The following is a 71597-nucleotide window of genomic DNA, read 5'->3' on the forward strand; positions in this document are numbered from 1 at the left end:
TTCTCAATTTAGTTACTCTAATTAATGTTATTGTTTGAACTAGTTAATGTCGTTAAAAATTCTATTAATCCATTAATGGATTGCTGTTGTGACACATTAGCCAATTGAATTATGACACGTGACACCAGAGGCGGAGCCAGGGGGCTGGTAAGGGCTTCGGCCCCCCTAAAAAGAAAATTTTTCATTTAGGCCCCTTTATAGTTTATAAAATTTTCAATTACTAATGGTAAAATTACACTTTGGTACCTCCAAAAATGATAAAAATTTGATTTAATTGGTCATAAAGGTCGATTTTTTGAAAATTTAGGGAAATAAGTCGTTTTTGGAGAGAGTATAAAAGCGCAACCAGCTGGACGCACTTATTGCAGAAGTGGCCAGAAAGCTTGTCTAGCTAGGCGAGCTTTTCTGCTGACATGTCAGGGAAAATGTGCCAAGCTGGACGCGTTTTCATTGAAATTTTCAAAAAATGTTTTCAACTTGATGCACTTTCCCTGACATGTCAGTAGAAAGCTCGCCCAACTGGTCGAGCTTTCACATTCTCTCTCCAAAAACAATCAATTTCCCTACATTTTCAAAAAAAAAAAAACTATTTAGTCAATTAACAAACTTTTTTGGCATATATGGCTTATTCGGCCTTCAATTAAGGGTTTAATTTATGATCACATTATATATTATTAAGGCTCTGCTCTTCAACAACGTGGTCATTGGGTCTAATTGTTTGGCTGTTATGACTGCTTGTACTCCGCCAATAATTTATGCATCTGGGCTGGGTGTATTATTACATGATTGTTTAGTGCTGAAAGATTAGTTTAACCTTTTGTCCTTTTTTTTGGACTAATCGGTGTGCCAACAAGACAACCCATTTACTTGTGTGAGCAACTTTCTTATATGCAAACCATATGAAATGGGATGTTTTTTCCCTGGCATCTCTTTTAAAGAATGTTGCAATTATACCATATACTGATATAAATGAGGATTACGAACAATAAGTTCAGGTTTATAGGGTGAGCCTATTGACTAGGTTTAGTAATTTGTCTCCTTGTGTTCGCTTGTGTTTTGTGATTTTTCATTAATGAATTTCTTCTCTCAAAAAAAAATTAGTAATTTTAGACACACATAAAAATATAAAGGTAAACTCACATATTTATTAAATTAACTCTTTGTTTTGTGAAATATATATATCCATGTAATTTATATTTTATTTCAATCAAAATTTTAATAAGTTTCAATTTGTGTATTCAACTCATTTCAATCAATACCAGTTGATACATTCAAAATTTGGACATTTTAAACTAATTTCTAAATTTTTTATAAAATCCATTTTAATTTTACCATATTACATTTCAATTTTAAAACATACATTTATAAATATATTTATATGGATATAATTAAGATATATTTGTATGTATATATATTGTATAATTAATTTTTTAACCAAAATAACATATAATTTATGAAGAAACTAAAACTTAGAATATAAATATATATGTGAAAATTATTTAAATGTATATATAATTTATCAAGAAATTAAATTTTAGACTATAAATATGTATATATGAGAAAATATTTAAAAACATCAATAAACTCAAAATGGTACACCAAAACATGTCAATGCCGATACGTACCAATACCAAGACAAAAACGACGGTACTAACTACGTTGGTATATATATAATCTATGTGATCAAATCGAATAAATATTAATCATATAAGAAGTTACCAAAAAAAATATAAAACTAATAACCTTGTAATGGCAATTTAAACAAAAGAAAAAGGGACATAAAGAGTAGGCAAAAGCAGAGTAATTTATTTACACAAAAATCCCTGCTTGAATGGGGGGAGCTATATAGTCTCAAAGCCCAAAACCACATTAATTTGCTTGAAAAAGAAAAAGAAGCTGATGCTTTCGTCTTTCATCTAATATTACATTATGGCAGCTCTTTTGATGTTTGGACAAATCCATCAACTAGATCCAAGCAACCTGCCAAATAGTGTTGAACCAACTTCATCAACTCCCTACACCAATTTCTACAGTATAACCTAAATCACATCTTTCTCAACTCTTCGTTTCCTATTTTTCCTTCTAAGCATCGATATCGAATATAGATGATATGGAAAGCAAGGATGCTTATGTTTCCTATATGACTAGAAGAGAGTTTTGAATACTGAAATGTGTGAGACATGGGTGTGTATACTCTTTGAATTCAAGTAGTTTCAAACAAATTTAGCTCAATAGAAGTATAAAAACAAACTTAAACCAAAGCTCATTTGCTAAGTGTTGACCATATGGTTCACTTCTACCCTGCTCAATTTCTATAATCATATAACAAATCAACATTTCTACCGAATGATAATGTCGGATTTCGACGAATTGTTTAATATGCAAGTTCGCCTTGCTTATAAAATGAGCATCTATTAGGCATGACCTAGACATCAGACAACTTACTGCTAGAAACATTCAAAACATTTGATCAGCTCTGCCTGTCTAGGATTTCATTCTATAGATTCAGGGAAAAAAGAGCAAGACCTACATATTTAAGTAGAGACAGTCATTTGTGATCATTTCCTAATTCAAATTAAAAAAGAAGTGATAGCTTCCAAAATCACAAAGCAATTCGTATATTTATTGAGCTTATGGCAAGGCTAAAATGGTGCACCTCAAGAAAAGTGTTGTACTGAACCTTATGACCGACACTAGGTTAGCATATAGCCTATGTTACGAATAATACACAAACTGCACAGAGGGTGTCTGGCACAAGACGTACCAGTAATGGACAATTATCTCAAGAAGAGATAATTAAGATCTAGTGAATGTTGCGATTTAGCAATCCCTGAAATGATAGGAACAGATCTTTGTTATCTGTCCCAAAAATCTCTTCTGCCTTCCTCAAAGTTTCCTAAAGAAAATATATAAATAGTTCAGTAAGCACAAAAATGTTGGATGGTAAACAGGTGTAGAGTCTGATGAATGCAACAACTCCTTACCGCTCGGGTTTGCTTTTGAGCATTCAGTTCCTTGATGTTAGCCAAAAAAGCACTAAATTGCTCATAGGAAAGTCGACTCCTGGAATACAATATTTCAGATTAGCTTGTGAAGTCACGAACTCTTAAGAAGTCATCCTTCAATGAATCTATGCACCCTCCATAAACGTAAGGAGAGATACTCAGAAAGAGTAAAAGAAGAATAGAATTTACCTGGCCTGGCGAAAGAATTCCTTTCCATCAATTCGAGGGGTCCTTGCTAAACATATTTTAACAGGCAAGAAAAATTGGGTCAGATGGAAAGAGGTAAAGGTAGTTTCATACAAAAACGAAAGGAGTGGATTTATCAGAATAACAACACTTGTAAAACCTGGAAGTGAGCCCCTACGAGGAGGAGAGTTAGCTGCAGATGACTGCTGGCTTGATGGGTACCATGAGGAGAACGAAGTCCGCCCATCAGATTGAGACTTGGTAGGAGAGGTTGCAGCGGAGGTTCTCTGAGGAGACCCAGCAGTAGAATAACCCCTAGGGGACCCATTTGTGGATATAACTTTTGGAGTTCCAGTAGGTGTCAGCCGCGGTGTGATATATGGAGTTATAGAAAATCTTTGTCCAGCATATCTTGAAGCTGTTAGGAAGATATAAGCTTAAAATCCATATGAAGATAAAGCTTTTTAAGAGTTGCATTCTTTCCCAGAACATTCCCAGTAACTAGTTAATGTACATTATTACAAGTGAAGGAATGCATCCAAAGTAGTAAAACATACAAACCTATGTCTTGAACTATATAGATTCATGAAATATTGTATTCAGAATTTAAAAGAACTTAGGAACCAATCATATATATCCCACAATCATATCATAGATGCTTTTATACTTCCTTGAGGAGTGCACCAATCTCAAGATTATTTTTTGTAGTTACTGTTTCCCAATATAACATTCTACATTGTGGATGTCCCCCATCCTCGATGATAGACCCCCTCAACCTAAGCTAGTCCACAATTAAGTGATTAACCCTAGACTAAGTCTTTTGAGGAAAATTTATGTACCATACAATTATATAATACAGAACATTTTGTTTGCTCTTGCATGGAAACTTTGTACCTGTAATGCCTTCAGTTTCAGACAAAGATAAACTACTAAACTCCACTAAAATCCAAATATTGGGCTTGGCAACCAAATTTATTTTGTTTATTAAACTAAAAACAAACAGTCAATTTCTTTCAAAGAACGCATAATACACGAAGTTTATCAAACAATAAGTTCACAGTTGTAAATTCTAATAAATGAAAGAGATGAAACAGACAAGTCTGTCCTAGGATAAGTCTCCAGAATCCAACTTCAGTAGGTTTAGCGGTAACCAACCAAAATTATGACTTGACCCCAAAAATTTTACTTTAAAAAATGTAGGCCTTGAACATACAACAGATCCTAAGTGGATCAATCGGAATCCATTTATCCAGATTGATCATAGGGTAGCTCTATACATTAGGTTCACTACTCACTCATACTTTTCAGGAACATCTTGCTTTCTTATGTTTTGGATGATTTTCCAAACTAGTAACTCCTTTTTTTACCTTTGTGGGAAGAAAATTGGTATTGCTATTTGCCTTATAACATCTATATATGTATAATCATACAATAGCATAAGAAATGGCTTGCAACAGTATTGTTTGCCCAAAAGCACTCCACAAAATTGTCGAATAACTTAATCAGCCAAATTTTGTTGTCAAATTATAAATCCACAACAATTATTTTTGTTAGATGTTTAAAGGCTTTAATTTCTCTGGCCAAGGTTTGGTTAAATGCTTCAAGTTATGATGACTATTTGATAAATATATCATATTGTTACTAAAAACTCATAATTATCAGCAAAAAGCTTTTCATGCAACACATTTAAATGCCTTCTTTTTTGTGTTATATAAAATAAGTAAAGTTAGTTCATTGTCGACTTCTAGCCATCAAACTAACCCATTTTTATGTCAATTTTAGAAACTTAAAAGTAAGCCTAAAGTTTAAATCCAAAGGTTTTTCAAGTTTTTTTTTTCCTTTTCTGAAAAATAAGTTAAGTCAATACAATATTTAAATATCAACAGTCTAAAATGAAAAGCCACAACAGTTATTTACAGTAACTCAATCATTACTCATTAAAAAATGTGCCAATATATCCGTTTTGTTTTTCATCTCCAATTTTATAAAGGGTGTGAATATCTTTCCAGCATTGGTGCTGATTTATAAGCTCCTCAAATATGTAGGCATAAAAGTTCTCAAAACAAAACAAAAGAACGGGAAAGAAATTTGTGTAATTACCTTCATCAGTTGTGCTTCCCAAGTCAGTCGAACCATTGGAAGAACGAAGCGACATGTAGTCACTCGCCCCATCATCTGTGGGAACATATATAGAATTGATCAGAATACTGGCAACAAGATAGAAGCAGATAGAGGGAAAAAAGGAGAAGGTGGAGATAGGTTATCATTGAACCTCTGAAGTGAGATATTATAAATGAATAAGTTGGTAAATACAGAGCAAAAAAGAACAAAAAGCGAAGCTTAAATGATACCCTTGTCCGGATAGGCTTTAGGGACTGACTGGTCACAGGTCCCAATATCAACAGTTTCAGCCTGCTATTAAAACAGGATTGGAAATAAGGTTAACCAAAATTGGTTTCTTCAAGCACTGAATAACAGAAACTGAAAATATAAGGGCAGATAAAGAAACCAAAATTTCATAATAAACAACAGAAATAATGAAATATACTCAGAAAAAAAAAACAAATGCAGAGATCTTACAGATGAATTATCATCACTCAGCGATTGCATCAATTGCCGCTTAAAAGTCTCCAACTGTCAAATATTAGAATATCATGCTTATACTTCATATTTCAAGGTAGAATACAAATGAATGTAATATGATGATGTGCCAGAAAGTATAAATTAGAAAAGAGAAAAAAAAAATAGGAGAAACAAACAAATAAAGAGAATAATGAACAAGCATGAATGTAAAAGAAAATATTAAAAAGCAGGAAAATCCTACGTGATTTCTTCTACAAAAGTGAGATGTCCATGAAAGCATTCAAATTGGAAATGAGAATAGCTACTAGAAAGAAGGTTAAACATGCCGAGATCAGGTTGAACATACTAAAGAGGAAATAATCTTTTTCTAGAAATAGTTTTGTATATTACACCAGAAAAACGTTAAAAATGGCAGGACACTTCACGTCTGAAGCTTTAAGGAATTCAGCAACCCAAACATGATAATTCATTTATAAATGAATTTTATTTAATTATTATAAATTAATTTTTTTATCTGGATCAAAACAAAAGCTCAAGCTACTTTTATCAGCAAATTATTTTGTTAGAAGCAATTCAAACCAACAAATTTAACAGCATTTGTTTCTTAATCAGAGGTACTTTGGTTCACTATAGCTCCTTTTTTTTTCTGTTCATTGTTCACTATAGCTCCATTTGGGAAACTCAAAGTTGTTAAAGCCATTAAATACTATGAACCTAATGAAGTTATCTACTTACCATATTTCCATAATAAGTAAAACTTCAACATATAAATTCATCTCCAGAAAATAAATAAAACTAAACTTGAACAGGTGAATTGAGTGAAAATATTATTAGAATTTCAATCTCACCTTAGAAACATCACGGCTAAGTTTCTTTGCAGTCATTGCCAATGAATCACGCTCCTTTGCAAGCTTCATCTTTAATGAAAAACAAAACAAAGTTATCAAAATCATGAAGAATAAAACCCCCAAATATTTAAATAAATACCCACAAAAAATAGTCAGCAACATTAGAAATTCGGAAACAAATTTATTAAAAAAAAAAGTCTCTTAAAATAACCAGAATTTCTACTAAACTCTGTTTTCTTTTTCCGAAGAGATAAACAGTATAAATAGTAATAAAGGGAACGGGAGAAAGGCACAAAATACGAAGCTAATCGTTTTCAGGAAAATAAAAGAAAGAAACACAAAAAAAATCAGAGTAAATTTTAGGAAATTAAGAAAAGAAAAAAAAATTACATTTTCGTCAAAAATAAGCTTTAATCGAGACTCGGCCTCATGATTCGCTTGCTGCAATCTTGATACTTTATCTTCCAATTCGTAAACCATACGATCCTTTTCGAAAATCTTTGCTCTCATCCTCCCAATCTCCGTTTCCATCTTCGATACTCTCGAGGCGATAGCCATCGACGTTATCTTACGTGCCAGATCCAATTGCTCGTAAGGATCCGTCGGTATCACCGCCAGAATCTCTTCCGACAGATCAAACTCCATGCCCCCTCCACCGGCACCTCCTCCTCCGGCACCGGCGCCGCCACCCTGAGACATCGTAGATGGTGTCACTTCTTCCGTCGCTTTACTTCGTTGGGAAAAGGAAAACATTTAAAATGGGAAGTAAAGAAAAATAAATAAATAATTTTTTTTTGTTGGTTGGTGGAATTTGGACTTAATTTGCGGGACATTTGTCCGCAATTTTTTAAACTTTTCGAGGGTTTTCCCTCCAAACCCAATTACATAAATTTTAGGGTTTAATTTTGAGAGTGGGCCGCAGTTCGGGTCGGACCCTGATCCGAATTTTGTGTTATTTTCAAAAATAATTTTTATTTAATATTTATATATATTATAATTAAATTTAAATAAAACTGCTTTATTATTAAAAAATCATTTAGAATATGCTGATTGAAATTTTTACCTAAACTACTTATTTTATATAAAAAATTGTTAAATATATATAATTATTTAAAATTTATATATACATTTAAATCATAACAAAACCATTACGTGTATAATTGTACTAAATTAAATTTCATATATTAAATTACACATTTATATAATTTTAAATTTTATCTCTAATAATAATAACAATAAAATAATTATTTTATTTATATATTATATAAGTATTTTAAAATATATATTGATAAAAAGTTATTTATGGAATCGAGCTTATGGAAGTGACCATTTGCCACACAAACCGAATTTTGTATCATGAAATCATGGGAATCATAATAAAGTAAAGATGCTTTCCCCTGTCAAACAAATGCAAAATCCGTTTTCATATTCTTTTTATTGTATTATTTGAAATTTTTTAATACAAATGGCATTCACATGACAATAATTCATGGTGAGTCTCGTATCGTTATTGGCTAATACATATTATTTTGCTTCTGAATCGGTATCAAGTATAATATATATTTTAGTTTAGTCGAAATTTTGTTACTGCTTTGATCGTTTCAATGTGTTTCGGCTCGTTTCAATCAATTCAGGTTAGGGATTAGAGTTCAATCAAATCGAATTGAATCGGGTAAAAAAATTCGAGTTAGTCGAGCGGGTTAGTCTTATTTTATCATCCTAACTCGATTTGAAATTTTTTTGAATCAAATCGAGTGAAATGACATTTAAGTTAAGTTGAATCGAATGAAATTGCTGAGTTAAATTAAAAATTTTGGGCATGTCAAATTAAAATCTTGTTACACTATCACTAGTTCATGATATAGCACATAAAATTGAAACCATATATAGTTGAAAACTTTTTCAAAGCAAAATAAAATATTTTACTATGATAAATTTGAATAATTATTTAATTTATTTAAGCCCCAAAATTATTATTTTAGAAAATTTTTAACTTACTCTATATATTACTTAAAAAATTAAATTTTTATATTTTTTAAATATATAAATTTTGGAAATTTATAAATATTTTAAATTTTAAAAAATATTTTAAATTTTTTGATAATTTTTTATGAGAGAGAGGTCAACTAGCTCGTTTGCAAAATTGAATCAGGTTTTACTCACCCCTAATTTCGATTTGTACTACTGTATACTGGCTTGTATCAATTGGTACAAATATTTTATATTTAAAATCAACTTTTATTTTATTATAATTGTTAAATTAAGTTATTAAATATTAATTAATAATTTTAAAATTTATATTTAAATATAATTATATTTATATGGATGTATTTGAGATCTACATATAATATATAATTTATTTATATAAAAATCTATATAATTTATTAATAAACTAAAAATTAAACAATAAAAAATATATTTGAAAAATATTTAAATGTATAAAGAACTAGAAAATTAGATTATAAATATACATACGTGAAAATTATTTAAAAACATTAATGAAGTTGAAATGGTACAACAAAATATATGGATACTGGTGCATACCAATATCAAGATAAAAATCGCACATCCACTAGTCTAATACTGACTATTTCAATCTCGACATATTTTTTAAAAGTTTAAGTTTAGTACAAATAAAGTATAAATAGAACATTTAAACAGTTACACATGGCACCAACGAATGGTAAGTCTCAAACCTGGAAATTCATAAGGTGTGAATTTAAAGAGGTAGTTAGAGGGCTTGCCACTCCCTCCAAAATGAAAAATTGACAATTTAGTCCATTGATAAATAATAAATTATAAATTAATAAATGATAAAATTATACTTTGACCTAAAATAAAAAAATTATTTTAATTATGATGAAGTTATATATTAATAAATAATAAAATTATATTTTAACTTCTTACAAATTTATAATTCAATTCTAATCACTTGAAAAATTAAAGATACTCAAAATAAAAATAACTTTATTTTTATTAATTATGCCAAAACTTCATTAGTATAGTGTATTTAAATATAATCAAAGCACATGAAAATGAATGCAGACAAAAGGCAATTAATTGCCATAATTATTACAATACTATTGAGATTTTACATCTTATATTTCTCTCAAAACATGAAAAAAAATGTGAATTTTGAGTGTAACTACAATTTTAGACAATACGTGGCAATTTTATCCCCATTGAAATTTTAAAATTTAAATTTAATTGTTAATTGGAGATTTTAAAAAAAATTATTTAATAGTCATATAATTAAAAGTAATGTTGTCATTAATTTGAATTTAACAAATAAAAATTAATAATATTAATAATTGGACTCAAAATTTTAAATCTGAAAAGTAAAAGAATTAAATTTTTGAAAATACAAGTATTTTACATTTGTTATACTTTTTTAACAATTTTAATATTTTTTAATTTTTTTAAAATGATTTTTATTTTTTATTTTAAAATTAATTAATTAATTTATGATATGGCATATACATTAGCAAACGTTAACTTTTCTATCTATTTTGGAGTGATTTGATAAATAACACAAATTTAAGTGCTAAAAGAGACAAAAAAATTAAATAGAGGGTTAAAATGACTTTTAGTAAAGTTGGAGGGCCAAACAAGTCATTATGCCCTTAAAAATATAATCAAAGACCATGAAAATAGACTTATTCATGGATTAGGTTATCAGTCCATGCTCAAAGGCCGACTTGAAATTTGGGAGGGTTCGAGTAAAAACATTAGGCTCGAAAAATGGGCTTGACTGCTTGAGCAAAAAAATTAGACCCATTTTTCTAATTTGTACTTTTTTATATTATATAATTTATAACACAATTAAGATGATTATATATAAAACTATAAAAAAAACATCAAATATTAAATTAAAATAAATATAAATATATTTAAAAATAATAATATTAGCAAACTTAAAATGAGTTTGGGTTAGCCATTTATAAATATGGGTAGATTTTGACAAAAAGAAAATTTGATTTCTCAATATATCTAACGGAGTGAGTCCAGTAACTAATCTTCCACATTTTGTGAGCCCGTTAAGGGGTAGATGCTAGCCACAAGTTTTAAAACTGCTCCATATTCAGGGCGATAATCGAACCCTCGACCACTAGTTAAGATAGAAATAGAATAGACCTTTATCAGATCAGATCAAAATTGAACAAATATAAAATATATTAATTTGATAAAAATAAAAACCTCTACATCAAAAGTGAATGCAGACAAAGTGAAATTAATTGCAATAATGATTACATCTAATGCATGAAATCCTGTTGAGATTTTGTTGTTTAATTTCCCACTCAAAACATGAAAAGAGTGTGAATTTGGAAGTGTAACTGCAAATTGAACCTAATAAATCCTAATAAATGAACTTAAGCACATTATAAATATATAAATAATTAACAATACCAAAAAGAGCTCCAATTGAACTTAACAAAAATTATCCATGGATATTAATTTGCCTCTTTTTCTTTTTATTTCGATTTCCTTCAACTACATGGGTCATCGGAATCTTGTTTCTGCCGACGATACATTGATTAAAACCCAATGCCATAATGCAAAAGTCCCCAAAGCCTGCATACAATGCGTAAAATCTGATTCCCATAGCCAATCAACCGATAAAGTAGGCATTGCCGCCATTGTCATAACTTGTATAAGCAACAAAGCCGTGACCTTGGAAAGCAACATGACGGTTCTAGCTTCAAGCGTTCACGACAAGAAGTTGAAATTGGTTCTCCAAGACTGCCAAAAAGAGTTTTCTGACGCGAAAACCAATTTGACTACTGCGATGGACCGGTTGAAGAACAAAGATTACGATCAAACTAATTATTTAGTGAATCATGCACTCCAGAAAGAGTTTTATTGTAAGAACAATGTGGGGGATTTACAGTATACGCTTCCTACTACTGTCTTGAATGACATGACGCTTTATGAAGAACTTTCGGAAGCAGCAATGAGAATAATTGATCGGTTTTTATGGGTGTGAAAAATGAAATAAAATAAAAAAAAATTATATTTGTTGAATAATCTTATATATAATTTGTTTTATCTCTTCTTCTTTTTTAATTATATTTTTTGGAGTCTATGTTGATATAAGGTCAAGCAAACTTTTCTTTAAATATTTAACAATTATTTAAATAAAAAAATTAATATATATTTTTTACTTGCATTTACAATTTCAAGCAAAATTTTTAATATTTAATGATTATTTAAACAAAAAATATTTTTTAATTATTATTTGATATATTAACGAAACTACTTCTGAACTTTACAAAAATAAAAAAATAGTCAAGGTTAGGGGGCGAAACCAGAAATTTTTTAGGGGTCAAAATTAAATTGTAATTTTTAAAATGGTAAAAATGTAATTTTACTATTTTAATAGTTTATATCTTTATCATTTTTAAATGATTAAATCAAATTTTTTTAAATGTTTAGGGAGGTCAAAGTACAACTTTACATTTACAAATTTTTAAAAAAATTAATGTCTAAATGGAAAAATTTTCATTTTAGGGGGGTCGGCCCCTACCAGCCCATAATTTCACCCTTTGTCCAGGTGACTTATTTATTTAATATTTACTTTTTTTAATATTAATTTAAGAAATATAATTTTTTTTTCACTTTGAAAATTAGATAACTTAGTGTATCAAACAATATTTTATAAACCAAATAGTTGTATATTTAAGGATAATTATGTTATTTATTTTTTATAAAAAAGTTAAATAATAAAAAAGTGAAAAATAAAAAAATAAAGAAAAATGAAGATTATTTGGTGGTTAAAGAAGTGATTAAATAAACACTAAAAATTCTATCACATGCATATATACGTGGAAATCATGTATTTAGAATACATATTAATATATATACAATTGATGAATGTAATAAATTGTGCTTAATAAAATCAAAATATATAAAATAAATTAAAATTTTGGTTGAGTTGTAAATTGAAGATTTTGAACATGTCAAATTAAAATCTTATTACAGTACTGTCACTAATGTCATGTTAGAACACATAAATTTGGAACCATATATAATTGAAAACATTTTCAAAAAAAGAAAAAGAACAAAGAGGATACTTTATTATAATAAACTTGAATTATTATTTAATTTATTTAGGTCCCAAAATTATTATTGTAGAAATTTTTTAACTTACTTAATATATTCCTTAAAAATATTTTTAACTTTTTTAAAATATATATATGTGAAAATTATTTAAAAACATTGATGAGGTACAACAAAACATATAGATACTGGTACGTACCAATATCAAGATAAAAACCGCATGCCCACCAGTCTGATACTAATTACTTCAATCTCGACATATTTTTTTAAGTTTTAAGTTCAATACAAACAAAGTATAAATAGCAGAAATTCAAACAATTACACATGGTAACAACTAACAACGAATGATGAGTCTCAAATTTGGATACTCATAAGGGGTGAATTTAAAGAGATAATTAGAGGGCTTGCTTCTCCCTCCAAAATGAAAAATTGGTAATTTAGTCCATTCATAAATTATAAATTATAAATTATAAATTAATAAATGATAAAATTGTATTTTGACTCTAAAATAAAAAATAATAATTATTTTAATTATAATAAAATTATATATATTAATAAACGATAAAATTTTATTTTAATATCTTATAAAATTATAATTAATTTCCAATTTCTTAAAAGGATTAAATTCTGAAAAAAATCTTTATTTTTATTAACTATGCCAAAATTTCATTAGTATAATGTATTTAAATATAATTAAAGAACATTAAAATTAGTGCAGACAAAAGGCAATTAATTGCCATCATTATTGAATCCTATTGAGATTTTACATCTTATATTTTTCCCAATACATGAAAAAACATGTGAATTTGGGAGTGTAACTGCAATTGTATGTAATTTTATACTGGTTGAAATTTTAAATTTTAGATTTAACTGTTAATATTATTTTTTATTAATTGCGAGGTTTTAAAATAAATAATAATTTATTTAATAGAAATATAATTAAAAAAATTATTGTCATTAATTTGAATTTAATAAAAAAATAACAGTATAAATAATTAAATCTGAAAAGTAAAAGGATTAAATTCATGAAATATAATTACTTTGCATTTTTCTAATTTAAACATTAAAAAAAGATAACAATAACTATATATAGAAAACTATAATAAATAAAAAACATTAAATAATAAATTAAAATAAATATAAATATATCTTTTAAAAAATAATATTAACAAACTTAAAATGATTTTAAGTTAATTATTTATAAATATGAGTAGGTTTTATAAAATTTTAAGTTTAAATCAGATCAAAACGAATTTAAATAAATATAAAATATATTAATATCATATTTAAACCCGACTAATAAAAACCTTTACATGAAAGTGAATGCAAACAAAATGAAATTAATTGCAATAATGATTACATCTAATGCATGAAATCCTGTTGAGATTTTGTTGTTTAATTTTCCTCTCAAAACATGAGAAGAGTGTGAATTTGGAAGTTTAACTGCAAATTTAGACCAATCACCTTATATGCCAATTCCAACCACCACTCCTTAATGCAACCCCACTTATTTTTACACATTTTAAAAATATATATTTCCTTTATTTGACAAAATAAAAATAATTGTTCCAAATTATGGTAATAATTAATAATATTATTTTATTATTATACATAACCCATTATTGGATTATGATTTTTTAATCAATATTATTTTTTAAAATTTGTAAATATTATTTAATATATTAAAAACTTAACATTTACTTTTTTTTTAAGGACTTAGCACTAAGCATTTGAACCTAATAAATCCTAATAAATGAATTCTTAAGCATATTATAAATATATAAATAATTAACAATACCAAAAAGAGTTCTCATTGAACTTAACAAGAATCATCTCCATGGAAATTATTTTGCCTCTTTTTCTTCTTCTTTTGATTTCCTTCAACTACATGGGTCATCAGAATCTTGTTTCTGCCGACGACACCTTGATTAAAACCTAATGCCATAATGCGGAAGTCCTCGAAGTCTGCGTACAATGCGTAAAATCCGATCCTCAAAGTCAATCAGCTGATAAAGTAGGCATTGCTGCCATTGTCATAACTTGTATAAGCAACAAAGCCGTGACCTTGGAAAGCAACATGACGGTTCTAGCTTCGAGCGTTCACGATAAAGACCTAAAATTGGTTCTCCAAGACTGCTAGAAAGAGCTTTCCGACGCAAAAACCAATTTGACTACTGCAATGGATCGGTTGAAGAGCAAAGATTATGATCAAACCAATTATTTAGTGAATCATGTGCTCCAGAAAGAGTTTGATTGTAAGAAAAATGTGGGGGATTTGCAATATACGCTTCCTACTACTGTCTTGAATGCTATGACGCTTTATGAGGAACTTTCGGAAGCAGCAATGAGAATAATTGATAGGTTTTTGTGAGTGTGAAAAATGAAATAAAATAATAATAACATTATGTTTGTTGAATAATCTTATATATAATTTATTTTATCTCTTTTTTTTTAATTATATTTTTTGGATTCTATGTTGATATAAGGTCAAGCAAACTTTTTTTTTAATATTTAACATTATTTAAATAAAAAACATTAATATTTTTTTTACATGCATTTACAATTTCAAGCAAAATTTTTAATATTTAAACAAAAAATATTTTTTTAATTATTATTTGATATATTAAGGAAACCGCTTTTGAACTTTACAAAATTAAAAAATAGTCAAGGTTAGGACCGAAATCAGAAAATTTTTAAGGGGTCAAAATTAAATTGTAATTTTTACGATGACAAAAATATAATTTCACTATTTTAATAGCCTATATCTTTATAATTTAATAGTCTAAATGTAAAACTTTCCATAGGGGCCGGAGCCTCTACTAGCCCCTAGTTTCGCCCTTGGTCAAGGTGACTTATTTATTTAATATTTACTTTTTTAAAATATTGATTTAAGAAATATAATATTTTTGTAAACCAAATAGTTGTATATTTAAGGATAATTATGTTATTTAATTTTTATAAAAAATTTAAATAATAAAAAAGTGAAAGATAAAAAAATAAAGAAAAATGAAGATTATTTGGTGGTTAAAGGAGTGAGTAAATAAACACTAAAAATTCTATCACATATATGTAGGGGGAAATCATGTATTTAGAATACATATTATTAATATATATATACACAATTGATGTAAGTAATAAATTGTGCATAATAAAATTAAAATATATAAAATAAATAAATTAAAATTTTAGTTGAGTGGTAAATTGGAGATTCTGCAAACTTAATTGGTATAGGTTCAAATCTTATTATGTGCATTTTTTTATTATTTAAAAAAAATTAAAGTACTCTCAAATAATATAATTTATTATAAATGCAAAGGGACATTAAAATAATTTTCCTAACAAATGTAACTATATATTTACTAACTTAAAATGTTTGACTGAGTCAGTGCCACAAGTCAATTGAATACCAACTCGATTAAGAAATGATTAAAAAAATTATATTTAAAAATTTGAAAATATTATGATGGGTATGTTTTTTATATTTGATACAAAATCTATAAGAAAACAATTTAAACAAAAAAAATCCATTTATTTATTATTTATATAGTTATTTTTCATTCATATATATTGGATCTGCCCATATATAACCACTTAAACTAACAAATTATAGGTATAGTAACTTATTTGGTCCGTCAACTTTACATAAAAAAATTATTTTAGCATTTCATTTAATTTTTTTTTTTTATCTTTAAAACTTATATTATTTGTCAGCTTACTCAAAAATGGATGGAAAATTAACTTTATTGATGTGACATGCACGTGGTCTGTCACATTAGCAATTAATTAATTTTTAAAAATTTAAAAATTTTAAAAAAACCAAATAATATTACAAATTTATTTAAAAATTATTAAATTATCAAAAAAATAAAAATAAAAAACTATTGTTTAAAATATTTTTAATTTTTAAAAAATCAATTAATTGCTGACGTACACGTGGACTGCCACATCAGCAAAGTTAACAAACACCAATTTTGTCGATTTTTGCTCGTCGCTTTGGACCATCCGAGGTTGATTTTATTGTCGCATTAAGTGCTCGCAATCACTTGAGATATGTTGTGCTTGAGTTGTGATAAAGCCAATTATCAATGTGTCATAATGTACTATTGATGTTGATGGAGCTTATCATTCATCATCTATGGCGAGTGTTTGCTATTTTTTTTATTTTTTGAATGAATTAATAAATTTACCTTTCAAAACAAATAAAAATAAAAATTTAAATATTAAAAGAGAAGAAAAACAAATAAAAAGTTAAAATATATTTTTATAAAAATAAAAGGACAAATAAGTCATTATAGTTCAATCATATTAAATGAATTCTTAAGCGTATGTTATAAGTATATAAATAATCAACACTACCACAAAGAGCTCCATATCAGCTTAACAAAATCATCCATGGGAATTCCTTTGCCTCCTTGCTATCTTACTCTTTTTCTCCTCCTTTTCATCTCATTCAACAATGTCGGCCATCGAAACCTCGTTTTCGCCAACGATGCCCTGATTGAAGCCCAATGTCACAATGCTGAAGTCCCCGAAACCTGCATAAAATGCGTAAAATCTGATTCTCGAAGTCAATCAGCCAATAAAGTTGGCATTGCTGCCATCATCATAACTTGTCTTAGCAACAAAGCCACGACCTTGATAAACAACATGACGACTCTTGCTTCGGGCGCTCGCGACAAGAACTTGAAAGTGGCTCTCCGAGGTTGCGAGAAAGGGTTTTACTACACGAAAACCAATTTGATCGCTGCGACGAACCGATTGAAGGGGAAAGAATATGATCAAACGAATCTTCTGGTGAAACAAGCGCTCGAAGAAGAATTTGTTTGTAAGATGAAAGTGGAGGTTTTACGATTTAACTTTCCGAGTAGTGTCACGTTTGACATGGGAGTTTACGAGGAACTTTCAACTGCAGTAATGAGAATAGTTGATAGGTTTGTATGAGAGTGAAAAATGGAAAATAAAAATAAAGCATTATATCAGATAATATTATATATTTCATTTGAATAAAAACTACCCTTGTTGAGTGTTTTTGTGTGTATTTATATGATCCAGTTATTGTTCATAGATGTAATGTCATAGATAAGTTTCATGTATGTCTACACGTACCCTACTTTAGGTCTAAAACGTGTTTATACGACGGGGGTTCACTTATGTGATGGCATGCGAACCCAACATTATGCGGCCTCATGTGCGAACTTGAAATGTAAATTGTATATAATCCGACCCGGACCCAATCAAATTATGGGTCGATAATAGTGAATATCATAATAACCTTATTCTCTGGTAAATATAATTTCATATCCTTTGCATGTTACTTTAGATGATTGATGGATTACTGTGAATTGATAAACAATTATTTTGCATTTTTTTCTCCAAAGATTTCAAAATTCACAAAAATTTCAGTGGTAAGTATAATTATTTAAAATTTTATTTCATGTCTTAATTAGTCATTTTATTTGTACCTGCAACACATATAGTTTTGGCTATTAATGCTTTTATACATATTAGAGGGACCAGCCTATTCAGTTTTTTTTTTTTTAATTCAGGTCCAGCTAGTCTAGCTTAAATTTCCAATAATAAATTTTTTATCCAAGTATCATATAAATACTAATATAGAAGTACCATGTTGAAGCAAATTGGTGTCAGGCAAAGCATTTTGTAGGATGGCAACTTTGGGATGATAAGAAAAGGAAGGTAAAATTAGCATAGAGGCATTGTAATAAAAGTCAGATAGGTAAATTAGTTCCTATATGTTAGATCAAAGAGTAAAGTGGTCATTCTGTTAAATTTTTTTATTCATTTCTACTTTTAAAAACTGATCTGTGCATGACAACATGACATACATGTGGCAAACCATATGTCATTGGCTAGTTATTTTGCCAGAAAAGTCAGTTTTATACAGTACAAGTAAATGAAATTATTTTTAACAAAATTAACTAAATTGTACTTTAATCTAATGTACAGGGGTTAATTTATCCATTTTTTAGTAGAGGGAGTAAAATATAATCAAACTCTTAATATAGAGGCCCCCATGGTACTTTTACGAAGAAGGAATGACTATTTTGTAATTTATTTTTGAATGTTGTCTAAAAAATTGAAACACTTTTACAATTTTTTTTTTAAAATAACTAAAATATTTCTTCCATTAAACTATTTTTTGGTGTCACAAGAATACAATATATAAATACACATGCACAAAAACAAACTAATAAGTACTAACAACAATTTTTGAACAGAAATGTTAAATTTCTAATTAATATTTAAGAAATTTAAGATTACAAAGACAATCAATCATAATTTCTTTAAACATATATGTTAGTTAACATCTAACAATTATTAACCAATCAAGATATTAGAATTTATAAACCCCATATAAAATTAATATGCCAAAACCATTAAATAAAAAAATTAATCTTGCATAAAAGTCTTAATCAATCTCAAAAGCCATAATTTTAAATTTTCAATATTAAGCAATAAAGCTTGAAAAAAAATGTGTTGCCAAATTATGGAGATAAATTAAAAGTCTTGAAGGATTGATTATCTACAACACAGAAAATGTCTTAAAGTTTTAGGGTGTGTCTATTAAAATTTTCAAATATTCAGGTGCTTAATAAGAATTTTCCACCCCTAATCATCTATCTAGTAAAAATTCTAGAGAAGAGTGCTAAATGTTGAAAGAAAAAAAATCAAGAATTTTTGAGGTTTTAATAGGGACGATGTTAAGAGGCAAGCAAGGACTTTGACCCTCAAATTTGATAAATTTTAGTTTTAATTCAATTATTAAGATTACACTTTAAACCCTTCAAATTTCATACATTCAATTTTGACCCCTCAAAAACAATAAATTTTAATTTAATCCCTTTAAAATAATAAAATTTTAAATTAATATACAAATAAAACCATATTTTAACCCCTCCAAAATTTATAATTCAACCACACCTCTTAAAAAAAAATTTCTTTATGAAATAAATTAACCCCACAAACATTCAATCACTTTCCTCCTAATTTGAGCCATGCACCTATAAAGGGAAAATGAGTATCAATTATTGATGTTGCATTATCCCATATATGTTGTTATATGTGTCACTGTCACCTAATGTACCTTTCACTAATATTTTGCTTCTAAAACAAGAAATTTAAGGTATTTTTGAGTTCTGCCTTTTCTATTTGTAGTAAATAAACTTGCTCTAATGTAACTCTCATCATCTATAAATGGAAAGTTTATTTGTAATCATGTTTATTGTAAACAAATTAAACACGTATTTCCCAATATTTATTGTAATTGTGTACATAATAATTGTTATATATACCCATCGTTTCCATTAATTTTAGATCATTTACTTCTAAATATTATAATCAAAAACATTTTTTTAAACGATATTCCATTTTATTTATTTATATCAAACATTATTTACGAATTGTGATATGGATTTAAGAGGGATAAACTTATTTGAGTTCAAGATCAATATATACTTTTTTTTTTTAAACAATCTCAAGTTCTGACCATATCTGCTCTTTTTGACACAATACTTATAAGTATCTATAGCTCTTCTTTAACCCATAAATAAAAGAATAACGCTCTTCAATAGTTCAAAAACGGTCGATTCACTTTCAGAATCCACCATCCACTCCCTCATAGTTCTCATCGGCGACCTTCTTGCTCACATTGGCTATCACTTGCGAAGTATTGAATAAAGATGTCCATGATTTTCAAAAACAGTACGATTCAATTCTGAGAAAAGGAAAATTTTGGCCAAATGCTATGCATGAACGTGAATGCATGGGTTTCAAATATGATGTTGAAATATCCTATAAATGTTGCTATATAAAAAAGCAACGTAATACATTTTTCATTAGTTGTTGTTTGGTAATTGTCCCTTTCGCTAACATTTTGCTTATAAATCAAGAAAATTAATTTTAGGGGTAAGCTATTAAAATAGTTACTTTTATTTGCCTTGGGCTATATTTTAGTCACTTATATTTAAAACGTTACGATTTACTCATTTACGTTATCGTGTTGTAGCATTTTTGTCACTGAGCCGTTAGTTATTATTAACAGTGTAATGGTAAACTGACGTGGCACGTTAAATCATCATTTCAAACAAAAAAATTAGGTTAAATTCTACGATTGGTCCCTATATTTTTTCATTTTGAGCAATTTATTTATTTTTCTTTTATGTTCTTTTAACTTTATTTTATTTTCCATTTTCTTCTGCTTCTCCATGTTTTCCTCCCTTCTCCATTTATTTTAATGTAGTTTTTCTATGTCTTCCATTTGTTAAAACTAGTCCACAAGCTCGCCTCACGCAAAAAAAAATTAAATTGTTCAAAAAATAAAAGTATAGGAACTAGTTTTAACAAATGAAAAACATATATAGAAAAACCACGTTAAAAGAAATAGAGAATGGAGGAAAACAAAGGGAGATAAAGGAAAGTTAAAAGAAAATAAAATAAAAAATAAATTGCTCAAAACGAAAAAATATGGAGACCGATTGTATAAAATAATCTAAAATTTTTGTTTGAAATGATGATTTAACGTGCCACATTAGTTTACCGTTACACCGTTAACGGAAATTAATGACCCAGTGACTAAAATGTTTCAAAGCGATAGTGTAAGTGACTAAAACATAACATATCAAATATAAGTGACTAAATGTAACATGAAAAAAACAAAAGTGACTATTCTAATAATTTGTCCTAATTTAATTTTGTGAGTTTTGCATTTCTATTTGGGTTAAACAAGAAAAAGAAAAGTATATTTTGGTATAATATTTGAGCTAAACTTTCAAATACAAGCAAAATCTAACAAAGCAATCAAAATCAATAATTTAAACACCCAATTTCCATATTGTTAATTAAGTTTATTATAATTATGTACTTAATAATTGTTATATGTAGCGGGTGGCGGAGCCGTTAAGAGATCCAGGTCATGACTTCTCTTAAAATGGTAAATTTTTAATTTAAGTCTTTTATAATTTATAAAATTTTAAATTAGTAATGGTAAATTTCTATTTAGACCCAAAAAATAATAAAAAATTGTTTAACCCTTTAAAAATTATAAAGATATAAATTATTAAAATGATAAAATTATATTTTTACTATTGTAAAAAGTTTCGATTTAATCCCACCAAAAAAACACTTTTGCGGTAATTACAATTGTGAACAAGAATAACTTTTAGAATAGTTTGTTATTTTTTTATTTATGTCAAACATTATTCCTGAAAACAAAATAAATAGTTAATTAATAAAAATTGCAATGAAAAAGAACAAAATTATAAGGGAGGGGTTATTTAGGAATTCAATCCTATATTAAGGTTGAACAAAAAAAAATGGAGAAACCAAAAATAGGCTTAAATTAGAGTGTTTAGACAGTTAATGAAATACAAGTTAAAAGATCAATGTTAAACAAATTGAACCAAATTCTTCCTTATTATTGAATTTATAATTAAATTATTTTTTATAATATAAAAATAAATATTTTATATTTAAAATAACAAAAATAACTTAAAAGTTCTATATAAAAATATTTTTTTTCAAAAAATACCATATATGAGTTATTGCTTATTTTTAAAAATATTTATGAAAAAAAATTGAATCTTTATCAAATGAACCAAATTATAATGGACGGTTTTAAAAATTTCCGATCAAACCAAACTGAACTCATCCTAATCCTAGATTGGTGTTTACTGAAAACTTGCATTAAATCCTTTTATCACTTCACTTGTGGTTTAGTCAGTCGCATTATAGACTAAATTTAAATTCAAAGAGAAAAAAAGGGATAAATCTCAAAATTACGCATGAACTTTGGTCAAATGTGCAATGTTATACATATATCTTGATATTGTACAATTTTATATATAACTTTCTGATTTGATTCAATTTTCACAAATTACTAACACAATTATCAATTTAGCACCATTTTACATTTACATATTGCACAGACAAATTATTATATTTATCAAATATAAAATAAATCGAAGAATTTATTTCTTCAATGCCTCGTTTGGTTACTAGTGTAATAACACAAGGAAAAAGCTTATTTATTACATATGTATTACAATATATAGTTAGACATAATATAAAGAATAATTGGTATAAACTTAAACTTGAAACTAGAAAGATGAGAAAAACTCTTATAAGAAATTAGACTTATTCAAAATAAGTAAAAAAAAAAATCATTCTCTTTTCCAAAAACAAGTCATGTGAATAACTAAAAATTACCAATTGAAACTAGTTTATTGCTACTCATATACTAAAACACGATGAATGAATAATACTCCTGTCAAATGTAGCATAAATGTGTACAATTGAACTAAAATCAAAATTTCGTGTATATTATTGAACCATAATCATAATTTTATATGTATAATTGCAACAAATCAAAGTTTATGATCAAATTGGACATTGAAAATAAGTTCATATATAGTTTTGATATTTATCCCGAAAAACAAAAAGGGTAAATTACAGTAGAGGTCACCCATCTATGGTTTGTTTTTTTTTTCCTTTTTTGCCATCTAACTGTTACAAAATAGTCATTTGACTATTCAATTTATTCTTTTGATCACTAGCTAGCTAACGTAGAAATAGAAACACACAAAAATCTAATATAGTTGAGTGACCTAAAAAGAAAAAGAAAACCATAGCGAGGTGATTACTAATGTAATTTACCCAAACAAAAAGTGAGGAAGTTGGCGTAGAAGAGAGGTTGAACAACATCTAAACGCTTGTCAATGACAAATAGGGTTCCTTGCACGTCACATGCATTGGCTGCCCTGTCCCTAAGTGTTATCATATATTCCTGTAGTTTTAAATTTTTTCCCATACATCATCAATATACTCAATCATATGTATATATAAATACCTTTATATATACATATATATGTGTGTGACCTTTTGATATTAAACATGGTTAGTATGGGGAATTGTCTAAAACTTCACCGCAAAAGAAAGAAAGCTTTGCCAATCGAAACAGTCTTCAACCTTCCATCTCCATTACCAACATGGCCACCAGGTACCTCTCTATTTTCATCTTTAACAACAACGTTACTAACCCGAAGATTTAAATCACGAGTTGCGTATTTTTATATAACCGTAGCATTGCATGGTAATCGCTATTTAAATTTGATGTAGGTGAAGGGTTTGCAAAGGGAATTATTGATCTTGGTGGACTACAAGTGTGTCAAATATCGACTTTTACAAAAGTGTGGGTCACCTACCAAGGCGGACCAGATGATCTCGGTGCTACTTTTTTTGAACCGTCATTGATACCGGATGGATTCCACATGCTAGCTAGCTATGGGCAGTCGAACAACCGGTTGCTTTCAGGGTCAGTTCTTGTTGCAAAAGATGACACCGGCAATCAGGATTTGCTAATACGACCAGTTGATTACAACCTAATTTGGACCAGTGAATCCCTAGGTATCAAGCAAGACACCAATGGGTACATTTGGTTACCAGTTGCTCCTGAAGGATATCGTGCATTAGGTCACGTTGTTACCAACACTGAACACAAGCCACCTATTGATAAAATTCATTGTGTTCGATCTGATTTCACCGACGAAACTGAGAATCAAACATGGATTTGGGGACTTGGGAAGGAAAGCAATGCAAATGAGCTTAACTGTTTCACTATAATGCCGATGAATCGAGGACCTCAACAAATGGGTGTTTGTGTAGGCTCATTTATAGCCCAAAACCCTAATAATCCATCCCTTTCACGTACCCTTTTAGCTTGCTTAAGAAACAAGAAATCTAATTACCTTTCTTCAATGCCTAACATACTACAAATTGAAACATTGTTTCAAGCTTATTCGCCATTGATTTACTTCCATCCTAAGGAAACCTATCTTCCATCATCAGTCAACTGGTTTTTCATCAATGGCGGATTACTATACACAAAAGGGGACGAGTCAAATCCAGTCCCAATCGAACCGACCGGTTCGAACCTTCCCCAAGGTGGTTCAAACGATGGAAACTATTGGCTAGATCTCCCCATCGACAAACCATCAAAAGAGAAAGTGAAAAAAGGAGATTTAAAGGAAACCCAAGTTTATTTACACGTAAAACCCATGTTGGGTGCAACATATACAGATATTCAGATATGGATTTTTTACCCTTTCAACGGCGGAGCCAAAGCCAAAGCGTTATTCATCGACATTCCGTTAGGAAAGATCGGAGAACACGTTGGCGATTGGGAACACCTAACTTTGAGAATCAGCAACTTCACTGGCGAATTACAAAGTGTGTATTTCTCAGCTCACAGTGGAGGCTCATGGGTGACGGTGTCGGAGCTGGAATTCAAAGACGGAAACAAGCCGTGCACGTATTCATCATTGCACGGGCATGCTATGTATTCGAAACCGGGGCTGGTTTTGCAAGGAAAAGGAACAATTGGGATCCGTAACGATACTGCTAAGAGCAAGATTTTAATGGATACTGGGGTAGGATTTGAGTTAGTTGCCGGGGAGTATTTGGGGAACAGTGTTGTTGAACCACCATGGTTGAATTATTGCAGGGAATGGGGGCCAAAGGTGAGCTATGATTTGGGTGATGAGATTAAGAAAGTGGGGAAATTGTTTCCTGGATTTGAGAAATTTATGAAAAGCTTGCCAAAGGAAGTTTTAGGGGAAGAAGGGCCTACTGGACCTAAGCTGAAAAGGAGTTGGGATGGGGATGAGGTTTAAGCTAAAAAAGTAGAGGGACTGAATTATTAAAAATAAAAGTACAAGGATTAAATTTTAAATTTACAAAAAGTATAGAAACTTTTGTATTAGGAGTATGATATACATTTTCAATTTGCTTGCAAATGAAGATATTAACCTTTGATTTTCTATTATCTAAGTCAGTATTACTTCTACAACAAATTCAAGTTATTTAATTCGAATTTAGATACTAATATTTAATACGAACAATAAACATATTTGAATTTAACAGAGAAATGTATTCAGCTTTAGTTGTAGAATCTATTATTTAATACTAATCGCTCCTCCATTAAAAACATAAACATAGCTACTTCGAGATCTTCTATCATTCATAAAAAGCCTAAACTCGGAGTCCAGCTCCTCCATAAACCTACAACGACAACCTAACTACAAACAAACCAGTGCTAAATTCAATTTCCAACCATTAGAAGTGTCAGACATTACCATGTCTTGGGGCTCATCCTTCTCAATCAAGAATCACTTTGCTGCTGTTCAGATTGCTGCGGCTGCGGTGGCTGTGGCTGACCATGGGGCCATGGAACGAAAGCCACAGGCGGTCGAGGCTGTTGGCCGGGATACAATGCAGCTTGATCAACCGGCTTTCCCATTGTCATCCCTGCATGCCCCACCGGATGTTGCGGGACATAATAGTACGGCATATCGGTAGGTGAACCAACGAAAGGAATGGTGGCCTTGGTGACCCCGAGTCCCTCCTCTTTTAACTCGTCCCTCGGGATAATATCAACTAAGAAATCAAAGACATCGGTCCGTGAAATGGCAGCTGCGATGTCGTTCTTTTGTAGCGTCCTCCTTTTGTTCTCTTCTGTATGGATCCAAGAACGTAAGGTCAGTTCCAAGACAAAGATTTCACAAGCTTTCGCGAAAATCACAGGAGCTTCCGCCGATATCATTCGCACATCTTCGTCTGCTTTCATTATTTTTTTGATCCGTGCGAGCGGGAGACTATGGTTCTTGAAGTCCGATGCATGCTCAATTTCTTGCATTTGGTTGGCCCAAAACATTTGAAGCTGTTGGTGTTGTTGCTGTTGCTGTTGGTGGTGGAATTGTTGAGCTTGTTGGTAGGCAAGTTGGTGCGGAGAACCAGAGAAAGTAGCCTGAGGCTGAGTTGGTGAAGGGACCGCCGTTGCTGGAGTGCCGGAAGCAGCCACAGGAGCAGCTTGATAAGGACCAGTAGAATAACCCATTGGTCCAGTACCGGCTACAACTCCCATCACAGGCTGTTGCTGCTGCTGCTGTTGTTCAGTTTGCTCAGATCGGTCCATGGTAATTTCCCAAAAGATCCCTTTGCCTTCGTTCTATCCTGAAATACCCCACGCTGTCACGAATCGAGATAACAAAGTATACATCAAGCAGATACCGTATAGGTGTAACATTGCTAACATATGTATTCTTCATACAACTCGGGTGAAAAACACCATAATTGCATCTCTTTTCCAGTTTCGCCACCATGACAAAGAAGTTTTGCTTCTCAATGATACCAAAAGGTAAGCATCCCAAAGTCTAAAGATAAATCTTTACGTTAATAGATCCTAAAATACTCAGATTTATGACACATATTCGGACATGGGTATAGGTATAAAGTTATGATTATATATATGTGTGTGTACATAGTTATAAAAAATGAATTTACTCATATGATACTCATCTGATTCTGTATAATGCAAAGGTTCATGCTTGAGCGTATGCAAGTATATCAAAAATGGCAAATTCAAAAGCAATTTCAATTTGAGAAACCAAACAAAAACAGCAATTAAGATACAATTTTCAATTCAATGTAAAAAAAAAAAAAATCATTTTCAGAAATGATTAAAATTGAAAATTAAAATAAATCATGTAACCAACTACTTGAAATTCACTAGTTTACTCCAATTTGCAGGCATAAATGATAATTAAATTAAATTAACAACAAATTATCCATCCAAACTCTTAAAATAACCCATGCAATGGACATGCATGAAGTAACCTAATTAAAACCAAGCAATTGCAAATTTAATTTATAAAAAGAAAAGGAAAGAAATTAAACAAACAAGAAAAACCCATTACTTTAATTCTTTTTTTAATGCTAAATAACACATGATTTTAAGTAAAATTCTGACCCATTTTAGCCAAATAATAAGCCTAACTACTCTGCTTGCTTCCTGATAATAACTAAGAACTGAAACACACACACACACACACACACAGAATTTCCAGAATATTACTAATTACTGAAGTTCTCAATTTTTTCTTTTATTTTTTTTAGCTTAAGTTAAGATTAGAGATCACAAACCCAAACCCAAAGCAAAACAAAAGAGAAAAATCCAAAAGAGGGAAAAAAATATTTTCTTTTTCTATTTGGTACCTTCCACCAACCAAACAAGAAAGTACTAAGCCCAAACACAGAAACATAAAATTTAAGAAAAAAACCCCAAAAATATATAATTTACCTGCAATTTATCTTCTATTTTTTTGCAACTGAATCTTCTAAGAAACCAAAATTACAAGGAAAGAGAGAAGCAGAAAGGAGGGAGGGCTTTTTTTTTCTTTTAATGTGAAAAAATAAAGAAAAAAGAAAAGAAAGTCTTTCAAATTTTGGGAGGGGGAAGGACTAATCAAGGCATCTGGGGCATCTAAAGGGAGACACGTGTCCAACAGTGAGAGTATTGAGTTGGGTCAAGAGTTTTTCTTTCCACGTGGCTGATATTTAGTGGACGAAAATGTTAGAGTAGTGCGCTCGGTTTGGTTGATAAATCGGTTTTGAAACTGAACTGGAATTAAATTAAATACTAAAAATAATTTAACTAATCTAAATCCAATTTTAAAACGGTTGAATTCATGAATTTTAAATTTTTTAAAAGATTTTTAATATTTTAAATTAAATTTTTTTTTATATAAGTGGTCAACAAAGAGATAAGAATAATGGAGAAAAGTATTGGCTTGTCTGTGATAACCGGAAAGTTAGAATAAGAAAAGTGAGAACAAGAATGTTGGGATTGTTGCGTAGGGTTTTTTAGGTAGGAGTCGATCATTAGTCTCTTGTGCACTCAAGCTTATATAAGGGGCTTATCCCTTGTCCTATAATGTCATGTAGTTGACAATACAATATCTTACAATGTTGTGTGTGCTGGTCAGATGATGAGGCAATTACTGGTCAATTGTAGCCATAGAATGTATTGTGTGGTTTTACTATAATATTCTCATCACTGGGTTTGTATGATGTTGCTACGCCTTAATGGTCCCAACAAGGTGTGTAGTGGACTATCTCTAGGCTAACTAAAAATGGATTCATAAAGGGTCGCTTGTAGACTGCCTCATACGAATAATTGATACAAATGGTTCTTTGGGAAGGCAAACCACCCCTAACGAAGGGTCATTTGTGAGCTGTCCAACAATTTCTGTGTGTCATGCTAGGGCGGGGTATAACAAAATAAAAACTTGTTATATAACCATTTATAAAAAATATATATTTAATTTAGTTTTTGTTGATACTAGATTAAGATTGTGACATTCATGATGGTTCATTCCATAGGTAGTGAGTTGTAGGTGATCAGAATTTGAGGGGAGAAAGAAGGGATTCTGTAAGTGATGGTATGAAAGAAGAAGACAGAGAGAAAGATCCCTATTCTTTGGTCTTAGAGGGTCTTATAAATAGCAAACTCAATCCCTCACGAGGTGTCATGTATCATTCCCTTGTTAGTTTCGTATTCCCTAAAGCTTAGTTGACCTATTGACGTTTATTCTTATTAGGTATAGATTGTCATTTCAAAATAACGAATAAATACGATATACAAATGGCTGATATTTTATCTTTGCCACGAGTGCGGTGCACACAATATGAGCTTACCTTACCAAAGGCTCATGAGCTATAAGGTTTGCAATGTCTTGATCGACAAGGTCTTGGTCTTATAGATGTCATTAGCTCGCGAAGCATCACATGAAGTTGGCGAATCATGAAGTGAGCTCACAATAGATTGGTTATTATAACAATTTTAATAGTTATATCCTTTTATAAATTAATTTTTTATACACTATTGGGATGAAGATGGGATAACTCGGTTTGAACTCTTAGTAAGATAGAAAAATTAATCACCACTCCGCATAAATAAATCGAATACATTCAAATTAAAATTAGTTCATTCTATTTTCAATTTTTCTCAAATTTCTTCCCTTCTCAATCGCTGCAAATGCAATGTTAGGGGGGGACTCTTTTGCGAAAAAGAGTAAAGTGAAAAGGTAATTTAGGAATTTAACTGAAAGCTATGGAGCACGTGAAAAGCCCGTCGGCGGTGGGCCTTTCTTATATATACGATGCGCAGTCACGTGACCAAAAAGGTAGTGAAAAGTGTTAAGAAAATTCAAGGACGAGAAGCTAAGAACCAATCCAAGTATACTTTTTGAAAAATTGGATTTATTTAACTTGCAATATAAATATTATCTTAGTTTGTAATTATATATAAAAATATTAAAAACTTTAAAAATTGATTATTTAAAGCAATAAAACATATAAAATTAAATATGTAAATGATGAATTTTATCTATCGAAAATTGGTAAATTAATTTATTTTTTATAACATTATTAAACATCGTCGATAAATCATTAACTCGAGAATCAATAATTCAATAATTTATATATAAAAATTAGCAAAAAATGACCGATAACATTTTTTATAAGTACAATTATATTGACCCATAATTACAATATTCATATATATATTTAATTTACTTTGTTCAAAAAATCCAATTAAAACATTATAAAGCCCACACAAAACTTATATAGGATTAGACTACTAGCTGTGTCAAGATTAGATGTGAAGTTAAAAAATTTTTTGGGGGGTCGGAATTAAATTTCGTATTTTCACAATAATAAAAATATAATTTTTTATTTTAGTAGCTTATATTTTTATGATTTTTAAATGATTAAATAATTTTTTATCATTTTTAGGGATAAAGTGTAATTTTACCATTACTAATTTAAAATTTTTATAAATTATAAATAGACCTAAATGGAAAATTTTATATTTAAGCTGGTCTTACTTTTCAAATTTCATAAAATACAAATACTAAATTATAACAAAACCGATAAATTAATTTTTTAATTTTAACAAAGTTCAAAATTTAAAGTCAATATTATTAAAGGATTTTATTTGAATATCATCTCGATTAAAGTAGGACTAAACTCAACTTATAAAACGGAAGAGGGATTTATATAATTTTTTATTATAAGGAGATCAATTTATTAATATAATTATTATATAGTTAAGTTTGTATTGATTTTGTAAGAAAGCACCCACCCTTCATTTGGTGAAACTTCACAGGTTGATTGGCACTGGCAGGGGTAGGTACAAACAAAGATGAAGTAGGACAATCTAACCTCACCTACCCACCACTACATTATATATTAATTTTAAATTTTTTATATGTTAATATTTTATATTATATAAAGTTTGTTGTTTTATATTGTTAATTTTTTATTCAACGCATTGATTTGTTATTTTGAAATACAAAACTATTTATTTAGTAGTCATATAATTAAAAAAGATATTTGTAATTAATCTAAATTTAATAAAAAATAATGATATCAATAAATTGACCTAAATTTTAAAATCTGCAAAGGAAAAGGACTAAATGCCTATCTTTCGAAAAGTGTAGGGATTATAGGCATATTTTAACATTTTATATAGCATAATATTTTGATGGTTAAAATATGCTTTAGATCTCTTTATTCTTCGTATATTTAAAATTTAGTCATTTTATTTTTATTTTTAAGAGTTCAATCCCTTAATTTTTCAAGTTTCAAAATTTAAGTCGAATTGTTAACACAATTATTATTTTTTTATTGCCAAAAACTAGTTTGGAATAGTAGTAGATAAAGCTTATGCTTGACACATAGATGACATGAGTTAAAATCCTGTCATCCCTTTCTCCCTTTCCCAATATTGTAATCATCCAAAAGAAATTCTGCTTGTAACAAAATAAATAATATTATAATAAACTAGAATTTAATACAAAATTTTCAACTGTGTTAAAAACCGAGCTTATATTTTTTAATTCAAAAAATTAAAAGATTAAATTCTAAACAGAAGAAAAATACAGGGACATAGAGTACAATTTAACCTATTTTGATTAGTATTGAACGTTAACAAAAATGAATAAAATAACAAAAATAATATAAAAAGGGCAAAAGGCCAATGAAGAGGAGACGGTGTAGGACCGGTGAAATCTAAAAAGAGAAAAAAGCCGAGAGTCTGGGGGTCACATCGGTCCACCTCCCTCGGCATTTTCGAGAACTCCGCCTAGTTTAGTTGTTGCCCTCCGCTACGCGACAACGTAACCTACGTGATTCACACAGTCCCCCACTTGTCTTCATCAATTACTGCTTCTTGGGAACAATACCTCGCCATTGCCACCTCTTCCTTCATCTCTCCTCAACCTGTCTCATTACTTGTAAATGATTAAATTATCAAATAAAGCCCTTTTCTTTCAAAATTACGTCAATAGGCCAATTTTTTTAAAAATACGAAGATGGACCGTTTTTGTTAGTTATAAATAATAAAAAAATGATTTATTTCCTTAATTTAAAAAAAATGGATTTATTTAATAATTTGGTTGTTATAAATAATAAAAAATATGAATTTTAATTTTTACCTTTATATCTTTTAATGTTTTCACGCGTTTTAGAGTATGAGATCAGTCTTATTTGGGTCAAAATAATATTCAAGTAAAGTTCTCTTACTAATAATCACTTGATTTGAACTTAATTCAAACGCTAGGGAAAAATGGTTCACTTTTACTCCTAAGTTCTAACCAATTATTGGTGCTCTCATCTTTTTAAAAAAATCGAATTTAATTATTAACTTTTCAAAAATAGTCGAATTGCTTATACTAAATAAAACGATAAAATTTTTAAACATAACATTCATGTGCACTTCATGCTATTTTTTGAATTTTTATTTTTTAATATTTTTAAATTATTTGTCATGTCAGCACAAAATGCATAAGGTAGCATATCCTTTAAAAAAAATGATTCGACTTTGTTTAAAATATTAATGGTCAATTTTAACTAAAAAAAACACAGATCAAATTGATAAAAATTGTAAACATTAAGAGCTAAGCTTATCATTATACCTATTACACATAATATAACTTGAATTTAGATAGTTAGGGACATACGATATTTAACTCAACCCCTATTTTTAGAACTAAGTTATCTGATCAAATTAAGAATCACTGAAGGCATCGATTTTGGAATAAGAGATTAGACCGATTAACCTACATATCGATTGAATAATATTTTTAATAACATATTTAATTAAACTGATCAAATTAAAAATTAATGATTTGAGTAATTCGATAATAGTGCTCATTAGCATAATAAATAGTTTATTAATTATTCTAATAGTATATAGATTTTGTAATTTTCATTGAAAGCCCCCGAATAATTTGTACGGTTAAGATTTGTCTTTTGAGACTCACGTGTTCACGTAACAGTCACGTGATACACGCACGCGCTGGAAAAAAAAAGTCAAATCTGGCAGAGGGGCGAAAGCAGGAGTTGTTATTTGTGTTGTGGCTTTTCAGGTTCCTTAAGAAGCTTTGCTCTTTTAATAATTTTATTTTTCCATTTTAAATATTCCTACTTATCACCGTACAGACACCAAAAAATAGGATATTAAAATATAACATAAATAATTAATGTATTAAATTTTGAAAAATCATTTGATACACTGATACTAAAAAATAATTAAATTTATATAATACAAATCATTAATATAGTGTATATACGCTTTTTAATGAAAGGATAAATTCTACCTAACCTAACTAAACTATTTTTGAATTTATATTTTAGTCACTCGATTTTAAAAATTTATAGAGTAATCCTTGAACTATTCGAATTATTAAATTAAAGCTCGAAGGTTTTAAAATGATCAAATTAAAGTTAAATAAAGGGTAAACTTTTTTAAACGTGTTTAAAGGGCTTCTCAGATATTGTAAATCAAGTTCGTTAATGTAATTTTGTGCTAAAATTTAAACGAAGCGCACAAAAACCCTTATTTAAGCATTTTCGAAATAGTTTAATTGACTATTTTTAATGTATTAATCTGAACAACTCTTTAAATGTTTAGTCCCAATTTCAACATTTACCCAATATCTTATTATTTGTTATAGTTGGATTTCTAAAATGAGGGATGAAATTATCTCAATTCAAAAGATTTTAACCCATGATCTTAGCAAATATCAAACTCTGTTCTTCTTGATTAAATTGGTTTAAAACGCTATATTACACTAAAAATAAATTTTAATAAGGGTAAAAACATCTCTCCAATTCCTCTCAAATTTGAAATTAAGCAAATATGTCCCTCTAAAAAAATTAGAGCAATTTAATCTCTGTCAATTTCGAAAGTGAGCAATCAAGGATATTTAATCACGACATTAATATCTTCAGTATATTGTACATAATTTTGATTAGTATAACAACAAAATTAGCTCTCAGTGTTTACATGTTTTGTCATTTTGGTCTAAATTCTAAAAAAATCAACAAATTTAGCCTCAACATTTACACAAATGTTGCAACCTAAATTTGTTAAATCATTACCAAATTGATAGAAAATTTTAAACTTTGAGGGTTAAATTTGTTATTATACCAATCAAAATTATGTACAATTGACAGAAAATATTAACATCGTGATTAATTGTCCTTAATTGCTCACTTTCGAAATTGATAGGAGTAAATTGCTCCAATTTATCAAGAGCGACCAATTTGCCCAATTTTAAAATTAAAAGGGATTGGAGAGGTCTTTTAACCTTTAATAAGATACCAAAAAATATAATATAAAAATTTTTATTTAATAGAAAAAAATTAGTCCTTATACTTTTATTTTTTTGAACAATTTAATTTTTCAAGTGAGGCAAGTTTGCGAACTAATTTTAACAAATGGAAAATATAAAAAAAACACTATGGTAAAAGAAATGGTGAGGAAGAAAAACAGAGGGAGAAACAGAAGAGAATAAAAAATAAAGAAAAAAAGTTAAAAGAATATAAAAGAAAAAATAATAAATTGCTCAAAATGAAAAAAAATATAAGGACTGATTGTAGAATTTAACTTAAAATTTTTGTTTTAAATGATGATTTAATGTGCCACTGCAGCTTACCGTTACACCATAAATGGTAGCTAGCAGCTCAGTGACTAAAATTTTAGACACGATAACGTAAGTGACTAAAACGTAACATTTCAAATATAAGTAGCTAAAATGTAAACTGAGGGAAACAAAAGTGACTATTTTGGTAGTTTATCCAAAATAAATATAAATATAAAAATTGTGGTGACTGTTTTGATTTGCCTTCGAAAAGCACAAACAATTTCATTTTCATATTTTCCATATTATATATTTCACAATTGTTCTCGTGCTTTGCTCTCTATAGCAAAAGCCAAAAGCTTCTCTTCTTCTTTCTCCTTAAACAGTTTCCTTTAGGGTTTTTATTCATTTTTTATTCGTCTCTGAAGCTTTTAGCAATGGCTTTTTCTTCTCTCTTCAGATCCACCGCCGCCGCCTCCGCCTCTCTCATCGAGGCAGCCTCCGATCGGTCTGACCTATCTCTCTCACCCTCTGATCGCCTCAAGGTCGCCTTCACTTTCCTCTGATCAACACCGTATTTAGCTTTTAAAATGAGTGAAAACGATTGTTCTTTTTCCTTTTTCGTCTTTTTAAAGGAAACAAATATTAAGAGCTGAGCTGAGCTTACACTTCAGCTGAACGACTGAAATTTGTGCAATATCAAATCATTCTATTTTGTCTTTATTATTGTTTTTCTAGAACGTTTTCTCTGCAACCAAACGGAGTCATAAGAATTATAATACTTTTTTCATCCATTTTTTTATCTAGTTTTCGGGTGTAGATTGACTTAGTTACGTTTCGATTGCTTGATTGGTGAGTGAACCTTACCTGTTAAGTGTTAAGTCGGTTTTTCGTTATTTTGATGAATTTATGAAATTTAAAAAACTTATATAAAATATATGTTTAAAATTTTATTTTTAATTATTTTTTAGTTTATATTTCATTGCTATTTTATTGTTAGTTGGCGATCTCAATGTACTTATTGACAATATCAATGTAAATGCTATATTGTTTAGGTTTCCAGCCTTGGTTTTGGTGGAAATTTCAACTCCTTTTTTGGTGCCTCTGTTTCAACTAGATCTTCTTCATTACAGTTGAGTTACACGTATTGATTGTTCATTTTTCTTTTCTTTATTGTGCAAATATTTGTTTTTTTTCCTTTGATACTGAAGGGTTTTTTTTTTTTTTAAATTTAGGAAATGCAACTCAAGGAGTATCCAACCCATCAAAGCTACAGCTACTGAAATTCCTCCTACAATTCCAAGTAAGAATTTGTTACCTTCTTTTTTATGCTTGGGAAGGGTGACAAGGACAGAAAAAAGGCTTATCTAATTCTTTTAACTTAGTTCATAAGTTTTATGTATTGATGTTCTGCTTTTTGCTTGTTTCCTATTCTTTTTAGAGTCACGGAGCAGTGGCAAGACCAAGATTGGAATCAATGGTATGTTTTCTTAATTTGATTTAATGTTTTTCTCTGCTTTATTTGATGGTTATATGTATCTTTACCATGTTGTTTATTTAATCTCCGTAGAAATTATTTCTATCCAGTTATCTTGCGTATTTAAGTTGTTGTGAGTATGCTCGCAAAATAGAAATTGACTAGCATCCCATGTTTAGCTCATGTGGTTACTGTGCATTGGGGTGTTGGTAGGGTAACGTAGGCATGTGCCATTTGGTACCCCAATCTTTCCTGGGGGAGGAAAAGTTGTGAAGAACTGCCGTTCATACTTCATATATACTATTGGAGTTTATATGATTGAAAAGTTTCAGAAGCTATATGTGCTAAAATAGAACTTGGATTGATGCGTACACTGTCATTAGTGTTAAGTTAGCTTTTGACCTTTAGTTCAGTTGTTTGTCTATTCTGTATTTTGAGGTAGGTGGAGCTGAAAACATTTTTTAGATCTTGCTGGATGGGCCCAGTAAGCATGTGGGCTAACATGGGAGAGAATTAGAATCCTGTTAATGTCATTGTTTTAGGTACTAAAGTGCTAAACCTAGTTGATTTACCTTAAGTCAGTGTTGCTTTATGTAGCTTGATGTATCCTGCATCAACTCATTTTTTATAATGAACCTTTGCAGGTTTTGGTCGGATTGGAAGGTTGGTTTTACGAATAGCAACTTCAAGGGATGATATTGATGTAGTAGCTGTCAATGATCCTTTTATTGATGCCAAGTACATGGTAAGTCTGCTCATTTGCTCTTTAGATTTGGTCTATAGCCTTGTGTCACTATTAAAATTTTCCCTGCTTTATCAAAAATGTCAACAATTCTGAAGTATCTTTTTCTTTTACTTTAAATTTTGTCCAGGCTTATATGTTCAAATATGATTCAACTCACGGACCCTTTAAGGGAACTATCAGAGTTGTGGATGAGTCCACATTGGAAATTAATGGCAAGCAAGTACAGGTTGTAAGCAAAAGGTATTGTTCTGGAGGGGTTTTTCATGAATATCGATTGGAATTTGAACTATATAGCTTCAGTGGGATATTTTCTTCCCATGGCTTTAAATTTGCAAATTACAACTCAAAATTCTGTTATTTGATTTCATTAAAAGTTGCTATTAAACTATCTTAGCTTGGGATAACATAGAAATAATATCCATCAGGGACCCTGCAGAGATCCCTTGGGGTGAGTATGGGGCTGAGTTTGTTGTTGAGTCATCTGGTGTTTTCACCACATTAGCTAAGGCTTCAGCACATATGAAGGTTAGTTATCGTACTTTCCTGTCATCTCATAGCACAAGCACACCTGTCAGTGCAGGCACCTCGGAGAATTCTCTAAAATGAACTTGCATGAACGTGTTTTGTAGGGTGGTGCCAAAAAAGTTGTAATTTCAGCTCCTTCCGCAGATGCTCCTATGTTTGTGGTGGGAGTAAATGAGAATACCTACAATCCAAGCATGGACATAGTTTCAAATGCTAGTTGCACTACCAATTGTCTAGCTCCACTTGCCAAGGTTTGACTGCATTTTCTGATTTTAAGCATATCAATCTCATCACCAAGAAGGGCATTTAAACTAAAACCTGTTCTTCCATTGTTTTTTATTGAGGTGTACTGGTCTCTTTGTAGGACTTTCACTTCTCAAAGATTTTGCTTTTGTATGTTTTGAGTTTGTAGCAGATGAAAATTTCATCTGCCTATTTTTACAGCATTATTTAATTTAACCTGGCCATTTTCCCTGTGAAGCATCTGGTTTGCTTTCCTTCTTCTTTGGCAGTTTTCCTCAGTTTTTGTGATATAAAATATCGCAGGTGGTCCATGAGGAATTCGGTATCATTGAGGGTTTAATGACAACTGTCCACGCAACTACAGGTATCCTGTCATTATCTGCCTGTAATTCTTTTTTCTGCACATGATATTGCATTTATGTTAATGCGGTAGTTTTTAACATACAGCAACTCAGAAGACTGTTGATGGCCCTTCAATGAAGGACTGGAGAGGAGGTAGAGGAGCTGGCCAAAATATTATCCCTAGTTCAACTGGTGCTGCAAAGGTATTAGAGAGAAATAGCCAAATATATTCCATCCCGGTTTTTCATTTTTGGAACTATTGTTGTAACTAAAATTAAATTATGATCTCTCTGCTTTCCTTATAGGCTGTTGGAAAAGTTCTTCCTGAACTTAATGGAAAGCTTACTGGAATGGCATTCCGTGTTCCTACACCCAACGTCTCTGTTGTGGATTTAACTTGTCGACTTCAGAAGAGTGCCTCCTATGAGGATGTCAAAGCAGTCATAAAGTGAGTTTTCTAACTTTTGGTTGTTCTTTTTCCTTATCATTACGCAAGTATATTTAACATTCATTGTAATTCTACCTTAATTTTCAAATGAAGGTATGCTGCAGAGGGGCCACTTAAAGGCATTCTTGGATACACAGAAGAAGATGTTGTCTCTAATGATTTTGTTGGTGATTCGAGGTACTCTCTCTCTCTCTCTCTCTCTCTCTCTCTAATGACACATCCATTGGACATGCCTTTCACTGTGATGCGGTCTGTTGTATGCTTCATGTGTTTGTCAACCCTGCCCTATCTATAGTGTCCATTTTTCAAGAATTGGCATTTGGTTTTAAATCTTTTACCTGACAATTAAGTAATACTTGCTGGTATACTGTAATGTCCAGTTGGTTTTTTCTATTATTGCTGTATTTTCTATGGCATCCAAGTTTGCTTCATTTAGATTAGGCTATTAAGTGAACTATACATTCGAATTTTTTTTTCTCCCTCCAGTTTATTGATTGATGGCATTTAAGTTTCTAAAGGACTTGTTCTTTCATCCCAGGTCAAGTATTTTTGATGCGAAAGCCGGAATAGGGTTAAGTAAATCTTTCATGAAGCTTGTTTCATGGTATGACAATGAATGGGGTTACAGGTGTGTTTTAAGCTCTCTCACTCTCTTTATTGCTCGCGACACATCTACTCACACACAGGCACACACTGCGTGCATGCCCTGCTTCACGCCCAGACACAAAAGCAAACACCACTGTGAACAAAAGCAAACACGACTGTGAAGTACTTAATCAAGTACTTGACCGAGACACTGACTCCTTAGAAGTACATAATATCTAATCTGATGGTTTTTTCTTGAAATTCCTTTACAGTAACCGAGTACTTGACCTAATCGAGCACATTGCACTAGTAGGAGCAACTCGCGACTGAATATTTTAGAGCTATGCTGTTCCAATTGAGGGACACCACAATTTTATCGTAGATGTTTGTTTCAATGAGTAGGCATAAATTCGATTGTACCCCGAAGTGGTTTTTTCTTTCTTGTCGATTGCATATCCAGGGAGGAATCAGGCACCTGATAACGCAATTCTAGAAATAATGAAAATTGAAGCTTTGTAAGAGCACATCGAGACTGCTTTATTTATTTTTTAATGGCCAAATAGTAGGGGAATTGTCTTGTGAGAAAACATTGTTGGGCAATATCTTGTATTTTAAAATCTAATGTATTATCTGGGTTTATGTTCATTTGTTTGTTATAATGATGTCTTGGGCAATATCCTACTATCCTATATATAAGCATGTCAATAAATTTTGATCTGAAAATTTTATGTAAAGGGCTGATGGTGCTAATGGTTGGATTTAGAAATTTTAAAACAATAAAGTAAATTTTAGTTTTTTAGATATAAAAATTAAATTTTAAATTGGAGATGTTAGTAGACTTGTTCATGAGTCGAGTTACTTGTCCAGTTTTGAAGGTTTGTTTGAAATTTGTTTGAAATTTACGTATAAATATTAGACATGAAAAATGAGCTTGAAAAAAAAAATTAGGGCTTGAGTTTGAACATTTAAAGCTTGAATAGTTCATAATACTTTATTATGTTATTTTCATATATTATATAATTTAGAATAATTTTAAAAAATAAATCTATATTAGATATATAATATTATTTTAATGTAAATATTAAAATAATAGTAAGGATATATAAAAAATTTTAATAAATAAAGTTATTAAATATTGAAATAAAATAATATTAATATTTAAAAAATAAAAAAATAAAGGAGGGTTTAAAATAGGTTTAGGTTAAGTTTTTATACATACGAATGTTTTGGATGAAATTTTAAGTTCATATTTCGAGTTAGGTTAAATTTCAGTAAACCATGTTTATAATTTAAACAGACTTATGAGCATCTTTAACCACTAGTTTGGAATATTCTATATATAATGCATAATATGAATATCGTAATGCATATGCTTATTGAGATAAACGAGGAGATGGTTCAAAATAATAAGGAAATATGCAGAATAAAAAAAAAGCAAATTAAACTGCACGCAATTGCAGGTGAATTGGTGTTTAGTTCGACATGTTTTAATATATGTTTAAATATATTTGGACGGCAGTATTTTTTAATATTTCATTAATAAGAACTAATTATATGTTTAGTTCAACATGTTTAAGTTGTTTTTAAAAAAAATATATATTTATATATATTTGTTAAACATGTTTACGTTGTGGTGTATATAAAAGGAAATTTGTAAGATTAAAATAATAATGTATTTATATTTGTGAATTATTTTGTTCTTTTACTTGCGTGAAAATAATATGATTTTATTAAAAATTTAAATTAAAAATAAAATAAAATTGACGTGACACTAATAATTAATAGTACGATGAAGCCGTTGAATGCTATGTTAATGTGTTTTAAGAGTGTTAATTAGGTACCCATAAAAAAGTAGGTACCTTAGTATTACTCAAATTCATTTAAGGTTGAGAAATTTGGGTAAGAAAATTTATTATTTATATATGAATAACATATTCTTATAAACTTAAAATATTACTTTTTAAATATCGAATTAAAACTACAGTGTCACAAAGAAGTTACATTATGCGATTATTCAAGATATCAAAATCGAAAGCTCCTGCGGAGGTTGAACTTGTAGCGAACCAAGATTGACAGGAATGGGTTTCAGGAAGCATCGGGAGGTAGTTCCAGCAAATGCATTCTTTGAGCTTTGGGGATTATTCTATTTTTTACTCCAAAGGTGTCTCAAGGAGAAGTTTCCTGTGGTTTTCCTTTGTTTTTTCTGGCAGATCTTTGATGGGTTTGTGGTTGCAGGAAATGGTTTAGCTTCTGGTTTTCATCGTTAGGCTTCGGTTTGGGGATGGGGTCTCTGGAGATTAGATGGGTGTTTCTTTTATTTTCTTTTGTTTTCTCATTTACTTTTTGTTGTGTTTTGTTAGTCTGTGTGCCATTATATTTTTTAATGAATGCCAACTACTATTAAAAAAAAAAAGTTGCATTGTAAAAGTTAAGAAGGACATGACCAAATGATACTGATTAATTGGTTTGAGAGTTAGGAGTATACTCTTTTATTGATCTTAATATGAAATTCAATATTCTGCAATTGAGTTTAGTAATGGTACAAGGTAACATTGACCTCGAGACTAGCATCTCCAGTCATGGCGTTAGAAGAAGTGGCCCGTAATAGGGCAAACCCTTTCGCCATCTTAAACGCACCTCTCCCTCCCACTATCGCCATTTCACAAATTGTGTCGGGGCTAGGAACAAAATCAGTGGGGGGATATCGTGAGAACAAACTGAAGGAGCTTCCATTGAACCTGCCGGTAGTAAAAGCAAAATCCGCGTATAAAACCGCAGTGAACTTGTTAGGATCTCGACTTAATGCTATGTAGAGCCCTTGGGCATTTCCGATGGTGGTGGATGTTCGTTCAGGCCCTATAGTGAGGGGATCATCCATTGCATACAAGCTGCTGTATGGGGATGGGGAAAAGAAATCCTGGGTGATGTTGGCCTGAGCTAACAGCACTGTAGTAGGATTTTTGCCACCGGGAAAATCGTGGTAGAAGAAGCGGAGTCGCGTCTTCTTTTCCACCCGACCACCTAGCTTAATAGTTTTGGAGTAGTGTTGGCCATAGACTGGTGCTATGGCGAGGCAAAATATCATTACCCATGCAAATACCATCTGTTCTTCCATTTTTCTTCACAATGTTTACCTCTATAATATTGGGTTTTGACACTTCAAAATAAAGGAAAAACAGTTGGTTTTGTGCTGCTTGTTGCACACCGTAGGGCTTTAAATAGAATTGTGCTGAATTTTAAAAATAGCTTCTTTTTTTAATAAAATAGTTAAGTGAAAGCATGAAATTTCTGTCTTATTTTATTTTTATAAATCATATGTATCACGAAGTTAGAATTTTTTTTTTGGAGGCCTGAATTAAATTATATGTTTTTACAATAACAAAAATACAATTCACTATTTTAATAACTTATATCTTTATAATTTTTAAAGGATTAAATTAAATTTTTATTATTTTTAAGAGGGCCAAAATATAATTTTACTATTACCAACGCCGAGCCCCTCACTGATATGGATGAAAATGTAGAGAAATGTTGAATTGTGATTGGAGGACTGAAGTTTCTTTTTAATGACTTAGAAGTTAATTGGCCGGCACTACTCTTTAAATATTGATAAATTTCTCAACACGAGTTTCTTATTTTTTTGAGGACTACTTAAGACATTGGAGAATTTTGGCTTAGCTCCAATGTTAGAAAATTTCTAATTTTTATATGTGAGTAAAATATTTTTTAAAACTTAAAATATTATTTTTAAAAATTCCTCAATCTCAAAAACTATTTTTCTTGCCGTAATCAAGATATTCATCATTGATAGTAGTGATTAATTTTCTAACCGTGTATACTTTCTGAAAAGTTAAATGAGTGACAATAAAATATGTTCCATTTCCGTGAGCAGGATTAAAAATTATTCTTTTCGGTATCCATCATCGGTATTAGTGATTAATCTTCTAACTGTGGATGCTTTCCGAAAAGATAAACGATTGACAATAAAATGTATTCCATTTTCATGAGTGGAGATTAAAAATTATTTTTTAATTATTTAAAAAAGGTTGTTTTAGTTAGGGGAGAGGATTATTATTATCGGATTTAAAAACTAAATCACAAAGTGTCAATATAGAACTTCAATCAATAGTATTTGATACTGTTTTGGTACCACGTACTGATCGAAACTGATCGAAACATTTTGTTTTGATAGTAAATTGAAACAACTAATTGTTCCATGTTGAGTTTTCATAGTAAATGGGAGGAATTTTGAAAAACCACTTACATAAGTGAAATTTGAACTACTAAAATTCCCTCTTGAAATTATCTAAAAATTTTGAAATTCTTCAAAATATTTATTTGTACAAATAAATTCATTTTTACAATTTTGAAAACCTTGACACAAATGAAATCTCTCCTATAAATTCTTTACCCAAACATATCCTTGTGCCACTAATGCAGGATGCTAGATGCTAACTTGTCATCAGCACCAAAATTGTAACACCCCAAACTTGACTTAGACGTTATGGCCAAATTCGGGAATATTATAAAGAAGGGTTTTGAAACTGTTTAAAAACGAATACCCAAAATCACTACTGCCAATACCCAAAATCAACTAACGGAAAGAAAAGAATTGAATCGATTTAGAACAGCTTAAAAATGATTCCCAAACCCACACGAAATTCACCCCCTACACTTACCAAACTGCACAACAATACCGAAGAACTGAAATACCGAGATTGAACGACAAGATTGCCAGAATTCAGAAAGCAACGGAAATAGAGGATTTTTCTAGTTAACAGGAAAAAGAGTCAAAAGTTTGGGAAATTTTGGAGGAGAGAGAGAAAAAGACATAATAAAAAAATAAAATAAAAACAAAATGATGACATATCCGCAAATTTTCTCCCACTCCCGACTAACCCACAACTACATCAGAATTTTGGTTCCACCAAACCTCTACCAGACACCCGAAGCAAAAATTAACATCTTTACTCGCAGGGATTCAAACACAAAACCTTCAACAAACTAATTCCTTACCACCAAACCAATAAGCCCATTCTAATATGAATTTACAAACAAAACTACATAAGTCTACCAAACAGGGATAAGGCTAGGATAAAAAATAATAGAATTTTCAAAGAGTGAGATTTGAACCCAATACCTCATACACCCAAAACATTTAACCACTAAAACAAACACACATTTATATTAAGTTTCACAAAAAACAAAAACAAATTATTCAAAGTGTTACAACAATTCATATGTACTTTATGCTAATGTAGTACTATTTTATCTCATATCTCATATTAACAAATAATTTAAAAATTAAAACAAAATGAAAAGTTAAGATAAAAAGTAAAACATAATTAAATTTTATTTCAAAAGGGAATATATATTTTATTAATAAATAAAAGTTGAACTTTCTTTTCTTAAAAAAATAAAACTTTAAATGAATCAAATTAATATATAATATATTATAAGACCCCATATTATAAATTTGTGTTCCATTTTAAAAAAAATTATTATACCTTAAAAATATAGTGTATCAAATATTTTTGAACCTTGTTTCTGAAAACGCATTTAAGTACGCTCAAATTTATATCCTCCTTCATTGACAATGAAATTAATATCAACTAAACTAAAATTTAATTTAAAGTCGACAAGTTTAAAACCGCAAATGGACATAAAAGTTTGAAAACTAAGTCTATGAAGTAAGTCGCACTCCCACGTTCTTTTAAAACTTTTTAGGTCTTAAAAACCAAAAAGAAAGTTTTGTATATGTTTGGTTATTATTAAGCAAAATTTTGAAAACCATTACTACTTCTGGCATTATGATTTTTCAACATTTAGTCAAAATCAATAAATTCATCCTTTACTCTGCTTTATTTAACTCCCAAACTTTTTCTTACGAGTAAAATAAAACCTTTATATATACATTACTGTGGCTTCCGAGCTACCTACTAAATTGATTATATTAAATTATAAAATAAAAATTTAAAGCTTAAAGTATGCTATAAATCACTGTACATTTTATATATTTAGACTTTAATCTCTTACTTTTATTTTTAAAAATTTAATCCCTATATTTTTTCAATTTAAAAATTCAAGTCAAATAGTTATTGCCACTAAAATTATTCTATTAAATTCAATGGTGTGACATTTGAAATTAAAAGAATATATCCACTTCCATAGTCTTGTAACAATAAAATTAATTTTAAAAATGTTAATCAATATTTTTTTTCTTAAAAACACTAGTTCGAAATCAACTAAGTCTATGGAATAAATCCCAATCTCACTGTTTATTTGCTATTTAAAAATTAGGGCGAAGCCAGAAATTTTTTTTAAGAGAACCGAAATTAAATTGTAATTTTTACTATAATAAAAATGCAATTTCACCGTTTTAATAGCTTGTATCTTTATAAATTTTAAAGGATTAAATCAAAATTTTATCATTTTTTAAAGGACCAAAGTGTAATTTTACTTTTATTAATTTAAAATTTAAAAAAATTTAAAAGATATAAATAGAAAATTTTCTAGGTGCCTGCCCCTAGCTACACGTAGCCCTTGCTAAAAACTCTGATTCACCTTGCTTCAAACACAATTTTTAAAAGCAAAAAACCACCCTATATGGCTGGGGTGGATGGAATCTCGATAACTTGAAAGAATTTTTGTCGGGTATGTATTTCACACGAGTATATTAAAACTTTTATAAATTATTTTGAATATTTTTGAAAGATTTTATGTTCATTCTCATGTTTGAATGTGCTGAATCTAAATATACGCTTTAAAATAAAAAATCGAAATAACTCTAGACAGGTATACCAATTTGATCCATAAAAGTTAACAAAGAAGAGAGAACAATCAAGTACATTAAATTTTGCAAACTTGAAATTAACTTGGAGATTTAAATTCCAACATTTACGACTTCTTTTATTTTCCAGACCAAATGCAAAAACGAGGACGTTTTGAGGTTGTTACCTGTCTTGCTGAGAAGGGTGAGTCCAAGGATTAAGAGCAACAGCTGAACTCTTTTTTTTTGTTGAGATCCATTGGCAACAGTTAGAAAATGACAAAAAAATTGGCTAATCCTATTTACTACTATTTTTGTTGCTCCTAATTTGAAGGATCAAGGAGGAAGAAGACCAGATCTATGGCTGCCACTTCTACTCAATTATTAAGATGGAATTTATCAAACAACATTTTTTGCTGAAAATTATTTTCATTGTAAATTATTGAAATACAACGAAACATATTCATACATAATCAAAACACACTTTGATCCAATCTCCAGTAAATTATACCAACATGTTTAGACATGTTTTTTTCCCATCAAACTACATACCCATAGTAGCCCAAGACACATACAGCTTTCGACCAACATGGTCCAACTTTCGATAGTATGCATGCCTCCAAGACCTGATGAAAAACAAGGGTGCCACTACACCCCAAAATCCCATTACAAAGCCGAGAACTATGCTGACATAAAGCCAATTCACTTTACTTCCTTCCCTGCTACTTCCATTATTTGCAACGTCAATTGGAATACCTTTTGAGGTGCAGTTCTTAGTGAGAGGAGGTCCGCAAAGATGATTGCCCACGTAAGACAAGTTTTCAAAGCTTTGAAGCTGAGTGCTTGTTGGGATTTGTCCTGTCAAGTTGTTGTAGGACACATTGAAGTGATTCAAGAAATTCAAATTGGAGAAACTTGGAGGGATTTCACCATTTAGTCGATTCATGGACAAATCAAGAGATTCCATTAACTCCATGTTGCCAATGCTGTCTGGTATATTTCCTGTTAAGAGATTCCCTGAAAAATTTAAAGACAATAGTCCAACGAGACTACCAATTTCTTTGGGGATCTCTCCTGTGAGACTGTTAGCTGAAAGGTCCATGCTCGTAACAAGTCCTAGTGTGCTACCATATTCATCCTCTCGTCCTTTCAACACCAATAATGCTTTCAAAACAATTGCGTCAGTATATAAATACTCCGCAAGAACAAAATTATTGGTTTTGTTTGTTGTGGCCATTGCACTTAAACTATTAAAACATTTTGGAATAACTCCAGAAATGTTGTTGTGGGCAAGGTCCAAGTTTTGAAGAAATTGAAGATCACAAATTTTATGAGGAATATGTCCATCAAAGTTATTTGATCGAAGGCTTAGAATCACAAGTTTTGAGAGCTTATCACCAATCCATGCTGGTACACTTCCACTGAAATGATTTTCACTAAGATCAAACATAATCAAATTTGGAGAATTTTGCAATGTGGATGGCAATTCTCCAAACATTGTATTGTTTCGAAGGTTTAGCATTTTAAGATTAAGATGCCATAAAGAAGGTGGGATTTTTCCGGTCAAATTGTTGCTTCCCAAATTTAAAAGGATCAAACGCTGCCAATGATTCCAACAATCTGGAATATCTCCTGAGATAAGATTTTTATCAATGTAAAGAACTTCCATCCCTTTCTCACTTGATGAATTACAAAGTAATTCAAAAAGAGATCCCGAAAATGAATTATTTGATAAAATTAGAAATGGTAAAGTTGGGAATACTCTTGGCAACGGGCCTATGAATCGGTTTGAACTCAAATCAACAATGTTTCTCACATTCAAATATGAAATCTCTCCTCTAAGTTGATTCGAGGAAAGGTTTAAAGATTCAAATGGAGTGGGAAGGTTCATAAACCAAGTGGGCATGACATCTGAAATTCCTGCACAGGAGATGTCCAAATAAGACAATTTCTTTTGGAATTTTAGCCACTGGGGAAACTTTGGGCCAAGATGCCAGTTACCCAATTCGATCCGTTCACATTGAAATGGGGGAATCCAGCTTGAGTTTGGTTCAAATCTAAGCCGATTGTGTGATGCTGCTAGAGTTGTCAATCTCGTGAGATTAGAAAAATGGGTTTCTGATACAACTCCTTCTAATAGATTATACCCACAATCCAGAGTTTCCAAACTTTCTAGTCGTCCCAAAGATAGAGGAAAAGTACCATTTAATTGATTTTCTGAAACATCAAACAACTTCAAAGATGATAACTGCCCTATAGACCAGGGAATTTGGCCGTTTAACTGATTTTTTGAAACATCAAACAACTTCAAAGATGATAACTCCCCTATAGACAATGGAATTTGACCATTTAATTGATTTTCTGAAACATCAAACTTCTCCAAAGATGTCAACTGCCCTATAGACAAGGGAATTTGGCCGTTTAATTGATTTTTTGAAACATCAAACAACTTCAAAGACGATAACTCCCCTATAGACAATGGAATTTGATCATTTAATTGATTTACTGAAAGATCAAGCTGAGTAACAGAGCTCAAGTTTCCAATGGCACTCGAGATTGTTCCTTGTAACTGGTTATTGCCAAGACTAAGGAACTGAAGACGGTTTAAACTATACAAGGAATTGGGTATGGACGAATTGAGATGATTCCAATTAAGATCAAGAACTTCAAGAAACGAGATGTTCCCAAAGTAATCTGGAATTGAGCCTTCCAAAAAATTGTAACTAAGATCAATGGACACAAGACCATGAAGACTAAATATCCACTTAGGTACTGAAGATAAGCTGTTCCCAGAAAGATGAAGAACAACCAGTGATTTTGTAGAATTAACACTGGTCGGAGATGGATCATTGTTTAAACCACAACCTGACAAGTGCAACTCTAACAAAGAGGGAAGTTTGAATGTTACCTGTACCCAATCAGTTGCTTCAGAAAGATCCGCAGAGCTCAAATCAAGATACTGCAAGGAAGAAAGTCCAGAAACCCATTGAAGACTTTTTGATTTGAGATCATTACCTCCAAGATCAAGATACTGCAACTTTGAGAGATTCGCAAGGATATGAGGAATTGCTCCCTGAAATTGTGCTCGAGAGAGGTTAAGATATGTTAAACTCTCCAGCAAACCGAAAAATTTCGGGATATGTATGCTGTTAAAATCGTTATAGCTCAAGTCCAGGGAACTGAGATGCTTCAACTCCAGCAGTGAAGGATTTATTTTGCCTCCTAGCCGGGAATTGTAGTAAGCTTCCATTTCAGCATTTGTTGCAAAGCCATCAGGCTCTGAAAGAGGAGCGGCCAAGTGCAGTTTGTTGACGTGGCCTGTGGAGTTATGGCAGACGACACCAGTCCATTCACAGCAATCCCCACCTTCAACCCATGACGATAGCCTGTTTGAAGGATCAATAAGATGATGCTTGAATTTCAAAAGAGCTTCTCTCTCACTCTGAATGCAAAGTAGGTTGGAATTGGCATGACAAATGGTAAAACAGACAGCGGGAATGAGAAGAAGAATAGGGAAAAAGGAAATAGGAAGAGGAGTAGTCATGGTTGCAATTGCCATGGCTCACAACTCCAAATATATAGAGTAAGCTTTAGCTAAAACACAAAAATGCATGAAGCGCAAGGAAGTTTCTTCCAACAAAATGCATTAAATTCGAAATTTATTTATCCACAAAAGGTTATAAAGTTGAGTCAAACTAAAGTCTACTAAAAGCTAAAGGAGAAAAAAGAGAAGGAAAAGCTAATGGCAAACACGGAATTTGAGTAAGAAAAGCAAAATTTTGATAAGGAACTTTTATCTTTATATTCCTGTATCAACAAAACATAAAGTTTAGAAGCGGGTCAACTTAACCAAGTCTACGGAGTCAGATATTTTTCAGTATAAATTACACCAAGGTCACACTAAAATGTGGTTTGTCCTATTTTGGTCACTTTAATTTTTTTCTCAATTTAGTTATTCTCGTTAAAATAATTATTTAAACTAGTCACTCGCGTTAATCAATTTGTCCTGTTAAAATATAAACGTAATTTTTAATCCACAATACAATAAGTGAATCACATTCTATCACTCCCAAAGTAGAAATCCAACCATTGTACCTAAAGACTAGAACATTCACATCTAAATTCTCTATATTATTCATAATCTAGACAAGCCTCCATAGATATGTCAATTTCGACTTGCAAACATAAAATCTAAATGAAAACAAAGCAACTCATTGATAATAGCAATTACAATCAAACCAATAGAAGCAACTCCTTGACAATTTGTTAACTTTGCTAATGGGGCATACTCGTGGATTGCCACATAGATGACATGTCAGCATTTAATTAATTCTATAAAATTTAAAATTTTATAAAATTTTTTTAAAATTAAAAATCATTAAAATAATATGTGGATCAAATTGAGACCATTTGTAAACTTTGAGGGTTAATTTTTAAAATTATGGCTAAATCAATATAATATGTAAAAATTAAGGGCTAAATTTGTTATTATCAATTTTTTAATTGCTACGTTATCCTCTCGTAAGAGATTTAACAACACTTAATGGAAATGGACCAAAAAAAATCTTGTTTATTTGGATGACCAAATTAAAAAATTGTTAGTAAAATGATCAAAACAGAAAAAGGATAATATGTTAACATTAATGGGAGACAACATTAATGGCAAACAATACAAAGTGGTGCAAGTTTAGCACCCTAAAGTTGACTTTGAAAAAGTGGCATGGGATAATTTTTTTTGGTCCTTGAGATAATGGGCTATTTATTGTTTGGTCCTTAAACCTCAACTATAAATAGGCCTTCTCATTTCTCATTTCAATTCATCCCAACCAATCTTTCTCTCTTAGTTTTCTCTCTTCTCCCATTTGAGAATTCTTAAGGAATTCTATTTGTTTGTAATACTTTGGAGATAGTAAAGTTATCATCTGGTGTTAGTGCCCGAGGACGTAGGTATAATTTACCGAACCTCGTTAAATCTCTTGTGTTCTTTCTTGTCTTATTTTTCTTTCAATATTTGAGGGTATAATAGTAGTATTTAATTGTGCTATTAAATTACTATAGAAGGGATATTCTGTCTAAGGAAAGACTTGGTATTTAAGAGATCCATGTGATCCACCTCTCTTCCCTGGGAATTGAACTTTGTGTGATTTTTTAGTACAATAATTTACACGCTTCCGACCCTATTGGAACAACAAGTGGTATCAAGAGCCGAAGGTTAATCGTAGTATGCTCTGTGGTTGCAGTTTAAACTGATCTTCCACATCAGAAAAGATTTCCTTAGGTATATTGAAAGATTATGGAGAAAACGGTCGGTGTAGGAGCTTCAACATCGTCCATGTGGACAAGACCGACAATTGCAAATGCAAGATTGGCCGTGGAGATCTTTGATGGCACGGGCCATTTTGGTATGTGGCAAAGTGAGGTTCTAGATGCCCTTTTTCAGCAGGGTCTAGACATTGCCATTGATGAAGAGAAACCAGATGATGTACAGGAGAAAGATTGGAAGGCGATCAATCGGTTGGCATGTGGCACAATTCGATCATGCCTTTTTCGAGAGCAGAGGTATGCTTTTTCAAAGGAGACTTCTGCAAATAAGTTGTGGGTGGCACTTGAAGAAAATTTTTTGAAGAAAAACAGTCAAAATAAGCTCCACTTGAAGAAAATACTGTTTCGCTTCACATACGTCCCAAGTACCACAATGAATGATCACATCACCAAATTTAATCAGTTAGTCACTGATTTGCTGAATATGGATGAGACATTCAAAGATGAAGATTTGGCTTTGATGCTGTTGGGGTCACTTCCTGAAGAGTTTGAGTTCCTAGAAACTACTCTACTTCATGGCAGGAGTGATATATCTCTGAGCGAAGTCTGTGCGGCCTTATACAGTTATGAACAGAGAAAGAAGGACAAACAGAAAAACTCAATCAGAGATACAGAAGCTTTAGTAGTCCGAGGTCGTTCATACACTCGGAAGAAAACTCAAAAGGGGAGATCAAAGTCAAAGTCCAGACTCGGGAAAGATGAATGTGCCTTTTGTCATGAGAAAGGCCACTGGAAGAAAAATTGTCCAAAGCTGAAGAATAAGGGAAAAGTTGCTGTAGATGCTTGTGTTGCAAAGCATGATACTAGTGACTCTGAACTATCACTGGTTGCATCATCATCGTCGTTCCATTCAGATGAGTGGATATTGGATTCGGGTTGTACCTTTCATATGTCCCCTAACCGGGAGTGGTTCTCTGATTTAGTAGAACTAAATGGAGGAGTTGTTTATATGGCCAATGACAATGCCTGTAAAACTGTTGGGATAGGTTCAATCCAATTAAAGAATCAAGATGGATCAACCAGAGTTCTGACTGATGTTCGGTACGTGCCCAGTTTGAAGAAAAATCTCATCTCATTGGGAGCCTTGGAATCCAATGGTTCAGTTGTTACTATGAGAGATGGGATTTTGAAAGTGACATCTGGCGCACTTGTGATATTGAAGGGCATCAGGAAAAATAACTTGTATTACTACCAAGGTAGTACAGTTATTGGAGCAGTCGCTACAGCTTCCGGTAACAAAGAATTGGACTCAATGCAGTTGTGGCATATGAAGTTGGGACATGCCAGCGAAAAATCCTTGCAAATTCTGGCAAAGCAAGGATTGTTGAAAGGTGCAAAGGCTTGCAAATTAAAATTTTGTGAGCACTGTGTTCTGGGAAAGCAAAAGAGAGTGAAATTCGGCACTGCTATCCATAATACAAAAGGTATTTTGGAATATATTCACTCAGATGTGTGGGGGCCTTCCAAAACACCTTCGTTGGGAGGAAAACACTACTTTGTTACTTTTGTTGATGACTTTTCCAGAAGAGTTTGGGTGTATACCATGAGAACTAAGGATGAAGTGCTTAGAGTTTTTCTTAAATGGAAAACTATGATCAAAACCAGACTGGCAAGAAAATCAAGCGGCTTAGGACGGACAATGGAGGGGAATATAAAAGTGATCCGTTCTTCGATGTGTGCCAAGAGTATGGTATTGTTCGACACTTCACAGTTAGGGATACACCACAACAGAATGGAGTGGCAGAGCGTATGAATCGAACATTGCTGGAGAAAGTTCGATGTATGTTGTCCAATGCTGGGTTGGGCAAGCAATTTTGGGCTGAGGCTGTGACATACGCTGGCCATCTTGTTAATCGTTTGCCATCATCTGCATTAGAAAGAAAAACTCCTATGGAGGTATGGTCTGGAAAACCGGCTACAGATTATGATTCCTTACATGTGTTTGGAACCACTGCATATTACCATGTGAAGGAGTCAAAGTTAGATCCGAGGGCAAAGAAAGCTCTCTTTATGGGAATCACTTCTGGAGTGAAGGGATTTCGTCTTTGGTGCTTAAGCACAAAGAAAATGATCTGTAGCAGAGATGTTACCTTTGATGAATCTGCCACATTGAAAAAGGTAGCAGATAAAGATATTCAGACGAGCAATACTCCACAGCAGGTGGAGTGTACTCCAAAACAGGTGGAGTTTGAGCAGATGGGGATTTGCCCAGTTAATAAGTCTAATTCTCCAGCCACAATGGAGGAATTAGAGGTTGAAGAGGTTCTGACCCAAGAACCACTAAGTACACCAGAACCAGTTGCAGTTGCAAGGCCACGGAGAGAAATTCGTAAACCTGCTCGATTTACTGATATGGTGGCCTACGCCCTTCCCGTTGTTGATGATATTCCTATCACTTATCAAGAAGCAATGCAAAGCTTAGAAAGTGATAAATGGAAAAGCGCCATGGATGAAGAAATGCAGTCTCTCCGGAAGAACAATACTTGGGAGTTGGCGCAATTACCGAAAGGTAAAAGGGCAATCGGATGCAAGTGGGTATTCGCAAAGAAAGATGGATCTCCTAGCAAGAAGGATATTCGCTACAAGGCAAGATTGGTAGCTAAAGGCTACGCTCAGAAGGAGGGAATTGACTACAATGATGTATTTTCCCCTGTTGTGAAGCATTCCTCCATTAGAATTTTGTTGGCCTTGGTAGCACAGTTGAATTTGGAGCTAGCTCAACTTGATGTTAAGACAGCTTTCTTGCATGGTGAGTTAGAAGAGGAGATCTATATGACTCAGCCCGAAGGATACACAGATGCTGGTGGTAGAAATTGGGTTTGTAAGCTGAACAAATCGCTATATGGATTGAAGCAATCCCCGAGGCAGTGGTACAAGCGATTTGATAGCTTTATGAGAAGGCAGAAGTACACAAGAAGCAAATATGACAATTGTGTATATTTGCAGAAGCTGCATGACGGATCTTTCATTTATCTACTCTTGTATGTTGATGATATGTTAATCGCTTCGAAGAGCCAAAATGAGATAGATAAGCTGAAGGCTCAGTTGAATCAAGAGTTCGAGATGAAAGATCTAGGTGAGGCCAAGAAGATTCTCGGCATGGAGATAAGTAGAGATAGACCGAGAGGCAAGCTCTGTTTAAATCAGAAGCAATATCTGAAAAAGGTATTACAATGTTTTGGTGTAAATGAAAACACAAAACATGTAAGTACCCCACTTGCTTCTCATTTGAAACTTAGTGCTCAATTATCTCCGAAAACTGAAGAAGAAAGAGAATATATGGCGAAAGTCCCATATGCTAATGCAGTTGGGAGTTTGATGTATGCGATGGTGTGTACGAGGCCTGACATTTCACAAGCTGTTGGAGTTGTGAGCAGGTATATGCATGATCCTGGAAAAGGACATTGGCAAGCTGTGAAATGGATTCTACGGTATCTTCGAAAAACCGTAGATGTTGGTTTAATTTTTGAACAGGATGAAGCACTTGGTCAGTTTGTAGTTGGATATGTTGATTCCGACTTTGCTGGTGATTTAGATAAACGTCGTTCAACTACGGGGTATCTGTTTACTCTTGCGAAAGCCCCAGTGAGTTGGAAGTCTACCTTACAGTCTACAGTAGCTGTGTCTACTACAGAGGCAGAATATATGGCAGTTACAGAAGCTGTTAAGGAGGCTATTTGGCTTAATGGATTGTTGAAAGACTTAGGAGTTGTTCAAAGTCACATAAGTTTATATTGTGACAGTCAGAGCGCTATTCATTTAGCGAAAAATCAAGTCTATCATTCAAGAACCAAGCATATCGACGTAAGATATCACTTTGTGCGGGAAGTCTCTGAAAAAGGAAAAATTCTACTTCAGAAGATTCCGACAGCAGATAATCCCGCAGATATGATGACCAAGGTGGTAACAACAATCAAGTTTAATCATTGTTTGAACTTGATTAACATCCTGAGAATTTGAGCACCTTCAGGTGTATGGCGCTCGAGAGTGCATTTGTAGGCACTACAAAAGATAGCTTTATCGAATTTGGGGAGTTGAAGGAAGTGTGTGAAGATGTGATTATCCTAATCAAATCTTCAAGGTGGAGATTGTTAACATTAATGGGAGACAACATTAATGGCAAACAATACAAAGTGGTGCAAGTTTAGCACCCTAAAGTTGACTTTGAAAAAGTGGCATGGGATAATTTTTTTTGGTCCTTGAGATAATGGGCTATTTATTGTTTGGTCCTTAAACCTCAACTATAAATAGGCCTTCTCATTTCTCATTTCAATTCATCCCAACCAATCTTTCTCTCTTAGTTTTCTCTCTTCTCCCATTTGAGAATTCTTAAGGAATTCTATTTGTTTGTAATACTTTGGAGATAGTAAAGTTATCATCTGGTGTTAGTGCCCGAGGACGTAGGTATAATTTACCGAACCTCGTTAAATCTCTTGTGTTCTTTCTTGTCTTATTTTTCTTTCAATATTTGAGGGTATAATAGTAGTATTTAATTGTGCTATTAAATTACTATAGAAGGGATATTCTGTCTAAGGAAAGACTTGGTATTTAAGAGATCCATGTGATCCACCTCTCTTCCCTGGGAATTGAACTTTGTGTGATTTTTTAGTACAATAATTTACACGCTTCCGACCCTATTGGAACAACATAATATACATATAGCCGTGGTATAGTTTATCCTATAAATAAATAAATAAATCGTGTAAAATCTTGTAGGTATGCACCCAAACTCTTTAAATATAGCAAAATATCTCAACATAAGGTTATTATTCAAATCTATTAGACGTATAGAATTTTGGCTTAGCTCCCCAAAATTCGAATTGCCTGCATATAACGAATAATAAAGGTTGAAGCTTTTGCCCTTGCCCATGCCTTAACCATGCCATACATCCACATATAACGAATTATACAGGTTGAAGCTTTTGCCCTTGCCCATGCCTTAACCATGCCATACATCCATTCTTATTTATATATGTTCATTCCTCTTTAGTTATTTGTGGATGTATGGTTGGTTATTGTTGATAGTTGCTATAGATCCATTGTTGAGAAAATGGTGAAAAGCATGTAGCTTTGAGATGCCTGTTCTGGTTTCTCCTTTTTGAGTTAAAGAGAGAAGAGAAAAGGAAAAAAAGTGTTGGATTTGTCGAAACTATTTTTTTGTAAACGGAGGTCGACTTTAATTTTGTAAATGAAAACGAACACAGGAGTCGCCGCCAATTCTTTTTTGTGAGGTGTGATTGAATCACCTTGTAATTTGATTGTTTTAAATAAACGGTTTGATTCACTAAAACAATATTTTTCGGTCCACAAAAATCCAGAAAATGGGTTTGGGAGTCGGTTACGTACGAGGAAGGGATTATCACCCTCGTTACACCCAAAATTGGTAACTAATTGATTACTCAATGTCTTAATGTCGAAAGTTGAAAATTCGAAAAGAAATTTAAAATATGATCCCTTTTTATTAATTTTATTAAAAAAATGATTGAATAAATCAAAAAGAGAGTTAAAGACCAACTCGTCTCAAAGTAACAAAATATCACATCCCATAAGTTAGGACACAATATTTGGAGCCTTTGAGAATAAGCTTGCCTTTAATTTTTATTGAAATTTCGCATTTTGAAATTTAAAAGGATATTTTACTATTTAGGTTTAATGAGAAAATCGAAACCCCGTAAGGTAGGGTATGATTTCTCGAGTTTTCGAAATGCGAAATATTGCCTTTATTTTCAAAATTTTCCTTTTTTGAATTTAGGTAAAAATTAATGTAATGTTTAAAATGATATGTTTAGTTTATTCGATTATGGCATAAAGACGGTTACAACATAAAAAAGCGTCTTGGAGTAATAATGGCATTGATATTGCTAAATGATAATGTTAATATGCATAAACAATAATAATGATGAAAACGATAATATAAATAACAATAACGATAATAACAATGATGATGATAATAATAATAATGATAATAATAATCTAAGTTTTGAAAGTACATAAAAAGTAATAAATAAGTAACAATAATAAGGGCAAAAATAAAAAAAACAAGCCAATTAAAAATAATAATAATAAGTAAGTAAATAAATAAAAACTAATATAAGTTTGATTAAAAATTGAAAATAAATAAATAAATAAAATATTAAATGAAATAATAAATAAAACCATTTTTTTAAATAATAAAAAAGGTTGAAGTTAAACAGACTAAGGATTGAATTGAAATCGAAATGAAATTCGAGGTACAAATTAAAAATAATAAAAATGGACTAACAAGGATAAAAATAAAACGCGTTAAAAATGACAGGGACCAAGTGGCAAAATATCCCTTGTCCTTATGCGTGTCGTTTCTTAAGGGACGAGAATGAAATAAATAAAAAATTATCGGGAAAAATAAAAAAAACAAAAAGGGCTAAATTGCAACTAGCCGCAAAGGTAGAAGGACCGCACGCGAAAATAACCCATGCTCTAGAAAACACGCGGATTCTCTAGGCAAATGGGTCGGGTCACAGGTCAGAGGCCAAAACGAATAACCCATGCTCTAGAAAACACGCGGATCCTCTAGGCAAATGGGTCGGGTTAATATGCCACATCAATAATTCGTTAGTGGATTAACGAAATTTTTAACACAATGACTAGTTCGATTAATTATCTTAATTAAAGTGATTAAATTGAAAAAAAATTAGAGTGGACAAACTCTATTTTAAAGTGACCTTGAGTGTAATTTGCCTTTATACTTTTATGCGTGTCTAAAATTACTATTTTTTTTTTTGAGAGAAGAAATTCATTAGTGAGAAAGTTACAAAACACAAGCGAACACAAGGAGGAGACAAATTACTAAACCTGAGCCAATAGGCACACTCCATAAACCCGAACTTACTGTCTGTAATCCTCATTTATATCAACATATGGTATAATTGCAACATTCTTTGAAAGAGATGCAAAGGAAAAAAACATCTCATTCCATGTGGTTTGCATATAAGAAAGCTGCCCACACAAGTGGGTTGTCTTGTTGGCACACCTGACTAGTCCAAAAAAATGACAGATTTTTAAACTATCTTTCAGCACTAAACAATCATGTAACAATACACCTAGCTCAGACGCATCAATTATTGGCGGAGTCCAAGCAGTCATAACAGCCAAACAATTAGACCCAATGACCACATTGTCGAAGAACAGAGCCTTTAGCCATGACAACGCCTCCCGAATGGCGTAAGCTACATCAATACAGGACTAAATCTGGCGTACTCAAACCCCGAGAGACATAACAACATCCGCATTATTGACATACAATTAAAAGCAATCATACATCAAAGCACACTTTCAATAAATTACACAAGCTTGAAATGCCCTTGATTCTTGTATGAGTACTAAAACTAAACTTGAAGTTTAGATCAATTGATTCAAGTAATCTCTTTTGAAAAGTGGCATTTGATAGATCTAAGATCTGAATCCTATATAATCAACCACAAACACAAATAAACCATTTGTAACAATTAATTAATTTTTAAAATTTAAAAAATTCTAACAATTATTTTTAAATTTAAAAATCAAAATTATTAAAAATATATGAGGATCAAATTGAGACCATTTGTAAATTTTGAGGCTTAATTTTTTAAAGAATTTAACTAAATTAATATAATATGTAAAAGTTGAGAGCTAAACTTGTTATTATCGATTTTTTAATTGCTACATCATCCTTTCTTCAGAGAGTTAACGTTGGCTTAGCTCCCAAAAGTTGGAATTGCCTGCATATAACGAATAATAAAGGTAGAAGCTTTTGCCCTTGCCCTATCTATGCCATACATCCTTTCTTATTTATATATGTTCATTTTTCTTTTAACTAGTTGTGGATGTATGGTGGGTTATCATTGATAGTTGTCATACCTCCATTGTTGAGAAAATGGTGAAGGACATGTAGCTTTGAGATGCCTGTTTTGGATTAATTATAGACAGGTCTCTAAGTTTTTGTCAAAAGTCAAAAGAAAGTGTCACGCGTCATTATTCAAGGCTAATTTGTTACAACAACAATCCGTTAGTGGGTTAGCGAAATTTTTAACAGCAGTGACTAGTTCGAACAATAATATTAATTAGAGTGAGTAAATTGATAAAAAAAATTATAGTGGCCATTGGTGTGGGTGGGTCTAAATTTACTAATTTTTTGAAAGAAAAAAAATTCATTAATAAAAAAAGGTCACAAAATAATAGCAAACACAAAGAGGAGACGTACTACAAAACCGGAGACAAACAAAATTCTACGAAGAAAGCTCCACTCCCACATTCTTTAAGACTTTCTAGGTCTTAAAAGCTAAAGGAGAAAAAAAAGAAAGAAAAGGTAATGGAAAACACGGAATTTGAATAAGAAAAGCAAAATTTTGAAAATAAATCAATTTATCTTTTATTCTACTTTATTTAACTCATAAACTTTTATATATAAGTTTCCAAGAAAGGAGGAGGAAAAAGAGAAGGAAAAGAAAATGGAAAGCACGAAATTTGAGTAAGGAAAGCAAAAGTTTGATAAGGAATAGTACTTCAACTTCGATTGAAAATAAATCAATTTATCTTTATATTCCTATATCAACCAAACATAATGTTTAGAAGCAGGTCAACTTAACCAGGTCTACGGAGTAAGATATTTTTCAGGGTAAATTACACTAAGGTCACACTAAAATGCGGTTTGTCCTATTTTGGTCACTCTAATTTTTTTTCTCAATTTAGTTATTTTCATTAAAATAATTATTCAAACTAATCACTCGCGTTAATCAATTTGTCCCGTTAAAATATAAACGTAATTTTTAATCCACAATACAACAAGCGAATCACATTCTATACTCCCTGTCGAAACCATTTTTTGAAAACAAAACTAGAGTTGACTTTTATTTTGAAAATTAAAGTTGGTACCTTTGTTAGTCTAACTATTAAATCTATGTTTAAACAAGGCTTAACTTATAAGTTGGCATCTAAACATATTTTTGCTCTTAAGTGGTACTTAAACTATTCTTCTCTTACCCATTTTACACCAAAATGTTATACCCATTCAATAAAATTCCAGCTAATAATAATCTGCCATGTCATATAACTTAATATATATATATTTAAATTTTTTACTTTTTCTTTTACATTTTTCTCTCTTTTTATTTTTTTCCCATTCCCTTTTTCTTCTTCTTCTTATTCTTCTTTTATAATGAATGACAATACTAGCGATGCTCAAAATTCACTCTCTCAAAGTTGAGATGCTGTCAATTGATTATATTTTCAAATTTCACCGCTTGCTTGTTCGATTTGATGAGACCAAAAAAGTTGTTTCATCGACCAAATCCCTTGTTTTCAAAACTAGATAATTGACCGGTTGGACTGGGAATCTGTCGGGGTACTGGTTCTGAGATAATGGTTGATGGATTGACTTGCAAAATTTTGATATCACTTGTGACAAAAAATAAGTTCAAATACCAAGATGAGAATTTTAATTTAGGTACCAGTTTGTGGATCAAGCCTAAATTTTATAATCTCATTTTGAATATCCTCTTGCTCTATCCTTTTTCTTTTCCTTCCTACATGTCATGAGATTTATAAAATCATTTGAAAAATTCGAAATTATTTTTTTCATTCAAAAATTCCAAAAAAACATTAACATTTGAAAATGGTGCATTCTGTTTTTTTTTTTAAATTTAAAAAATTTTCCATCTAAAACAACATAAGAGTCCAACATTTTCAATGAAAATAATTGAAAAAAATGTCATTTAATCTTAAATTATCATTATAAAATATTTGATTAATAGTAAAAATGTAGTTTAACAAAAACCATTAAATTCAGTGATAAGATTTTTTAGAATAAAATAATGTTGTTCTACATTGGCTTTATGAATAATTGCTCTACATTACTCGACGTTCCTACACTATAAATTTTAATTTAATATTATATAGTATATCAATTTATTTATTAACATCATTTTAGTATTCATTTCTACATGATTTAGTTGAATCCAATCAAATGTTCATTAGCCATAGATTGGTCTCTATAAATGGACTGTAGAATCTTTAAAATATGAGCACAATAACTAGTCAAAGATTCTGTTGTATAAATTTGCCAACTCAAATATGAAAAGTATGTTTACTACCTTAGCGGCTGTTTGTAATAGGCACTATTGAGTGCCAATCATCACAGAAGCACGCAACTTGTCTCAACAAATAGTTTTAATTAAGAAAATGAATTTTCAAGTAATTAGTTTAAGAGTATGTAATAAATTTAATTTGTTTTATAAAAGATTTAAATGATATAATTAACTCTATATTAAAAAAAATAACTTTAGCTTTTCCGTGCTTTTATCAATTGAGTTGGTGTCACTTGACTTATGATACTAAACTTAATCAAACATGTTATTATAGTATAAATAATTATCTTGTGACCATATACATATCTATATATGAAATAGTGATCGTATACATATATATGCACATGAAGAACTTAATTTTTAAATCTATCACTCATCCGTTCATTCTCTCTCTTATAATTGTCTTTTTACATTATCTTTTAATAATATATAATGTGATCATAAATTAAACCCTTAATTGTAGGCTAAATTAGCCATATATGCCAAAAAAGTTTGTTAATTGACTAAATAGGTCATTTTTTTTTGAAAATATAGAGAAATCGACCATTTTTGGATAGAGTGTGTGAAAGCTCGATCAGCTGGGCGAGCTTTCTACTGACATGTTAGGGAAAGTGCGCCAAGTAGAAAATGTTTTTTGAAAATTTCAATGAAAATGCGTCTAACTAGGCACATTTTCCCTGACATGTCAGCAGAAAAATTCGCCTAGCTAGACAAGCTTTCTTGCCACTTCTGCAAAAAGCATGTCTAGCTAGTGGAGCTTTCATACACTCCCTCCAAAAATGACTTATTTCCCTAAATTTTCAAAAAATCGACTTTTATGACCAATTTAATCAAAATTTTTTTATCATTTTTGGAGGTACCAAAGTGTAATTTTACTATTAGTAATTTAAATTTTATAAACTATAAAGGGGCCTAAATGGAAAATTTTTCATTTTAAGGGGGCCGAAGCCCCTACCAGCGCCTTGGCTCCGGCCCTAGTGCCACGTGTCATAATTCAATTGGCTAATGTGTCACAATAGTAATCTATTAATTGATTAATAGAATTTTTAACGACATTGACTAGTTCAAACATTAATAACATTAATTAGAGTGACTAAATTGAGAAAAAAATTAGCTAGAGTGACCAAAATAGGACAAACTTATTTTATAGTGACATTGGGTGTAGTTTACCCTTATGCTTTTATACGTGTCTAAAATTACTATTTTTCTAGAGAAGAAATTAATTAATGAGAAAAGAAAAAAGCAAAAGTGAACACAAAGAGGAGACGGACTACTAAACCCAAGCCAACAGGCTTACCCCATACACCCAAATCTACCATCCGCAATTTGCATTCGTATAAACATAAAACATAATTTCAACATTCTTCAAGAAAGATGCAAGGGAAAAAAAATCCTATTATGTGTGGTTTGCATATAACAAAACCGCTAATGCAAGCGAGTGGGCCGCTTTGTTGGCACACCAAGCGAGTTGACAGACGCAAAAACTAATCTTTTATCATCAAACAATCATGTAGCAACACACCTAGCTCAGATGCATCAGTTATACATGCTTTTTTCCTACCAAACTACATACCCATAGTAGCCCAAAACACAATAGAGTTTACCACAGATATGGTCTAGCTTTCGATTGTTTGCAATCCTCCAAGACCTAATGAAAAACACGGGAGCCACTACACCCCAAAATCCCAATACAAAACCAGGAACTATGCTGACATAAAGCCAATTCACTTTACTTCCTTCCCTGCTACTTCCATTATTTGAAACGTCAATTGGAATACCTTTTGAGGTGCAGTTCTTAGTGAGAGGAGGTCCCCAAAGTTTTCAATGCCATTATTTCTCGACATGAGCGGCTCGGATGTTGTAGACATAAAGTTTAACACCTTCTTTCACTGCGCAAGCTATGGAACCAACTCCCATATCAAAGCAATCCCACAATGAAAATTGCCCTGTTTGGGATAACACCACTTTCTCTTCCCCAGCTAGTTTCCTGCACTTATCAGATATAATATGAAAGAAATGAAAAAGAAAAATTTTAAAAACCATACATAGTACGTACCTACATACATAGGTAAAAGTACCATAGAGCCTCTATATCAAAAAAATGGACAAATTAATCCCAGTACAATAGATCAAAGAGTAAGCCGATTCTTTCTATTAAAAATTTCATCAATTTTTACTATTAAAAATTAACGTAGTTGATGAAACAACTAGACAATTACATGCACGTAAAAGCTAAGAAAAAAAAGCTAGATAAAGTAAATTCAAACAAGGATGAAAGTTTTTTGCTAGCTCATGATGCTTCAACTTGATTTTTATGTATATATACTCGCTCAAAATCGAATTTTATTCAATACTTTAGCTTTCTATTTCGACCATAACCCTTAAAAGATTTATCTAATCCCATGACCATTCATATGAAATTTTACATAATGTTTTATATTATATTAGCTTTTACAAAATTAATCCCATTTATATGTTACAAAATTATAAAAAGTGACATTTTAATAAATAAATCTGAGCGAAACAGAAATTGATTCTAAAACTTTTAATGAAAAACTCGGTTCACCTTGCTTCAAACTCAATTTTTAAAAACAAAAAACCACCCTATATGGCTGGGGTGGATGGAATCTCGATAACTTGAAAGGATTTTTGTCAGGTATGTATTTCATACGAGTATATTAAAACTTTTATAAATTGTTTCATTTATTTTTGAAAGATTTTATGCGCTCATTCTCATATTTGAATGTTCCGAATCCAAATATATACTTTAAAATAAAAAATATAAATAACTCTAAATAGGTATGCCAATTTGATCCAAAAAAGTTAACAAAGAAGAGAGAACAATCAAGTACATTAAATTTTACAAACTTGAAATTAACTTGGAGATTTAAATTTTCCAGACCAAATGCAAAAACGAGGACGTTTTGTGGTTGTCACCTGTCTTACTGAGAAGGGTGAGTCCAAGGATGAAGAACAACGGCTGAACTCTTTTTTTGTTGAGATCCATTGGCAACAGTTAGAAAATGACAGAAAAAAATAGGCTAATCCTATTTACTACTATTTTTGTTACTCCTAATTTGAAGGATCAAGGAGGAAGAAGACCAGATCTATGGCTGCAACGTCTACTCAATTATTAAGCTAAGCAACTGATGGAATTTATCAAACAACATTTTTTGCTGAAAATTATTTTCATTGTAAATTATTGAAATACAACAAAACCTATTCATACATAATCAAAACACACTTTGATCCAATCTCCATTAAATTATACCAACTTTAGACCAACATGTTTAGACATGTTTTTTTCCCATCAAACTACATACCCATAGTAGCCCAAGATACATACAGCTTTCGACCAACATGGTCCAACTTTCGATAGTATGCATGCCTCCAAGACCTGATGAAAAACAAGGGAGCCACTACAACCCAAAATCCCATTACAAAGCCGAGAACTATGCTGACATAAAGCCAATTCACTTTACTTCCTTCCCTGCTCCTTCCATTATTTGCAACGTCGACAATTGGATTACCTTTTGAGGTGCAGTTCTTAGTGAGAGGAAGTCCGCAAAGATGATTGCCCACGTAAGACAAGTTTTCAAAGCTTTGAAGCTGAGTGCTTGTTGGGATTTGTCCTGTCAAGTTGTTGTAGGACTCATTGAAGTGATTCAAGAAATTCAAATTGGAGAAACTTGGAGGGATTTCCCCATTTAGTCGATTCATGGACAAATCAAGAGATTCCATTAACTCCATCTTGCCAATGCTGTCTGGTATATTTCCTGTTAGGAGATTCCCTGAAAAATTTAAAGACAATAGTCCAACGAGACTACCAATTTCTTTGGGGATCTCTCCTGTGAGACTGTTAGCTGAAAGGTCCATGCTCGTAACAAGTCCTAGTGTGCTACCATATTCATCCTCTCGTCCTTTCAACACCAATAATGCGTTCAAAAAAAATGAGTTATCAGCTACATACTCCGCAACAAAATTATTGGTTTTATTTGTTATGGCCATTGCACTTAAATTATTAAAACATTTTGGAATAACTCTAGAAATGTTGTTGTGGGCAAGGTCCAAGTTTTGAAGAAATTGAAGATCACAAATTTTATGAGGAATATGTCCATCAAAGTTATTTGATCGAAGGCTTAGAATCACAAGGTAGAGCTTATCACCAATCCATGCTGGTACACTTCCACTGAAATGATTTTCACTAAGATCAAACATAACCAAATATGGAGAATTTTGCAATGTGGAAGGCAATTCTCCAAACATTGTATTGTTTCGAAGGTTTAGCATTATAAGATTTAGATGCCATAAAGAAGGTGGGATTTTGCCGGTCAAATTGTTGCTTCCCAAATTTAGAAGGACCAAACTTTGCCAATGATTCCAACAATCTGGAATATCTCCTGAGATAAGATTTTTATCAATGTAAAGAACTTCCGTCAATTTCCCACTTGATGAATTACAAAGTAATTCAAAAAGAGATCCCGAAAATGAATTATTTGATAACATTAGAAATACTAAAGTTGGGAATACTCTTGGCAATGGGCCTATGAATCGGTTTGAACTCAAATCAACAGAGCTTCTCACATTCAAATATGAAATGTCTCCTCTAAGTTGATTCGAGGAAAGGTTTAAAGATTCAAATGGAGTGGGAAGGTTCAAAAACCAAGCGGGCATGACATCTGAAATTCCTGCATAGGAGATATCCAAATAAGACAATTTCTTTTGGAATTTTAGCCACTGGGGAAACTTTGGGCCAAGATGCCAGTGACCCAATTCGATCCTTTCACATTGAAATAGAGGAATCCAGCTTGAGTTTGGTTCAAATCTAAGCCGATTGTGTGATGCTGCTAGAGTTGTCAATCTCGTGAGATTAGAAAAATGGGTTTCTGATACAACTCCTTCTAATAGATTATACCCACAATCCAGAGTTTCCAAACTTTCTAGTCGTCCAAAAGATAGAGGAAAAGTACCATTTAATTGATTTTCTGAAACATCAAATACCTCCAAAGATGATAACTGTCCTATAGACAAGGGAATTTGGCCGTTTAATTTATTTTTTGAAACATCAAACAACTTCAAAGATGATAACTCCCCTATAGACAAGGGAATTTGACCATTTAATTGATTTTCTGAAACATGAAACAACTTCAGAGATGATAACTCCCCTATAGACAATGGAATTTGACCATTTAATTGATTTTGTGCAAGATAAAGCTGAATAAGAGAGCTCAAGTTTCCAATGGCACTCGAGATTGTTCCTTGTAACTGGGTACCCCAAAGACTAAGGAACTGAAGACGGTTTAAACTATACAAGGATTTGGGTATGGATGAATTGAGAAAACTTAAACTGAGATCAAGAATTTCAAGAAACGAGATGTTCCCAAAGTAATCTGGAATTGGGCCTTCCAAAGATTTGCTACCAAGATCAATGGACACAAGACCATGAAGACTAAATATCCACTTAGGTACTGAAGATAAGCTGTTCCCAGAAAGATCAAGAACAACCAGTGATTTTGTGGAATTAACATTGATCGAAGATGGATCATTGTCTAAACCACAACCTGACAAGTGCAACTCTAACAAAGAAGGAAGTTTGAGTGTTACCTGTACCCAATCATTTGCTGTATGAAGATCCGCATAACTCAAATCAAGGTACTGCAAGGAAGAAAGTCCAGAAACCCATTGAAGAGTTTTTGATTTGAGATCATTACCTCGAAGATCAAGATACTGCAACTTTGAGAGATTCCCAAGGTTATGAGGAATTGCTCCCTGAAATTGTGCTCGAGAGAGGTTAAGATATGTTAAACTCTCCAGCAAACCAACAAATTTCGGGATATGTATGCTGCTAAAATTGTTATTGCTCAAGTCCAAGGAACTGAGATGCTTCAACTCCAGCAGTGAAGGATTTATTTTGCCTCCTAGCAGGGAATTGTAGTAAGCTTCCCATTCAGCATTTGATGCGAAGTAATCGGGCTTTGAAAAAGGAGCGGCCAAGTGCAGTTGGTTAACGTGGCCTGTTGAGTTATGGCAGATGACACCAGTCCATTCACAGCAATCCCCACCTTCAACCCATGACGATAGCCTGTTTGTGTTGATAAGTTAAATTAAAAAGGGGTTGAAAAGTCAAAAATGGTGGGAGGTGCAATTGGCACCGAAAGAAAAAAAATAGTTGGCAAGTTGTTTAAAGTTGAAAGGGATAATTGCAATTTTGGTCCCTAATTTTTAGGCCATTTGCAAGTTAGTCCCTGAACTTTAACTATAAATAGGCCTAACCATTTCTCATTTCAATCATCCCAACCAATCTTTCTCTCTTAGTTTTCTCTCTTCTCCCATTTGAGAATTCTTAAGGAATTCTATTTGTTTGTAATACTTTGGAGATAGTAAAGTTATCATCTGGTGTTAGTGCCCGAGGACGTAGGTATAATTTACCGAACCTCGTTAAAACTCTTGTGTTCTTTCTTGTCCTATTTTTCTTTCAATATTTGAGGGTATAATAGTAGTATTTAATTGTGCTATTAAATTACTATAGAAGGGATATTCTGTCTAAGGAAAGACTTGGTATTTAAGAGATCCATGTGATCCACCTCTCTTCCCTGGGAATTGAACTTTGTGTGATTTTTTAGTACAATAATTTACACGCTTCCGACCCTATTGAAACAACAAGTGGTATCAAGAGCCGAAGGTTAATCGTAGTATGCTCTGTGGTTGCAGTTTAAACTGATCTTCCACATCAGAAAAGATTTCCTTAGGTATATTGAAAGATTATGGAGAAAACGGTCGGTGTAGGAGCTTCAACATCGTCCATGTGGACAAGACCGACAATTGCAAATGCAAGATTGGCCGTGGAGATCTTTGATGGCACGGGCCATTTTGGTATGTGGCAAAGTGAGGTTCTAGATGCCCTTTTTCAGCAGGGTCTAGACATTGCCATTGATGAAGAGAAACCAGATGATGTACAGGAGAAAGATTGGAAGGCGATCAATCGGTTGGCATGTGGCACAATTCGATCATGCCTTTCTCGAGAGCAGAGGTATGCTTTTTCAAAGGAGACTTCTGCAAATAAGTTATGGGTGGCACTTGAAGAAAAATTGTTGAAGAAAAACAGTCAAAATAAGCTCCACTTGAAGAAAAGACTGTTTCGCTTCACTTACGTCCCAAGTACCACAATGAATGATCACATCACCAAATTTAATCAGTTAGTCACTGATTTGCTGAATATGGATGAGACATTCAAAGATGAAGATTTGGCTTTGATGCTGTTGGGGTCACTTCCTGAGGAGTTTGAGTTCCTAGAAACTACTCTACTTCATGGCAGGAGTGATATATCTCTGAGCGAAGTCTGTGCGGCCTTATACAGTTATGAACAGAGAAAGAAGGACAAACAGAAAAACTCAATCAGAGATACAGAAGCTTTAGTAGTCCGAGGTCGTTCATACACTCGGAAGAAAACTCAAAAGGGGAGATCAAAGTCAAAGTCCAGACTCGAGAAAGATGAATGTGCTTTTTGTCATGAGAAAGGCCACTGGAAGAAAAATTGTCCAAAGCTGAAGAATAAGGGAAAAGCTGCTGTAGATGCTTGTGTTGCAAAGCATGATACTAGTGACTCTGAACTATCACTGGTTGCATCATCATCGTCGTTCCATTCAGATGAGTGGATATTGGATTCGGGTTGTACCTATCATATGTCCCCTAACCAGGAGTGGTTCTCTGATTTAGTAGAACTAAATGGAGGAGTTGTTTATATGGGCAATGACAATGCCTGTAAAACTGTTGGGATAGGTTCAATCCAATTAAAGAATCAAGATGGATCAACCAGAGTTCTGACTGATGTTCGGTACGTGCCCAGTTTGAAGAAAAATCTCATCTCATTGGGAGCCTTGGAATCCAATGGTTCAGTTGTTACTATGAGAGATGGGATTTTGAAAGTGACATCTGGCGCACTTGTGATATTGAAGGGCATCAGGAAAAATAACTTGTATTACTACCAAGGTAGTACAGTTATTGGAGCAGTCGCTGCAGCTTCCGGTAACAAAGACTTGGACTCAATGCAGTTGTGGCATATGAAGTTGGGACATGCCAGCGAAAAATCCTTGCAAATTCTGGCAAAGCAAGGATTGTTGAAAGGTGCAAAGGCTTGCAAATTAAAATTTTGTGAGCACTGTGTTCTGGGAAAGCAAAAGAGAGTGAAATTCGGCACTGCTATCGATAATACAAAAGGTATTTTGGAATATATTCACTCAGATGTGTGGGGGCCTTCCAAAACACCTTCGTTGGGAGGAAAACACTACTTTGTTACTTTTGTTGATGACTTTTCCAGAAGAGTTTGGGTGTATACCATGAAAACTAAAGATGAAGTGCTTGGAGTTTTTCTTAAATGGAAAACTATGATCGAAAACCAGACTGGCAAGAAAATCAAGCGGCTTAGGACGGACAATGGAGGGGAATATAAAAGTGATCCGTTCTTCGATGTGTGCCAAGAGTATGGTATTGTTCGACACTTCACAGTTAGGGATACACCACAACAGAATGGAGTGGCAGAGCGTATGAATCGAACATTGCTGGAGAAAGTTCGATGTATGTTGTCCAATGCTGGGTTGGGCAAGCAATTTTGGGCTGAGGCTGTGACATACGCTGGCCATCTTATTAATTGTTTGCCATCATCTGCATTAGATAGAAAAACTCCTATGGAGGTATGGTCTGGAAAACCGGCTACAGATTATGATTCCTTACATGTGTTTGGATCCACTGCATATTACCATGTGAAGGAGTCAAAGTTAGATCCGAGGGCAAAGAAAGCTCTCTTTATGGGAATCACTTCTGGAGTGAAGGGATTTCGTCTTTGGTGCTTAAGCACAAAGAAAATGATCTGTAGCAGAGATGTTACCTTTGATGAATCTGCCACATTGAAAAAGGTAGCAGATAAAGATATTCAGATGAGCAATACTCCACAGCAGGTGGAGTGTACTCCAAAACAGGTGGAGTTTGAGCAGATGGGGATTTGCCCAGTTAATAAGTCTAATTCTCCAGCCACAATGGAGGAATTAGAGGTTGAAGAGGTTCTGATCCAAGAACCACTAAGTACACCAGAACCAGTTGCAGTTGCAAGGCCACGGAGAGAAATTCGTAAACCTGCTCGATTTACTGATATGGTGGCCTACGCCCTTCCCGTTGTTGATGATATTCCTATCACTTATCAAGAAGCAATGCAAAGCTTAGAAAGTGATAAATGGAAAAGCGCCATGGATGAAGAAATACAGTCTCTCCGGAAGAACAATACTTGGGAGTTGGCACAATTACCGAAAGGTAAAAGGGCAATCGGATGCAAGTGGGTATTCGCAAAGAAAGATGGATCTCCTAGCAAGAAGGATATTCGCTACAAGGCAAGATTGGTAGCTAAAGGCTACGCTCAGAAGGAGGGAATTGACTACAATGATGTATTTTCCCCTGTTGTGAAGCATTCCTCCATTAGAATTTTGTTGGCCTTGGTAGCACAGTTGAATTTGAAGCTAGCTCAACTTGATGTTAAGACGGCTTTCTTGCATGGTGAGTTAGAAGAGGAGATCTATATGACTCAGCCAGAAGGATACACAGATGCTGGTGGTAGAAATTGGGTTTGTAAGCTTAACAAATCGCTATATGGATTGAAGCAATCCCCGAGGCAGTGGTACAAGCGATTTGATAGCTTTATGAGAAGGCAGAAGTACACAAGAAGCAAATATGACAATTGTGTGTATTTGCAGAAGCTGCATGACGGATCTTTCATTTATCTACTCTTGTATGTTGATGATATGTTAATCGCTTCGAAGAGCCAAAATGAGATAGATAAGCTGAAGGCTCAGTTGAATCAAGAGTTCGAGATGAAAGATCTAGGTGAGGCCAAGAAGATTCTCGGCATGGAGATAAGTAGAGATAGACAGAGAGGCAAGCTTTGTTTGAATCAGAAGCAATATCTGAAAAAGGTATTACAATGTTTTGGTGTAAATGAAAACACAAAACATGTAAGTACCCCACTTGCTTCTCATTTGAAACTTAGTGCTCAATTATCTCCGAAAACTGAAGAAGAAAGAGAATATATGGCGAAAGTCCCATATGCTAATGCAGTTGGGAGTTTGATGTATGCGATGGTGTGTACGAGGCCTGACATTTCACAAGCTGTTGGAGTTGTGAGCAGGTATATGCATGATCCTGGAAAAGGACATTGGCAAGCTGTGAAATGGATTCTACGGTATCTTCGAAAAACCGTAGATGTTGGTTTAATTTTTGAACAGGATGAAGCACTTGGTCAGTTTGTAGTTGGATATGTTGATTCTGACTTTGCTGGTGATTTAGATAAACGTCGTTCAACTACGGGGTATCTGTTTACTCTTGCGAAAGCCCCAGTGAGTTGGAAGTCTACCTTACAGTCTACAGTAGCTGTGTCTACTACAGAGGCAGAATATATGGCAGTTATAGAAGCTGTTAAGGAGGCTATTTGGCTTAATGGATTATTGAAAGACTTGGGAGTTGTTCAAAGTCACATTAGTCTATATTGTGACAGTCAAAGCGCTATTCATTTAGCGAAAAATCAAGTCTATCATTCAAGAACC

At 31.9% G+C, this 71597-nt stretch overlaps 9 protein-coding genes across 12 annotated transcripts in view; 4 read left to right on the forward strand and 5 right to left on the reverse strand.

Moving 5' to 3' along the window:
• Window positions 1-1730: 1730 nt before the first annotated feature.
• LOC107962276 (uncharacterized protein At4g15545) lies at window positions 1731-7479 on the reverse strand. Of its 3 annotated transcripts, none has more exons than XM_016898602.2 (10): window positions 7013-7479; window positions 6623-6691; window positions 5772-5825; window positions 5543-5603; window positions 5292-5366; window positions 3352-3609; window positions 3195-3240; window positions 2985-3063; window positions 2765-2896; window positions 1731-1980 (listed from the first exon to the last, which is right to left on the reverse strand). In XM_016898602.2, the coding sequence occupies exons 1-9, from the start codon at window positions 7373-7375 to the stop codon at window positions 2804-2806; spliced, it is 1098 nt and encodes a 365-aa protein (XP_016754091.2). In that variant the 5' UTR covers window positions 7376-7479; the 3' UTR covers window positions 1731-1980; window positions 2765-2803. The 3 variants fall into 3 exon arrangements, with proteins under 3 accessions (XP_016754091.2, XP_016754083.2, XP_040960865.1); XM_016898594.2 differs by having other exon boundaries at window positions 5543-5606; window positions 7013-7458; XM_041104931.1 differs by having other exon boundaries at window positions 3370-3609; window positions 5543-5606; window positions 7013-7420.
• A 3638-nt stretch (window positions 7480-11117) lies between these two features.
• On the forward strand, window positions 11118-11606 carry LOC121223257 (putative invertase inhibitor). Its single transcript, XM_041104398.1, has one exon. It carries the CDS (start codon window positions 11118-11120, stop codon window positions 11604-11606), a length of 489 nt encoding a protein of 162 aa, XP_040960332.1.
• Window positions 11607-17036: 5430 nt separating this feature from the next.
• LOC107962267 (uncharacterized) lies at window positions 17037-17717 on the forward strand. The gene has a single exon (XM_016898587.2). The coding sequence runs from the start codon at window positions 17072-17074 to the stop codon at window positions 17618-17620; it is 549 nt and encodes a 182-aa protein (XP_016754076.2). The 5' UTR covers window positions 17037-17071; the 3' UTR covers window positions 17621-17717.
• Window positions 17718-23504: 5787 nt separating this feature from the next.
• Window positions 23505-25514, forward strand: LOC107962244 (uncharacterized). Its single transcript, XM_016898566.2, has 2 exons — window positions 23505-23690; window positions 23810-25514. Exons 1-2 carry the CDS (start codon window positions 23585-23587, stop codon window positions 25360-25362), a joined length of 1659 nt encoding a protein of 552 aa, XP_016754055.2. The 5' UTR covers window positions 23505-23584; the 3' UTR covers window positions 25363-25514.
• Window positions 25515-25576: 62 nt separating this feature from the next.
• On the reverse strand, window positions 25577-28022 carry LOC121203061 (nuclear transcription factor Y subunit C-2). 2 transcript variants are annotated; one of them, XM_041104932.1, is made up of 2 exons: window positions 27828-28022; window positions 25577-26701 (listed from the first exon to the last, which is right to left on the reverse strand). In XM_041104932.1, exon 2 carries the CDS (start codon window positions 26661-26663, stop codon window positions 25851-25853), a length of 813 nt encoding a protein of 270 aa, XP_040960866.1. In that variant the 5' UTR covers window positions 26664-26701; window positions 27828-28022; the 3' UTR covers window positions 25577-25850. The 2 variants fall into 2 exon arrangements, with proteins under 2 accessions (XP_040960866.1, XP_040960867.1); XM_041104933.1 differs by having other exon boundaries at window positions 25577-26716; window positions 27828-27968.
• Window positions 28023-34723: 6701 nt separating this feature from the next.
• LOC107962236 (glyceraldehyde-3-phosphate dehydrogenase GAPCP2, chloroplastic) lies at window positions 34724-39465 on the forward strand. The gene is made up of 14 exons (XM_016898556.2): window positions 34724-35000; window positions 35511-35587; window positions 35691-35758; window positions 35897-35935; window positions 36577-36677; window positions 36805-36917; window positions 37103-37202; window positions 37307-37453; window positions 37749-37809; window positions 37893-37990; window positions 38093-38235; window positions 38329-38412; window positions 38774-38863; window positions 39093-39465. Exons 1-14 carry the CDS (start codon window positions 34893-34895, stop codon window positions 39148-39150), a joined length of 1287 nt encoding a protein of 428 aa, XP_016754045.2. The 5' UTR covers window positions 34724-34892; the 3' UTR covers window positions 39151-39465.
• Window positions 39466-41350: 1885 nt separating this feature from the next.
• On the reverse strand, window positions 41351-41935 carry LOC121223258 (dirigent protein 15). The gene has a single exon (XM_041104399.1). The coding sequence runs from the start codon at window positions 41933-41935 to the stop codon at window positions 41351-41353; it is 585 nt and encodes a 194-aa protein (XP_040960333.1).
• Window positions 41936-45648: 3713 nt separating this feature from the next.
• On the reverse strand, window positions 45649-49180 carry LOC107955339 (receptor-like protein EIX2). The gene has a single exon (XM_016891093.2). It carries the CDS (start codon window positions 49146-49148, stop codon window positions 46134-46136), a length of 3015 nt encoding a protein of 1004 aa, XP_016746582.2. The 5' UTR covers window positions 49149-49180; the 3' UTR covers window positions 45649-46133.
• Window positions 49181-62841: 13661 nt separating this feature from the next.
• The window catches only part of LOC121223259 (receptor-like protein EIX2), a 13566-nt gene continuing 4810 nt past the window's right edge, over window positions 62842-71597 (reverse strand). The window contains exons 2-3 of the mRNA XM_041104400.1: window positions 64358-67093; window positions 62842-62998 (exon numbers count right to left, since the gene is read on the reverse strand). Of these exons, the coding sequence (XP_040960334.1) occupies window positions 62842-62998; window positions 64358-67093 (2893 nt within the window). The remainder of the gene's footprint in view (window positions 62999-64357; window positions 67094-71597) is intronic.

This window comes from Gossypium hirsutum, chromosome D11, assembly GCF_007990345.1.
Source record: "Gossypium hirsutum isolate 1008001.06 chromosome D11, Gossypium_hirsutum_v2.1, whole genome shotgun sequence".
Lineage (NCBI taxonomy): Eukaryota > Viridiplantae > Streptophyta > Magnoliopsida > Malvales > Malvaceae > Gossypium > Gossypium hirsutum.

Bases quoted from the DNA above. Each gene is read 5' to 3' on its own strand.
- LOC107962276 (XM_016898594.2), bottom strand. From the start codon at position 7,375: ATGTTTTCCTTTTCCCAACGAAGTAAAGCGACGGAAGAAGTGACACCA. The intron at 5,367-5,542 runs GTATCATTTAAG...ATGTTCCCACAG, and splicing joins TAAAGCCTATCCGGACAAGG to ATGATGGGGCGAGTGACTAC. The intron at 3,610-5,291 runs GTAATTACACAA...TCTTCCTAACAG, and splicing joins GGGAAGCACAACTGATGAAG to CTTCAAGATATGCTGGACAA.
- LOC121223257 (XM_041104398.1), top strand. From the start codon at position 11,118: ATGGGTCATCGGAATCTTGTTTCTGCCGACGATACATTGATTAAAACC.
- LOC107962267 (XM_016898587.2), top strand. From the start codon at position 17,072: ATGGGAATTCCTTTGCCTCCTTGCTATCTTACTCTTTTTCTCCTCCTT.
- LOC107962244 (XM_016898566.2), top strand. From the start codon at position 23,585: ATGGTTAGTATGGGGAATTGTCTAAAACTTCACCGCAAAAGAAAGAAA. The intron at 23,691-23,809 runs GTACCTCTCTAT...AATTTGATGTAG, and splicing joins ATTACCAACATGGCCACCAG to GTGAAGGGTTTGCAAAGGGA.
- LOC121203061 (XM_041104932.1), bottom strand. From the start codon at position 26,663: ATGGACCGATCTGAGCAAACTGAACAACAGCAGCAGCAGCAACAGCCT.
- LOC107962236 (XM_016898556.2), top strand. From the start codon at position 34,893: ATGGCTTTTTCTTCTCTCTTCAGATCCACCGCCGCCGCCTCCGCCTCT. The intron at 37,203-37,306 runs GTTAGTTATCGT...CGTGTTTTGTAG, and splicing joins AGGCTTCAGCACATATGAAG to GGTGGTGCCAAAAAAGTTGT. The intron at 38,864-39,092 runs GTGTGTTTTAAG...ATTCCTTTACAG, and splicing joins GACAATGAATGGGGTTACAG to TAACCGAGTACTTGACCTAA.
- LOC121223258 (XM_041104399.1), bottom strand. From the start codon at position 41,935: ATGGAAGAACAGATGGTATTTGCATGGGTAATGATATTTTGCCTCGCC.
- LOC107955339 (XM_016891093.2), bottom strand. From the start codon at position 49,148: ATGGCAATTGCAACCATGACTACTCCTCTTCCTATTTCCTTTTTCCCT.